A 56,686-nucleotide genomic window follows, 5' to 3' on the forward strand; every position below is an offset into this window, starting at 1 on the left:
TAGCTTACTCTGGTATGATAATATGTTCTAGGCTCGCCTTGTACATTATTTCCTGCCCTAGGCCCGAATTCAGCCATTTATCCAAAGAGCCCTATTATCTTTTGTGAGCAGTAGTATTTAAAAACCACGATCGGAGTACTAGGGGGGGGGGCCTCACTGGTACCAGGTCAGTATCCTGACGTCAAGACTAGAGTAAGATTCTGTGGTTACCACACATCACTGCTGGGAAAATTAAGTACTGTCTGCATGACTCCACTGAGAAGAGACCCATGGGAAGCTTATTCCTGGCTTCTCCTGGTCTCTGCCCTATGTGCCTTTTTCCATCGCTGATTTCAACTTGTACCCTTTCATTGAATAAACTGTAACCGTGAGTATAACAGCTTTGCTGAGTTCTATAAATATTTGTAGAGAGTCGGTGAGCCTGAGGTTGGTCTCGGGGACCCCTGAATATAGTCAGGAACTGTGTCTGCGTCTCCTCAGTAGATACAAGTAGAGAATATGCATTTTTAAGATTGAACACATCCTGACTTCCTACTACGTTACAAAGTACAGGTCCTCAGGCTTTTACTTAACTCACTAATCCTGTGTCTGTATCTCCTTCCAACTGGGCCAGAAATATCTGGTTCTTAACGATAACAAGTAATCACTTTTCTTCACTCTTCCAGTAAAACGATCTCAGAATAGCAGCCCCCCATCTACCAGCAACGCTATGATTACGGAGAACAGTTTAAGGCTTTGTTCTGGTTTTTGCTGTTATTTTGTGCTTACGGTTGATCTCGGTGGGAACATACGGTCAAATTACTATCGTAAAGTCACCTGAAAAAGCTCATCTCTGTGTCATTACGCTATTAACTGGATATGCAGATATAATCACATGTATTTTATTTTTGTTTTGGGGGGGTTTATTTAATTTTGTTTTCTAATTTTGTGAAATATGCCTCTAAAGACAAATCTTTATGCTATTTGAAGAAGTTCCTCCATCTTGCCCTCTATATAACCATTTTTAATTTTGCGCTATTCCTTTAGTTTGGTTTTTATTGGTTTTTATTACAGGTGAAGACGCATAAATGTATATCCACGTGTCTATCTAATATCTATATCAACGTACAGATAAATGCAAATCATCCCTTTCTAATATAAATGGTAGCATACTATACACGTTCTTCTCTGCTATGCCTTTTCTCCTTAACGATACTCCCTGGAGATCCCTGCATTGTCGGGTGTAGACATTAACTCCTCATTCCTTTTTACACCGTGCAGCTCAAGCACTTTTCATTTAACTGTTTTCCTCGTGACTCAGGTTATTGCCAGTCTTATTATTACAGATGGTGCACATCATCTGGGCATACATCATCTCATATTTTTGTTAGTGGGTTTTCAGGATAGTGAAATCTAGACTCCTACAATATCAATTTCTAGTGGGATTACTGGACCACACGATACACGTACGTATAACGTGGCCAAATATTGCCAATTTCCCCTCCCTCGGGACTGTGGGGCCATTGTATGCCTCCCAGCAATGCATACAGATCCTGTTTTACCGCAGCCTCACCAACAGAGTGTATGGGCCAAATTTTGGATTCTTACAGGTCTTACAGGTGGGAAGTAGAGCTCAGTGTAGTTTTAATTTACATTTATCTTTTCTTTTTTTTTTTCAAAAAACATTTAAAAAAACTTTTAAAAAATATTTATGTTTGAGAGAGAGCGTGCGCGCTCATGAGCAGGGGGAGGGTCAGAGAAAGAGGGGGACACAGAATCCGAAGCAGGCTCCAGGCTCCAAGCTGTCAGCACAGAGTCCGACGCGGGGTTCGAACCCATGAGCTATGAGATCATGACCTGAGCCGAAGTCAGTCGCTTAGCTGACTGAGCCACCCAGGCACCCCTAATTTACATTTATCTTATTGTGAGTGATGTTGAACATCTTTTCACGTGGTAAGGGTAATTTTCCCTCTTCTTTTGTGCATTGTCTATTCATATCTCTGATAGTGGGTTCTTCAGGCTTTTCCTTCTGTTTCAAGTTATTATCTTTCTGCTAACGCAGTCTCAAATTTTAGCAAGAATAGGATACATCAAAGAAACCTTTCAGTTTGAAGTCGAAGGGTGATATGTACAAATATCTTCAAATATTGATCAGGGTTTTGAGTTACGAGATTGAAAACCTCAGATTTCTTGGGTGTTTAAGTTAATTTCATTTACCCATTCATTAAGTTAATTTCATTAACTGATATCTACTGAGCACATGCTGTATCCAAACACCGTTTTAGGTACTGGACATCCAGCAACAAGCTCGTTCTCCGACCTCAGGAAGCTGATGGAGAAGGAAATGACATTATTCTTCTGATTCAGGCTGAAAGATTTTCCCTAAAAGAATATACTCTTAGTTCATACGACTTTCCCCATGGTTCCACCTGTGAAACCCAGAAATTTGGGGTCAATCCTACCAGTGGGTCAAAGCAGCGGTAAACTGTCGCCATAGAAATGGCTACTGGTGCTGGAAGAGGACCTTTGGACCTCATTTTGTCTCATTGCCTTCTTTTATCAATGAAGGAAAAAAAATCAGAGATCTTATTACTAAGCCACACCGGTGGCTCAGCCAAGCCCCTGGTTTTCAGGTCTTCCTGAGTTATTTCCACAGCATCAACATTGTAGTTAAGGGAGCAAAATGAACACAAATGGAACCCCGTCTGTTGGTCCCTGTCTGGTCTAGAGAATAACTCCAATTAATGGGGCCTTGGGCAATTTTTGGTGGTGGCATTGTTTCTGCCTGACTGTTTCCTGGCTCTACCCTACATGCCAAGCCACAGAGCTCCCCGGAGTCATGGAATGGATTCGAAGGGACTGCAAGGTGTTTTTAATTTCATGAGGGAGATAATAAAAGCCAGTTCGAGAAAAGTGGGTGCAGGAAGATAAAAGCAACGTGCTGGAAAAGGAGGAAGGCTGCTCTGAGCTGATAAACCATATAGATTATTCCTGAAGGAAAGGAAGAAGGCGCATGGCATGTAGAGTCATACATAAGCAACTAACCTATTTGTTTGAGGGTTCTGGCTCTCTCTCTCTCTCTGAGTAAAAGTTCTATAACAAAGCCCAGGACTTACGTAGTGAGACCTGAGTTTGGTCTCCTGCTCTATCACTAACCAGCTGCCTGAATCCTTGACAGGTCACTTCAATTCTTCTGAGCCTCGGTTTCTTCTGAGATAGTGTGGCTATCTGGCTGATAGTGTGACTGGGAAGATCAAAATAGGTCATGTCTTTGAATACGCTTTACAAAGTTCAATACTGCTCCCAATCTTGAACTAGCCATTCCTGAACTTCTGATACACGGTTCCCACCCCAACAACCTCAAGCATGCGTATACATACCCCACAATATTGAGATAGAGAGACTAGTTGCCATTGGCTGAGGCTGATTTTTCCAGAAAGTTGCTCAGTTAATGTTTCAGCAGGTTCTTTGATGCCGGGTGAGAGGAGGCTCTTTAAATCCACCGCTCAAAGCCCCTGCTCCACGGCAGCTGCAGTCTGTACTCTTTCTGGAGCGACATGAAATAATTACCCATTGGCACAGTGAGCCCATCTTCTCTCCTGGCAGCACAAAAGAAAGCTCAAAAGCATCTCCGGTGTTGATTGCCAAGTGGGGGAGGAAGTGACAGTTGCCTAAATTATGAGTCCAGGTGTCTCTGCAGAAATCCACTTCCGCCCCTCTGCGATGCTGACGTCACTTTTCCACCACCGGTGCTTCCCGAGCCCCGCACTTCTGCCCCCGGGGAGGTCCGCCTGGAGTCTGGGCAGGCTGTCAGCCTCAAAGTACTGGAAGGCTTCTTAACCTGGCGGGAGATCAGGCTGACAGGTGTCCATCAAGACCTCCGGGAATGTTGGGGTGGAAACAGAAAGGCTCGTCTCTCCGTGGGTAAAATAAAAAATAAAAAAATAAAAAATCATAGAAGGTTGCTGTGCTGAATAAGCTAGGCTCAATCAACACTTTAAACAGTGAAATACTTCGTGTTGATTTTATGAGGCAAAGGTGAAATAGAGAGACACGATGGGTTTAAGATTTCTTTTCTTTCTTTCTTTCTTCTCTGTTTTAGAGAGAGAGGGCGCGCGCACGCACGCGCAGAGGGGAGAAGGGCCGAGAAAGAGAGAGAATCTCAAGCGGGGTCCACGCTGAGCAAGGCTCCAGGCCACGCCCCCTGGGATCGCGACCTGAACTGAAATCAAGAGTGGGTTGCCCAACCGACTGGGCCACCCAGGCGCCTCAGTTTAAGATATTTTAAAAGAGAAGAATCTCCATTCTCCTGCTGTTCTCTTGGGCTTTCCTCCAACCTTGCTGCAGGCTTCACTTTCTTCTCCTTTGCTGAGTTCTCTTCCTCCATGCGTCATTAGAGATGTCCCCGGGACTTCTTCTTGGCTTCTCTCTCACCACCCCCTCACCCAGGGCATCTCCTCCATTTCCATGACTTCACCACCTCCTGGATGCTGGTGACCCTTGAAGTGATGAACCAGCTAAAACTCTCTCCGGAGCTCCAGGCACTCAGACCTCACACCCCATAACTGTTTCTATTATCCTTAATGCCAATCAAACCCAGCTTCTTTTCAAAAGACTTTTAAAGTGGAGTCCAAAGATACATAAAAGATGAAAACTCAAGACGATAAATAAAGTCAAAATCAATGTGAAGATAAAAATGAGGGCAAAGAAAAAAAAAGTCAGGTAATGGAAAACGTTAGTTCACAAATCTGTTTAGAAAAGTCCTGTATGGTTGTTTGACCCGCATCATAGGTCTGACTTTGAGCTTGCTAGTAACCTTCGCAAAGAGGGAAACACACGTTCACAATTCATACGTTAAATTAAAACAGTATGGCTGTCGCAAATTCATTGTTCACAAGTAGCAAAAACCTTTCTGGGAAGCAGAAATGAGAGAAAATTCTTTGGTGGCTTCTCATCAACAAGAAATTTGCAGTGTAATGACCAGTGTCCTCGACAGCATCCTAAATACAAAAATGAGAGACCCAACACTGTTTCTAAAAAACCTTCTACCGTAGTGTCCAACGGAATAACATAGCTGTGTGAAAGAACACGTATAACACAGCTAATGTGAAAGAATTCCAGAAGAAGTTAAAATGGTGCAAACCAAGTACGCGAAACGGATGGTGTGGTTTCAGTCAAGGGTAAAGAATATTCTATACTCTGTGGAATTTTCTGTGAGTTTCATTTTTTTTTTCAACAGACATTTTGAAATTTCTTGACTGACAGTGAGTCTTAAGTTACAGTTGCTTGATGTTTCTGGTGTGCAAATAGTCTTTCTTGGCAGTTAAGTGAGGACACACTTGCTTTAAAAGCCAGCCATCGGGGGGTCGGGGTAAAAGTGACATCCTTCTATGAATGTTGCAATGCATAATCTAGACGCTTACCTAGCAGAAGCCATTCCACCTGTCTCTTCAAGGAGATGGACTGAGGGGCTACCAAGGGACAGAAAACAATTCCAGGTTCGGTCCACACCAGGGATGTGTCCACGAATGAGGCCCAGATCTCTGTGCCATGGAAGAATGCCAAAACAGCAAGGAGAATGGAGAGGAGGACGACGACACAAGGGAGAAAAGCTAAAGAAAAGGGGGAATCTTCAGAACTGACCACAGGTTGATTTGAAGAGAAAGAGTGGTCTAGCAGGACCCTCATGTGGGGGAAAGACTTTCACTTGTGCTCTTTTCTCTTGGCCATGTTGCCCTGGGCAAATCACTGCCGATACACAGAAGAGAGGTGGTTACAATGCAACACTACAGGAATCAGTTGCAAACATCAAGGCACGTGCCAGAGCGAATAACGGGAGAAGGACCCTCCTTCCCTCCACATTTTTGAGGCTGAAGAGGGGCAATGCCTGAGGCTGAAGTATGGGAACAAATAATGTTGGGAAAACTGGATAGCAACATGCAAAAGAATGAAACTGGACCATTTTCTTACACCATCCACAACAATACACTCGAAATGGATTAAGGATCTAAATGTGAGACCGGAAACCATAAAAATCTTAGACGAGAACACAGGCAGTAACTCTTTGACATCAGCCTTAGCAACTTTTTTCAGGTACATCTCTAGATGTATTCTAGGGAAACAAAAGCAAAAACAAACTATTGGGACTACATCAAAACAAAGAGCTTCTGCACAGCAAAGGAAACAACCAACAAAACTAAAAACAGCCTACTGAATGGGAGAAGGTATTGGCAAATGACATATCTGATAAAGTGTTAGTATCCAAAATATATAAAGAACTCATACAATTCAACATCCAAAAAACAAATAATCCAATTAAAAGAGGGGCAGGAGAGGGGCGTCTGGGTGGCCCAGTCGGTTAAGCGTCTGACTCTTGGTTCCAGCTTAGGTCATGATCTCACAGTTCATGAGTTCGAGCCCTGCATCGGGCTCCGCACTGATGGCACAGAGCCTGCTTGGGATTCTCTCTCTCCCTCGCGCTCTCTCTCTCAAAATAAATACATAAATAAAAACTTAAAACATATATATAGGCAGAAGACATGAACAGACGTTTCTCCAAATAAGACACGCAGAAGGCCAATAGACGCATGAAAAGATGCTCAACACCATTCATCATCAGGGAAATACAAATCAAAACCACAGTGAGACATCACCTCATCCCCGTCAGAATGACCGAAATAAAAAACTCAAGAGACAACAAGTGTTGGCGAGGATATGGAGAAAAGGAACCCTCGTGCACTGTTGGTGGAAATGCAAACTGATACAGCCACTCTGGAAAGCAGCACGGAGGTTCCTCCAAATACTAAAAGTAGAACTACCCTATGTTTCAGGATTCGCACTACTGAGTGTTTACCCCAAACATACAAAAACACTAATTCAAAGGGATATTTGCACCCCAGTGTTTATCGTCACGTTGTTTACAACAGCCAAACTATGGAAGCGGCCCAAGTGTCCACGGACTGATGAATGGATGAAGAGTAACGGAATATTATTCGACCATGAAAAAGAATGAAATCTTGCCGTTTACAACGACATGGATGGACCTAGAGGGTATTATGCTAAGTGAAATAAGCCGGCCAGAGAAAGACAAATACCATATGATTTCACTTGTATGTAATTTAAGAAACAAAACAACCAAACCGAAGGGGAAAAAAGAGACAAACCCAAACAACAACAAAACCTGGACACTCAACTGTAGAGAAGAAACTATATGGTTACCGGAGGGGAGATGGGTGGGAGCAACCTTGTAGACTCTCCACCCTGGCAACTAGGGTTGGGCAGACACTTGTGGTCCCTCACCTCATTCTCTTCGTCACCTGAGTTCAGTGGAGCCACGAGACAGACAGGTCCGTGCATGATGCTTCTGCACCCACTTGGTTGCATGCTACAATCTCTTTCCCTTTTTTTGCCTCAGGAGGACATTACATGACCTATGCAGGGGCAGCTAGGAAGGGTGGGAAAGTCAACACCCACAGAAACAACTCTTGACTAGCAGAATCTATAGGGGATGGGAGTTAGTAGATAAATGCCCCTGTAGGTCATCCCTTCAGTGGGAAAATTCCGAGGCAGGTTGCACAGTTTCTCGGAAGGTGCGCAGTGTGTTTGAGCCCTAGTTGCCCACAGCAGGAACCAGCTCGATCACACAGATTTTACTGACTCTTTCCCTATGTCACTCTCCTTACTGCCTCACGGCTGCTTCCTGGTATCACCTTGTAAGACAAGCACCTTGTTCCCAGGCTCTGCTTTCAGGGGAAGCTGTAGGAAGCCAGCCCCAATCCCAGAATCAGAGCTAGAAGACTGGATTAAGGAACACTCCCAGAAGGTATCAGGAAGAAATGAATGACGGAAAATCTAAAAAGTGTTAGATCTGGATGCTAGAAGTGGACGTGTTGTTACTCAAATAATAGGAGTTCCAGGGAGAGACGAGCAGCTTATTGCAGTAGGTGAAGTTAGATGGTCTCTGTGTAACTTGATTGGGTGAATCTATCACCTTCCACAAACCCTTATCTTCAATTTCTCTGCCTTCCAACAAAGGAAATGGAGAGGAAACAAGCTTACCAGGTCATACATCTCGCTCTTGGCGCATTTCCCTTAGCATCTGGTGATCAAAGCCACCCAGACCTCAATGCCAGTTGGTCATGTCTCTGTTCTACAGCTAAGACACCATTGCTTCTGGCTTTCAGTGACCTCAGCCCATCAGCCTCTTTGCCAAGACATTTGTGTAAGACCTGTGCTTGTACCTCTATAGCAGCTTCTGGTTGAAGTGGGGAAGGCCTTTCAGAGAGAATAAGGGTAACCATCTGGATGGGTACTCCCTTCATGAGGGCAAGAGGAACAGACACGGAGCTGCTCCCCCTGCCGTGTGGCCCCTGGCAAGCTCAGAAGACGGTCTTTCGGTCTAGGATTAGAAGGAGCTTCAGGCCATGCATACTGCTGAGAGCCGGAACCACCAAAATACGTCTAGAAATTATGCATTCACTTTCATGGCTCCTTAGTCCACCCCCTCACTCCTCCCCTTCTCTTTTTCTTCTTCTCACTGACCTTATTGTTCCTCCGAAGTTCTGGGGGAATCCTCCACACCATAAAAATGACAAGTGGCGTTGGGACCACTACTGAAAACCAAGTGGAGTGTTTTCTCACAATTTTTCTTTTCATTCCTTTTTAAAATTTAACTTAACTGTTATTTTTTTTTTTTGGCTAATAGAGGTTTGCTGGTAAGAAGAGATCGGGGACACGCTACTTCCCTTGAGTTGGTTGTAGGAAATTGTCTCCAAACTTCTCTCAACGTCTGGAAGGAGAAAGATCGCTGATGGTTCCCACTGCTGGAGGAGGAGGAAGCTACAAATATAGAAGAGGAGGAAACTCAGGCCCCCTGGGGTGTTGGCCCGGAACTGGAGGCACTGGTGTGGCCTAATGGTCTTCAATATAGGGAGATTATTAATAGAGAAACAACTATAGAGGTAAAGTAAAGGATAGTGTGTATATAGAAAAATTATCTAATAATTATATTCAAATTATATATTGTATGTAACTTTTTATGTCTGATAGATATATAATTCAGTCACTAGATCTTTACGCTGCTGAGAGGGCCTTGAAAACAATAACAATGAGCTCACCTAATTCTCAGATCTTCATTTCTGCACACCATTTTTCACTGAAATGGACAAGTGCTCTCTGGGGAAACAACCGATTTCAGCGCTGAGAAAGAGAAAGTACAAAATGAACCTGAGATACCTTATGTCAGAAAATGGTGAAGCGTGCAAAGAAGGATTGTCAAAGGTCACAGAAGCCAAACCTGGGACTATTTGAGCATCAAAATAAATGATGATAGGGGCGCCTGGGTGGCTCAGTCGGTTAAGCGTCTGACTTCGGCCTAGGTCACGATCTCACAGTTCGTGGGTCCGAGCCCTGTGTCGGGCTCTGTGCCGACAGCTCAGAGCCTGGAGCCTGCTTCGGATTCTGTGTCTCCCTTTCTCTCTGCCCCTCCCCTGCTCACGCTCTGTCTCTCTCTCTTTCAAAAATAAACGTTAAAAAAAAATTTTTTTTTTAATTTATTTTTGGGACAGAGAGAGACAGAGCATGAACGGGGGAGGGGCAGAGAGAGAAGGAGACACAGAATCGGAAACAGGCTCCAGGCTCCGAGCCATCAGCCCAGAGCCCAATGCGGGGCTCGAACTCATGGACCACGAGATCGTGACCTGGCTGAAGTCAGACGCTTAACTGACTGCGCCACCCAGGCGCCCCAAAAAATTTTTTTTTAAATAATGATAGCAATGGATTACAACCCAGAAGATAAAATAGAGACAGAAGAGCCCGTAGAGATTTAATAAACTGATGGGTAAGTTAAAATTTTGATGAGAAATGGGATGTTTGCATAGTGTCTAAGAAGTTCTCAAAAAAAAAAAAGTTGTCGCAGTGGGAAAACAAGTAACTTTAGAGTGGAAACAACTTGTAGACACCGCTTTAATTTAGTGATCAAAGTTAACATTATCAGCAATAGGAATACTAAACTCTTGTGCCACCAGAGAGGACACAATGAGGACACAGTTTCGTTTCTGTAATACTCTTCTTAAAAACACACGAGTTTCATCATGAAGAAATACCAGACAAACCCAAATGGAGAGACTTCCTCAAAATACCTAGCTTACCATCGTCAGAAGTGTCGGAGTCATGAAAATCAAGGGAAGACTGAGGAACTGTTTCTGTCTCAACATATATGAGATGATAGATAGATGATAGATAGATAGATAGATAGATAGATAGATAGATACAACAGATAGGTAGAGATATATACATATAACTAGATGCAATGAGTAATTCTGAGCTAGACTCTTTTACTCTAATGGATATTACTGGGAAGATTGGGAAAACAGGGGGGGGGTCTGAGGATATTGATGCTGATTTCCTGATATTGATGGCTGTATTGTGGTTACACAGGAGAATATCCTTATAGGGAGGACATGCACCTTAAATGTTATACACATATAATACACATGTAGGGGGAGGGAGCATTGTGTTGGCATCCTCAGACGGTTCGGGGAAGAGGTCTTTCACGGTGTACGTTTTTTGTAAGTTTGCGGTTGTTTCAAGAAAACTAGTGTAAGAAGGAAATAATCCAGTGGAGAGATGGTATGGCACCTTCCTGTATATGTTTGGCATCCCTTCTGCACCTCTTCTACAGCCTCTCCCAGTCACCTGTGATGCTGTTGCAGGACCAGCCATCTGAGGACTCAATCCCCCATTTTCTGGTACTCGGAAGACACTGGAAGGCATTTGTTCTTTGGGCCCCCCAAATAGGATATAAGTGTTTCTAAATTCCTTTTTTTGGAGCTTAGACTGAGTCATCTCTGAATGAGCTTTTACTCTTTTAGAAGATAGAACGGGGGCGCCTGGGTGGCTCACCCGATGAAGCGTCTGACTCTTGGTTTCAGCTCAGGTCATGATCTCATGGTTTGTGAGTTTACGCTCACGTGGGGCTCTGTGCTGACTGCAGAGACTGCTTGGAATTCTCTCTCTCCCTCTCTTTCTCTGCCCCTCCCCTGCTCGTGCTCTCTCTCTCTCTCTCTCTCCCTCTCTCTCAAAATGAATTAAAAACAAGAAAAAACAATGGAAGGTAGAATGAATCCCTCTTCATCCCTTAAGAAGGTGCAGGGTGCCGAAGAGTGGGAATGAAGAGATTTAGTGCCCGCTCAAAATAGAACATGCACCATTGGTTGTAGGGGAAGGCAGGTGTGTTGGTTAGTCTTCATTTGCACCTCCCCCGCACCTTCATTCTCTTGCCCTTTCTTCCTCCATTTTTACTCCAAGAGGCTGATCCCCACAGTATGAGTGACCTAATGTCTTGTCATCTGGCTTCTGCTTGGGTTCTGCCAGGAGAGGCCGGCAGGGTGGGAGAGTGGTGGTTCCTCCCCTGCCCACTCCCTGCGTTGGTGCTGCCATTTTGGCTTTGGAGTCTCCCCACGACCCCACTTCCTGTTAGAAACCCCTTCTCCTGTGTCTCTAGCTCCCACTGGGTTCTGGAAGGGTTCATCCCCTTCTCTCCCCTTGTCTTTTGGGCCTTGGCGAGGTGATGGCTTTCCCAGACATGACAAAACCTACGCAATACATGGTGGCCTTAATTAAAAAAAAAAAAAAAAAAAAAAGCTAAATGTAACTGCGCCAAGTGCCTTCCTTTCGTTCAGGAAGTGCCTTCAGGGTAAGTGATTTCAAGAATCGATTCACTTTGCTTTGGGTTAAACCATACGGGGAAGTCGTGAGCGCCCAGGAGGAGACAGTGAAGGTGGAGTAGATGGTGTGATCGTTCAGTTCACCGCTGAACGATATTCACCGCTTCTCCCTGAGAAGGATGGTGGGCCCGTGTCCCGGAGCCATGTGATTCGCTCCGTGCGACGAAATCGGAGCCGGGGGGAGTGGCGGCCCCTGCCGAGCAGAAGCCGTATGAGTCTTCTCAGTGTGGGTCATTTTCTTCTCCCTCTGCCTTTGAGACCAGCAAGGTCCCGAGAGCTGGGTTGGTCTTCAGCCTGCATCCCACGATCAGGAAGTGCAGCATCCCTGAGCTAACCTGGGATCCCACACAATGTGAGCAAGAAATAACCCTTTGTTGGGGCGCCTAGGTGGCGCAGTCGGTTAAGCGTCCGACTTCAGCCAGGTCACGATCTCGCGGTCCGTGAGTTCGAGCCCCGCGTCGGGCTCTGGGCTGATGGCTCAGAGCCTGGAGCCTGTTTCCGATTCTGTGTCTCCCTCTCTCTCTGCCCCTCCCCCGTTCATGCTCTGTCTCTCTCTGTCCCAAGAATAAATAAACATTGAAAAAAAATTTTTTTTAAATAATAAAAAAAAAAAGAAATAACCCTTTGTAGTTGTGAGCTGCTGAGATCGTAGGTGGTTACCATCCCATAACTTGCCTCAAGCTGATTAATACAAAAGACACTTACCTTGTGCTATTAAAAAAAAAAAAAAAAAAAGGAAGGATTGGTTTTATAAAAGATGATCTAATGGTAAGCCACCTTGCAATATATCCTGGCCCCTTCCCACAACTGGCAAAGGCAGGATATACCCATATGCCAACAGGAGAACTCGAGTACAAAGATAGGCACATAGCCAGAAATCAACACGCAGGATAAGAGCCAAAAATTTTTAAAGGGAGACTCCCCTTCCCCAATTCTACAGCCAGATGAATTGCCTGGGTCATTTAAAAAAATTTTTTTTGTAATGTTTATTTTATTTTTGAGAGAGAGAGACAGAGCCTGAGTAGGGAAGGGACAGAGAGAGAGACAGAGACACAGAATCCGAAGCAGGCTCCAGGCTCTGCACTGTCAGCACAGAGCCTGACGCGAGGCTCGAACCCATGAACTGTAAGATCATGACCTGAGCTGAAGTCTGACGCTTAACTGACAGAGCCACCCAGACGCCCCGCCTGGGTCATTTTTAAAATGTTGATAAGTTGGTTGCTATAGAAATGAACATCAAAAGGGTTTGAGGGTGGAAGTTTGATGAGCTACTTGCTGTTAACAGCATAGATTTAGCCCCACTGTATTTTTTTTCTGGGATTATTGTCTTAAAAGTGATTCAGTTACGAAATTCCACTGGTTTTCTGTGGTCTGCCTCTTACCCTAATTTTCTTATAAGCCCTATTATTTTTAGTGTGCGATTTTGCAGAATGCAAAGGTCTTCAGAAATGCAAGGGGCGCCTGGGTGGCGCAGTCGGTTAAGCGTCCGACTTCAGCCAGGTCACGATCTCGCGGTCCGTGAGTTCGAGCCCCGCGTCGGGCTCTGGGCTGATGGCTCGGAGCCTGGAGCCTGTTTCCGATTCTGTGTCTCCCTCTCTCTCTGCCCCTCCCCCGTTCATGCTCTGTCTCTCTCTGTCCCAAAAATAAATAAACGTTGAAAAAAAAATAAAATAAAAAAGATTTAATTAAAAAAAAAAGAAATGCACATATAGTGTTATATCTGAAATGTCTGTATTATAGTAGATAACAATTCCCATATACAAATTTAAAACAAGCAAAAAGCCCATAACTCTTTCTTCATCCCTGCTTTTTTTCCCCATTCAGTCATCCTGTACACATGCACGGGGTCGGGAGGAAATGTGGTCAAGGAGAAAGGACATGGTCTTCAGAATCAGACAGAACTGAGTCTAATCCTGCTACCTATGTTAGCTGAGATGAGCTTATCTCCCTGAGCCTCGGTTTCCTCATCTGTAACAGAAAGGGTAGAAAGACCTTTCCGGAAATTGGCCAGAAGAGAGCCAGTCTCCACGAACAAACTCAAGAGCCAATAACTGAGTGTCCCTGAGGAGGTCCTTCCCACAGGACAGCACTTTCCAGTAGGGACTAGGCACCACCCCTGCCTAGGCTCAGGACCCAGAACCCCAGGGATGGGGAAAGGCCGGCGAATCTTTCACAATCCCCCCAGATAACACGATGCCTGGTGACGCACATGGCTCTTTGAACGTAACTTGCTTCCCTCGTTCTGATTCCATGTTCAATAAGCAACCGAGAGCATGGGACTCATGGGGTGAGAATGCCTGGGGTAGGTAGACAGAAAGTCTGGTGTGCTTAACACTGCAAATAGCACAGTGACATTCTGTGTTTATTCAAATTGCTAAAACTCACTGTGCTTCAGCTTCCTCGACTGTAACATGGGGATAATAATAGCACCTAGCTCTCCAAGTTGCCGTGAGGATTATGAGAGCTATATAGAAAGTGTTTGCACCAGTGGCTGGCCCAGGGCAAGTCCTACCTGAGTGTTTGCTATTAGTATTGTCCATCAAGCTCTGTGAGGTTGGTTAATGTCACTCTGCCTTTGCAAGCCAGTGCTACGTGGGTGTGCACAAAAGCAACTTAAGAACAAGACCCCGAAGAGTGGCCGATTTACCGAGGTCCATGCTACTTTGAAGGGACGTCTCTGGGCAGCCAGAGTCCTTCCTTAGGTGATAATACGCATGCCTCATCTTGCCACGTGCCTTCGTGTTTGAAGCCGTAAATAAGGATTGTATGAAAAACTGTCTCACATGTGTTGTTGAGACACCAGGTCACTGGTGGCCTTTGTCTCTCTTCTCAAGCACCACAAGTCTTTGAACTGTCAGCCAGAAACCACAAATTGGGAAGGGAGTGCCTGACAGCCTGAGGAGACTGTATCAGCTGGTTCTGACCGTAAGAGAACCTGCAACGATCTAATTGCCGTTGAGTTTCTGGATTGAAATAAATTCAGCGGGAGGCGGTGGCCTTGCCAGCTTGTAATGTGATTTGAGACTCAAGTAATAGAGCCCCACACTGGAGTATGGACGTGTCAACACCACCCCTCTCCCCCTTACAAAACCACTCATCTTCCTTCAAGATGCAACCCAAACGTCACCTCCTCTTTGGAGCTTTCTTGAACTCCCTGAGGGTCCCCACTGTGTTCCTATGGTATCTTCTCCGTCTCATGTACGTGTGTTCCTGTCTGTCACTCCTCCTAAGAGTGTCTTAGTGACCTTAATATACCCTGCATCCAGCAGAGTGCTTGGTCCATAGTATGTGCTCACAAAAGGCTTGTTATTGAATTAATGCATTAGGTCCTGATTTAAGGCCATTGAATTAATGCAGTGGGCCCTGATTTCCCCTATTTTCTTACTCAAGCCTGGGGCTAAAGCACATGGAACCTTCAGAGCCTTTCCAGAGGCAGAGAGACAAGCCAGCCCAAATCAGAGGAGGTGGACACCTGCCCTTCCACAGCTGCCTCAAGAACATGCTGGTACAGCCTTGCACCATGAGGACTGGAAGACGCCTCCAAGTATCTAGAAGACCAGGAGATGACCTTGGGCAAGACGCATTGATACCAAACATCATTTATTCTGCAAACACTGACCAAGTGTCAACATGTGCCAGGCCATGAATGAGATTCGGTTCCTGTCCTCATAAATCGTAAGGCCTAGGTAGAAACAGACCATATGGTAACAGATGCTGGGACAGGAGGGAGCACAGGTCGCCATGGGAAGGGACACGGAAGAGAGAACTTTGAACATGTAGCAGAAGAGACAATGTCAGAGGCGAGAAGCAACTGTGGATCATGCTGCTTTGAGGAGGGAGAGCCACCTGTTCTCTCTGACGGCTAGAGCAGGAGAACTGTTTTCTCCTCTCTCCCGGGAGGGGCGCCATTTTGGGTATAACCATCACCATTTTCCCTGAAGCCCGGAAACTGACTGCCGAGGCCCGCCATGGTCTGTCCAACGCTTTACCTGGAGTGTCTCTCGGCTGCCAGGTATGATTCTGTCCTGTCCCTAGCAACCACTAGAGACAGCCTGACCCTCCTATGGCCATGGCAATGGGACCCACAGGATCTGACCCTCTAGTCTCAGGCATCACGTCACCTTCCTCTCCTCGGAAGCAGATGACGTATACAGTAGGTAGACACAAACCCATGAGACACAAGATTGACCTTGGTGGGAACAAGCCCCACGTTAAAAAAGAAATAAGAATTTCCACCAACAAGTTTATTATCACTGATAGCACTTTGAAGCAACGAATTTAACAACAACTATATATATATATATATATATATATATAAATTTTTTTAATCACAAATAGATGACAGATTTACAGAATTGGTTTTCTGATCACCCAGAAAAGACAGGGATGTTTACTTAGTAGGAAACTGCATTTGGGTGAGACTAGCCAGGGGGCCGCGAGCTCTAAGCCGGGACACGTCTCGTGAGCTCCCAGCCAGCAGAGGAGTTGTGGCACGGTGACCACCCACCAGCAGAGCGGAGCCAGGGCCAGGCAGGGCCAGGGTTAGGTGTCAGGAAGCAGGGGTGGCCATGCCTGTTATTCCGGCCTTGAGAGGAGTGATCGTGATGAGAGAATGTGGGACCTACTGCGAACAAGCTGCCCCGTGTGCACACATATGCGTTCACTTAAAGCAGTGCGTACTTCCGTCCCTAAACTAGCAAAGGGGGTTTGGGTGGGAGTTGTGAGTCTACAAACATATCGCAGAGACCACGGAGGGGGAGACTCAACCTACCAAAGCAGGGACCCGACTTCAGCTGGGGTGAGCACCTGCCAGGAGGGTCATGCGGCTGGGGTAGCTCAGACGTCAGCATAGGGAGAGACTAATGCCCAGGTAACGGCCGTGTGGCCCATGATGAGTGTGGGACAAGGTGACAAGATTGTTCCCATGTGTGGGACGATCCGGAGTCCCTGGGATTTGAGATGGGCCTGCTGGGACGGGCGGAGAGGGAGAGAAACTGCATGGGCATCCCAGGTAGAGAGAGAAAGCCAGAATCCCCGAGGAAGCATGCAGTGGGTTGGAGGTTGCAGTTTCTGGAGTGCATGGGAAATCTGGGGCGGGGGGCGGGGGAGCGGGGAGGAGGAACTGGAAAGGGAGCCGGAGGCCAAAGTGGGTCCCGAAGCAGGGGTTTTCACTTAGGGTGGATAAATCACAGGGAGTCCTTCCTGGACTCATTCTCTCTTTTATTCAACAAATACGCACACAGGCAGGCGCTCCGAGGCGGCCCCCCCCCCACCCCGTGTGCACCTGTTGGCAGCCACTGCCCTCCTGAGGCCAATCGAGGGAGCGCCCCGCTCCATGCTGTGCCTTGGGAGCCCCCCCTCCCGGCTCCAGAGGAAGGTGGGGCTGTGGCCTGGTCCAGGGTGAGGTCCAGGGCCCTGAGCTAGGCGGGCGGCAGGGAGAGGTCACTTCCTGGGTGAGGGCACTTGGCAGGGTCAGTCACGAGCGAGATCCCCTTAGCCAGGTCCTCCAGCAGATGATATGGGGAAGAGGCATCCCATCCATGACGGGGACGGAGGGCCAGAAAAATGGGTGAGGAGACGGGAGGCAGGAGCAGAGGCATGAACCGCAATCTTCCCCCGACCCCAGCCTGCAGTGTGCTCCAGTCACCGGTCAGCGTGGCCCGGGGACTCCCGCCCGTAGCTCCTCTCGTCTTCTTGCCTGTAGTCGTCCTCCTCTTCCCTCCCCGTCTGAAGCTCTCTCAGCTGCTCTGGAGGCTTCTGGTAGGCCGCCCGATTCCTGCGGGCACGAGGACAGAGGGGAAGGGTTTGCCCTCGTTCTGGCGTCGGGGAGGTGGGCCTAGTGCCCTGCGTGGGAAGAGAGCCACGGGACCTGCCGTCCCTACTCCTCCAGACGCAAAGGGACACTGGGCTGCAGGACGGGCAGGGGGCACAGATTTGCTCTGCTCATGAGCTCAGGGTGTCACGGGAACAGGCCGGCTCCACTAGACAAGGAGGGGCCAGACGGTGGCAGGGGCTCCACCCCAAGCTTGTCCCTGCACAGGCCACAGGAAGCCTGGGGAACCAGGGGGCCCTTGGAGTCAGGTACCAGGCCTGCAACGCCACCTGGGGGCAGCTGTGCCCAGTGCTGGCATGACTAGAAGAGGCCATGAGGAGCTGTGACGCTTCCTCCCACACTGCTCAGACCCTCGCCAACGGGTGTCCCCAGACACTCACTGCCTTGTGTCCTTGGCCTCGTCCTTCCCCCGGCAACAGCAGCAGTAGACGACAATGCCGATGACAATGATGGCTGCAGCCAGGCCCCCCGCAATGCCCGCATACAAGGCCACGTTCATGGAGGCTGCAAGACACAGAGCAGGGCAGGTGCATCTCCCAGGCCAGAAGCCCAGGCTCTGGGGGCGTGAGCAGAGCTGACGATGACGAACCGTGCGGAGGGATTCCTCTGGAAAGGCCCAGTCCCCCTCCCAGGCCAGGGGCCAGCACAGCCAGCTTCTAGTAACACTCCTTGAGGCATGGCCTTGTAGGAAGGTGACTGGGTGGGGCTGGGGAACACTCTTCAGGATGGAGGTGTATACAAAGATACACAGGCCAATCGACTTGGGTCCCAACACTCCCTGGGCTACCCAGGCTCCTGAAACGTCCTCAGTTGTCAGCCATGCCAGGTCCTCTCTAGCTTGTCCTTGAGCTGGTCAGGGTGACCGGGCAAGGTCCAGACTCTGTGGCAGCTGACTCTGGGCACCTCCCCATAGCCACCGAGCAGCCCTAAGGGTGGGCGGGACTGACCATGTCTCCAGAAGTCAGTCTGAGGCTCTTCTTCCAAAGAACCAAGGAAACAGGACTGGCCTTTAGACAAGGGAGCCTGGGACAGGAGCGTCTGGCCGAGGTCACCCCAGCTACCCTGCCAGCCGGTGACCCTAAAGAGGCTGCCCCAACTCACCTCCACAGGGTCTCTCTCAGCTGCCTCTTCGCACCCCAAGCCAGTGATCTCCTGGCCTTCGTCCACCCCCCTTACCCTTCTCCCTCCCCCCACGCCCAAAGTGCTCTTACGAGGTCTGACAGCCACAGTGATGTTACAGGACTTCTCCCCCACCTCATTTCTGGAGGTGCAGATGTAATAACCCGACATGTCTGTGGAGATGTTCTTCAGAGACAAAGTCTGGCCTGTGACTGGGAAGGAAGGACAGTCAGGGTGAGGAGACCGGTCAACGCAGTTCAGTGGAAACAGCTGGGATTTCGGAAGCCTGAATTCCTAGGTGGATGCAAGCACTGCCACTGAACTTGTCTGAGCCTCGTCCGTAAAGTGGACAAAATGTCCACCTCCGGGCCTTCTAGAACAAATGCAGGCAGGAAGCGCAACTCTGAAGTGCTTAGAATTCAAACCCCCTGGGTTCGCAGCCTGGTTCCGCCACTGATTAATTTTGCGGCTTTGGCCCAGGAATTTAGGTGCACTGAACCTTAGCTTCTTTATTTACAAATGGAAATAGTCATAATCCGCGGCGCACACGGTTAATTGTGAGCATAAAGTGAGGTACTAATCGATACAAGCCCACAGCAGAATGCCTGGTGTATTGCAAGTGCTCAGGAAACATAAAATACGTTAGGCATGACACGAAAATGCTTTGTAAGTAGAAAATGTGGCTGTAACCACTTTTATGATCTTCCGAAACCGAATCCCTTAGCTTGGACTCATGGGAGAAGTCTCTAAGAAATCAAGAACGGTCCAGTTGTCCTCCTGAGACACCGTCCTGCTGAATCTGTGATCCTGTGGGTTTCTTCACCTGGAAAGGGAGAGCTTTATGCTTACACGTACTTCCTGTCCTCAAAGGCGCTTCGTCATAACTGCTGTTTGGAGTGGAGAGTGAGAGACCTTTCCGTCTAATTTGCTGCAGAGTCAACCTCATAAGATTCTGCTGCCACCAGGTGGTTCCGTCTCATCCAGAGGAGACATGTGACATGGCAAGCAGGATCTAGTCACGGCACTGCTCAGAGGTGGCCTACCAGCTCCAATAACAGGTCCTGGCTTTCTCTGACTTATTTCACTTAGCATTACACTCTGTAGGTCCATCCATTGCAAATGGCAAGATGTCATTCATTTTATGGCCGAATTATATATATATATATAATCCAATATATATAATCCATTATATATATATATATATATATATATATTTATTTATGTATCACTTCTTCTTATCCATTCAACAATCAGTGGGCACTTGGGCTGCTTCAATATCTTGGCTATTGTCAACAATGCTGCTATAAACGTAGGGGTGCGCGTATCCCTTTGAATTCGTGTTTTTGTATTCTTTGGGTAAATACTTTAACTTTCTGAGGAAACTCCATCCTGTTTTCCACATACTTGAAATTTAAGAAACAAAACGAATGAGGGGCGCCTGGGTGGCTCAGTCAGTTAAGCGCCCGACTTCAGCTCAGGTCACGATCTCACAGTCCGTGAGCTCGAGCCCCGCATTGGGCTCTGGGCTGACAGCTCAGAGCCTGGAGCCTGCTTCGGATTCTGTGTCTTCCTCTCTGTCTCTGCCCTCCCCTCACTCACACTCTGTATGTCTCTCTCTCTATCAAAAATAAAGAAACATTAACAAAAAGAAACAAAACAAATGAGCGAAGAGAAAAGAGAGAGCGAGAAATCAAGAAACAGGCTATTATTAATAGAGGACAAATTGATGGGCAACAGAAGGGAAGAGGGTGTGGGGTGGGTTAAAGAGGTGATGGGGATTAAGAAGTGTACTTGTGGCGATGCGCATTGGATGTTGTACGGAATTGTTGAATCACTATAGGTTATACTTGAAACTCATATAACATTGTATGTTAACTAACTGGAATTGAAATTAAAACTTAAAAGAAAAATAGCAAAGGCCAGGCTTCCTAACATGATCACGGGGTTACAGATCTGGTCCTGCATTCACACCAGCTTTATCTGTTGCCAATTCTCCTGGTGGCCAGACCAGCCCCTGCCCCACCTCCACGCTCTGGCAAGATAGTCGCTTGGTGTGGATTTTCCTGGTCTGGATGTGCTACCCGCTTGACTTCCTCAAGGACGACTTCCTACGATTTTTTTTATCAATCGTGTCTGGACGGCGGACCAAATATTTCCATCTCCAATGTCACAGAGGTAACTGGAGGCTCAGAGAAGCCAAGGTACTTGCCCAAGGTAGCAAAATTAAGAAATGACCAAGCGTCACAAAAGTCCTGTTTTAGGTCTAGAACTCCCTGGAGCAACTGACAGCTGTCTTCAAAAATACATATACATTCTAAAAACAACGTGTGTTCGTTATAAGACTTTGTACATGACATTAAGCTATTATTTCAATTCAGTCCAGTCCAGAAAATCTTCAGAGGCTGCTCGCATCAGCTCGAAACAAGATGAGGAGGGTCTGTGTCCTCCTGGTAGGAAAATGCTAGATATGAAACCAGGGTGACCACAGGGTGATTAGAGTTCAAAGCAGAAATGCTATTTGGGTTTACAGTAAGGGAGTTTATTTTTTTTTTAATTTTTTTTTCAACGTTTATTTATTTTTGGGACAGAGAGAGACAGAGCATGAACGGGGGAGGGGCAGAGAGAGAGGGAGACACAGAATCGGAAACAGGCTCCAGGCTCTGAGCCATCAGCCCAGAGCCCGACGCGGGGCTCGAACTCACGGACCGCGAGATCGTGACCTGGCTGAAGTCGGACGCTTAACCGACCGTGCCACCCAGGCGCCCCTACAGTAAGGGAGTTTAAACTCATCCGAAGGGGCAGGGAAAGCCGGTATAAAGAGCAGAGCATAAAATAAAATCATCTATAATCTCACCAGCTAGAAATAACAGCTGGTGATTTGGGTTATTTTCTTCCATTCTTTCCCCATGCACTTTCTTTAGATTCTTCCCTTGAAACCCACAGCAGTATTTCTGGATGCTCACTCTCTATAAAATGCTACCTCTTCTCTCCTATAGTCTTACATACCTCTGAGTGTTTTCTGGTATATTGCTTACATGTGACATTAACATACGGTACTAAGAAAGGGGTCCATGACCTAACAATTTTAGACATCATCAAGAGAGGGTTAAATCCGTTTTTGAAGAACACAACTCTTAGAGCTTCTAATACGCTAATGAGCACCGCGTATCCATCAAACGGGCGTTATAGAAGGGATACGGGAGTGCTGATGCGTAGGGGCACTTGGACCCCAATGTTTATAGCAGCACTTTCAACAATAGCCAATTTATAGAAAGAGCCTAAATGTCCATCAACTGACAAATGGATAAAGAAGTTATGGCTTCTATATACAATGGAATGCTCCTTGGCAATGAGAAAGAATGAAATCCTGCCATTTGCAGCAACGTGGATGGAACTGGAGGGTATTGTGCTGAGTGAAATAAGTCAGTCAGAGGACAGATATCATATGTTTTCACTCATATGTGGATCTTGAGAAACTTAAAAGAAGACCATGGGGGAAAGGAAGGGGAAAAAATAGTCACAGAGAGGGTGGGAGGCAAACCATAAGAGACTCTTAAATACAGAGAACAAACTGAGGGTGGATGGGGGTGTGGGGGAGAGGGGAAAGTGGGTGATGGGCCTGGAGGAGGGCACCTGTTGGGATGAGTACTGGGTATTGTATGGAAGCCAATTTGACAATAAATTACATTTAAAAAATAAAAAAAAAATGGAGGTTATAGTATTAACGGTCTTATTTTGTAAACTAACCCGATTTTTTTTTTAAGAGGCATCTAGAAGGAACACACTTTGGGAAATGCTCTATGACCCTGGAAATACTTAGGGGGTCTATAGCCCCTATCAGAATCCCACTCCTCAGAGTGAGAGATGCGGTCTACATATAAGGTATACACAGCACATTGCAGACAGATCAGGACAGAAGACTTCAGAGTGTCTCCTAGGGCCTTCCGGTTATCAGAGGCCAGCTTTGGGCTCCGGGCCTTGTTCCTCAAAGGAAACGGTGGACATTAGAAACTGCTCTGGGATTAACCAGTGCATATCCAGTGCCACAAGACCTGTTCTTATCCTGACTTGGGGCTCCCAAGCCCCTTTTCCTCTTGGAAAGGACCTAGCACAGTTTTTTGGAAGTCCGCTAAAGCTAACGTTTCCGCTGCAGTGGCGGCACCTTGTGGCCAACAAGGGGGACGCAATGGGAAGTCAGCCTCCCACTTCCCAGGGCTCCTGCTGGAGAGAGATTTCCCCACCGAGGAACCCTGGTCTCCCAGGGGCCCTGATGTCGAATTGGCAAGATTTAGCTTTCCCGTTCCCAGCCGCTCTCCACTCGTCCCCCCCAACCCCGATCCTATGGCTTCTCCGCAAGCTCGGGCTGCCACCTCTCATCCAGGACCCTCAAGATCCTCCCTGGCTGCGGGGCCTGTGCCCACCCCTCAACCTTTCAAGAACCTCCTCCCCTAAAGGGCTCTAGCCCCCAGAATTACCCTTCCCTCCTTCACTGATACCCCAATCCTTACTCCATCAGTTCATGACGCTCAGCTGACTGGGTTGGGGTTTACCAAGGATGTTCAGAACTATCACACATGGGATCTCCTCTTATCCTCCTTACAGCCCTCAGGGAAGGTGGTATAAAGATCATCCTGGTTTTCCAGATGAGGATAAGTGTCAGAGGGGCTGTAAGTGACTTACAGCTACAAAGTGTCCAGGTCAGGACTGAAATTCCTGTTTGGAACGGGCTGCATGTTGAGCCCAGGGACGGGGGACTTTTTTTTTTCAGTTTGTTTCCTGACCAAAGGTCAAATACCAAGCTTCCCCGTACAAAGCTGGTCTCCAGGCAACCACAGCTGAACCTACCGTCTCCTTTTCTGAGAATGTGGGACCCTTACGGCGGACCTGGTCATGTGGGTGGGCACGCCCATAAACAGGGGCCAGGTCTGGGAAGCTGGGGTTCAGCGGAATCTAAGAAGGACCAGCCTGGATCTGGAATGGATATGAGAAATTCCCACCCTTGAGTGGAGCCATAGAGTTAGACTGGGGGCCTCAAATGTATCCTTCAGGACATGACCGTAGTCAAAATTAAAATCCTCCTCTCCTCAGTGCTTTTGCACAGAGAGGTTATCCAGACACACTCATTCAAGAGAATTGAGTTGCGGGGAATGAAGATAACAAATGAACATTTACTACGTGCTTCCACTGAGTGCTTTACATGAGTCACTTTTATTTCCCACAACAACCTATAAGATGGGTATTGTCATGAGTTAACTTAGAGATGCTGCAAGATATCCAAGGCTGACTGCAGGGTGGGGGAAAGGGACGGCCTTCAGGGGGGCCTGATTGGTCAGCCTCAGCCAATCACCTGCATTTTGGGGTGGGCGGGGGCACCTGTCTTCCCCGCTGTCTTCCCTGTTACCTGGTGGGGCTGGCCGCTCCTGGTTCAGGATGTCGTAGGTCCTCCAGCTGTACTGAGGGGCAGGAGAGCCCTCCTTTGATTGGCAGGTCAGCTGGATGTTGTTCCCAATGATGGTCTCTCCCTCGATGCCGCACTCCAGTTTGGAGGGTGGGACTGTGTAGGCGAAGGACCAAAGAGAAGGCATGAATCAGGCGGGACTTGGGGACAGCCACCTCCTGCCCCAGAAATACACACATACTGCTTTGTTTGTTCTCAGGTGGAGAAGTTCATAGCCTGGTGGTGAGAAATACTGCTGGAAGGTCAGTGCAGCCCGAAGTATCTCCTCCGTGGCCTGTCACCATCACAGAGAGGCAGTGCCACAGGAAGCATCCTGAGTGCAAGATTAGAGTCACCACTGTTATAAAGGTGGGTGACACTGAGGCCCAGAGAGAAGACTAGGCAAGAGCCTGGTGGGACTAGAACCCAGGTCATCTGACTACCACTTCCAGTGCTCTCTCCACCAGCCCATTCAAGTTCCCCCTAATGTTGGCTCATCTGTGCCCTTTTAGGGAAATCTCGCAATCCCTCAGTGTTCCCATCTGTAAGACAAGGGGGCAATAGACTTTTTCTGTAAAGGGTCAAAGGTAATATTTTGGACTTTGTGAGCCACATTGCGCTCTGTCACTGCTTCGACTTTTTAAAGATTTTTTTTTTGGGGGGGGGACAGAGAGAGACAGAGCATGAACGGGGGGGAGGGGCAGAGAAAGAGGGAGACACAGAATCAGAAACAGGCTCCAGGCTCCGAGCCATCAGCCCAGAGCCCAACGCGAGGCTCGAACTCCCGGACCGCGAGATCGTGACCTGGCTGAAGTCGGACGCTTAACCGACTGCGCCACCCAGGCGCCCCTGCTTCGACTTTTTAAATAAAGCTTTATACACACAAAAACCATTCTTAGCTTGCAGGCCATGTATGAACCGGCCCAGGCTGGATTTGGCCACATCTGCCCACCCCTGGATTAGGGGAAAACCCCTCTCTCTGGAGCCCTTCAACTCAAACTTCTTAGGAATATTCCCTTTGTGTTAAGCATGACCCTTGTCCCGTGTTTTGCTGATAAAACGCAACTGCTCAGAGCAACTGGGTGATTGGAAAAACCCCAGGGGGCAGCAGAGTTGCATTCTGGGTGGAAAATGAGGAGAGAAGGGGGGGGGGGGGGCTGGACAGAGAGGCAGAGACAGGGAAAGGGAAGCCTACAGAAAGGAGGCTCCAAAAACCAACAGCCCCCCTGAACTCAATCCTAACCTGATCTCCCATAATTCCTGAAGACCTTAAGCCGGTGTTTTTCACTCGGCACTAACTACCACTGTGTAGGGGGGTTCATTCTACAAACCATATTGGGCACCTATTATGTCTGATACCGCTGGGCACTGGGACGACATAGCGAGCGACTTCCTGTGTTCAAGGAATCCGGTGGGGACGAGAGACAAGTAATTGGACAATGACCAGGCAGGAGGCAAGGCTGCTAGGGTAGGGAAGGGACTCTGACCCCATCGCACCCTGGGCTGGGACCTGAAGGAAGAATGAGACTAAACAAGGCCAGTAATGGAGGTGGTGGTGGTCAGAGAGGTGAGGGCACTCCACACAGAGGGAACAGCATGTGCAAAGGCTCTGAGGCAGGAAGAAGCATCAAGTATGCGTGAGGTTTCAGGTAGTGTCCTTGGGGCAGGGAAGGGGAGGACACGCAGTGCAGAGGGCTATTACTGAACTGCTGTGTGGCAGGCCTGTCCCCTCCACCTCTTTCTTTAGACCCTTGCCCAGGAAATAGTGCTGCACTGAGTGGTCACGGAGCGTGGAGACTGCCTTCCGGTCTTTCGTAGCCCCACCAGGAGTTGCTGGGGGAAGCTACCCAGAATGCACCTCTCCCTGCCAACCAGAACCAGGTTTTCTCTGAAACAGGCAGGGGGTTTGTAGGTGTGACCCACATCTCCTGCTGCTTTAGGGAGGGCCAGCCAGGTGTGGGACAAGCATGGAACACATTACAGGTGCTCCCCTATGCCAGCCCGGTTGGACAGCCCCTAAACCTAAGAGGCCCGAAATTCAAGAACAGGCTTCTTACATCTTGGTCCAGGCGCCAGGAATGAAGCAGCCCGGGAAGGAAGAGGCTGCTGCCTTCACCGCCCTGACAAGGAGCCCTCCTCTCTGCTGGCCCAGCAAGCAGGTACCCCGGGGTGGGGGGGGGGGGGGGGGGGGGGGGGGGGAGGGGGAACACGGCTTCCCAAGAGACTGGTTAGTCTAGGTCAGGGCTGCGGAGCCAAGCTTTGCCTCTGCACTCTCCAGAGGTACAGGAACATCCCTCTCCCTCTCCACTCATCAAAAGCATCACCCTGTTGCCCAGTATGCCTTTACCAGGGGACTAAAACTTTATTTCACAGAGAGCTGGCCGAAAATACAGTATCCCCTGAGAAGTGTCACAACAACCAGCATCATACGAAGTGCGCATAAACGTAGCCAGGCCCCTCTGCGTCCAGGTTTCTCTCTGGGATCCAAGACAAAAAGGGGAGACAAGGGTCCGAGGCAAAGGAGCATAGAAAAGCAATCTGAGCAAACCGGAGGCTAGCTTTGCTAGGGGAAATAAATGATCAAGGCAAATCCTTAACTCACTCCGGAGGCAGAAGAGATAACAAGAGACCAACCAGCGCCTAGGAGGCCAGCCTTCCGGAGGAATGTGTCAGTATTTGTCACCCCGGGGCCACTAACCTCAGCCCCCAAGCTGCCCTCCCGCCTCAACCCAGCCTAGGCACACCCGCCCTCACTGTGTCCAGACCCTTCTCTAAGGGTTCCCTCCCCAGCCCCCACCCCATCCGAACTAGCTAGGGTCTCGAGTCAGCTCTAGTTCAAATAGTCCCTCCGCCCGCTGCGCGGCTGTGAGGCCTGCGGGGCTCCCGGAGATCTCGGGTTCTGGGTGGGCTCGTCCTTCCCCCCAGTTTGTAGCTGGAAGGATTTCAGGAGCCGGAGCGCTGGGGGCGGGGGGGCCAGCCCGGGGCGCTAGGGCACCGCGTCGCTCCACAGCCTGCACCTCCCGCTGATGACGCCAGGGGGCGCCAGAGGCCGGGGAGACGGGCTGTCCCGCCCCCGGGCCAGGTGGCTTCCCCCGCTCGGTGACCAGCTCCGTGGGCTCCGCCTCCGTCCGGAAGCTCTCGGCTCGGTGTTTACGGTGAGGTCACCCGGCCCGAGGGGGCGGCCCCGTATAATTAAAGCCCTTCTGCCTAAAAATAACCCAGTGGCAAAGGCATTTGGAAACTTTTTTTTTTTTTTAAGATTTTTATGGGATTCCTTAACCTTTGGTACAAAATGATTTCTCACTTTCTTTCGCGCTCTCTCCCTCTGTTTGAAAGCAAAACGTTGGTTTCACCGAGTTCCACCTTCCCAGATTAAACTGTATCTTTTGCCCTTCCAGCTAGCCAGTCCCCGTCTTAGAATGAAGCTGGCCCTGAGAGGGGAGGGAGGAGGCGGACGTTCACACTAAGGTGACGTCTGGGGGCCCAGCCCCGAACCAGCGCGCGCGTTGGCCGCTGAGCACGGGAGCCGCTTAAGGGAAGCCGGAAGGAGACAGAATCAGCCAGAAAAGGACCAGGGGAAGCGAGGGATTCAGCCGGGGGCTACCGGGCGATAAGCAGTGCAGAATAGAAACCAGCGAAAAATGCGCGTTTTCTTGGCGTGGTGCTCTCTCTCTCTCCCGGGAGCTGATGCAGATAAAAAACGAAGAGCTATGCGCACAGAACGGTGTGTTGCAACACTGTTTACAAAGCCTTAATTGGAACGGGCTGCATGTTCCGTCCAGGGACGGGGGACGCTGCACCCACTTGCTGGAACTGCGGGGGGGGGGGGGGGGGGCTTCGAGGGCGCTCAGGGCTAGGGCAGCAGGAAGTGCTACGTGTTAGGCTACAAATTCGGTCAGTCGGGGACCGAGCTGGAAGTAAACGCGCGCAAGCATAAAACCTAGGGACACCACTGAATTTCTTTTTTAGTTTCTCTCCCTCTCTCTCTCTCTCTTTTTTTTTTTCTTATTAGTATTTTTAAGAGGGGAGGGATCACCAGACGCCCTTATATGTGTTTGGATCAAGGTCGCTACACTGGGAGACAGCGGGCGAGCAGAGCTCCTCGAGCTCTGTGTACTTGAGTCTCTTACGCGAGGAGCCCTCCAGACAGCAGGCCCCCTGCTCGAACGAACCGACGGAGCTAGCTAGCCCAACACATCGGGGCACCCCACCTAGATTGGGAGCAACTAAAACACAGCGGTAAAAATGCTATAGAGGATAGAGTATGATGATGACAGCCTGGTCCCTGAGATGAGAGGGGGTGGGGATGTTTCCAAGGGTCTAAGACCCTCTAGAGCTCCCAGTGAAGACGCAGAAACCATGGCTCGTGCACTCACGGGGCTGTCTCCCAGACCCTAAGCAGAGACCTTCCCGGAGAAGAGCAGTTACAGACTCTCGCTTATCAATGAGCGTCGTGTCCACGATGTGGGTGTTCTATGGGCAAACGAGGGCGAGGGGCACATCCAGGGCTGACACGGCTTTGCCCCCTCCAACCTTCTTTTGTTGGCCCCCGGCAAAGCACAAGTGACTGCCTGGGGCGAGATGAAACATCATCCTCAAGCTTACGTCTGCCATCCACTCAAAGAGACGGTACTTTGAAAAGGAGAATAAATCTAGAAGAATTCGGGAATCATCCTGAACTGCACCCATTGCTGGCTGGGAGAGGCAGGCTTACGAGGTGGAGCAGTGAAGGGCTTTGCGTTTGGGCTGTCCTGTTTCCATGGAAGCTTGGAGAATTTTCTACAGGTCATTCAACCTCTCGAGCCTCAGTGTTCTCTTCATCAAGCATGAGTGTTAATGTCTGCTTCCACCAATAGATTGCAAGGATTAGAAGCCCTGATATCTGTAAAGCTCTCAGATGCCTGGTGCATACCTGATCCTCAGTAAATGGGAGCCGTTAGCACCATGAATTTCTGGCAACTTTCACACAAAGGTCATTGCAAGTTGATGGTAGTTTTCTCTCTAAGATAAATCCCCTCTGTTTGCAGAGCAGGAGGACACAAAGAATTTGGCTTTGGGGATGGGTGCAGGGTTGTGAAAGGGTTCCTTGCCTGCCTCCTGCACACAAAGAAAAGCTCCGCATTTGTCCACAGGAGGCCTGGAATATTCTACAGAGATGCCTTGTTATTGAAGGTCATTGAATCTGATATACATCTTCCTAGATGAGAGGACTTAATATTTTTAACATGTCATTCCTTTGCAAATTAGGGTGTAAATTGACCATACTTCCAGTAAACTTTTATTTTTTTAATTTATTTTTTAATGTTTATTTATTTGAGAGAGAGAGAATAAGCAGGGGGTGGGCAGAGAGAGAGGGAGGCACAGAATCCAAAGCAGGCTGCAGCCTCTGAGCTGTCAGCACAGAGCCTGACACAGGACTGAAACTCACAAACTGTGAGATCATGACCCGAGCTGAAGTCAGCCGCTTAACCGACTGAGCCACCCAGGCGCCCCCAGTCAACTTTTATTTTGAACTAAGCAACATGTTAAAAATTAACATGGAAGAGTGAATGTGTAAAAACTGACAAAATTGTGTGGGGAAAGTTTAGCAAGAAAAGATATTCCACGGTGCCAGAGATTAAAAGCCTGATAGCTCCAACTAAAATATACATATCAATCCTGATTATAAACATGCTGCAATCAAAACCATGTCATATCAGCAGAGGAATAATCAAAAGGAAAAGGAACAAAACGAAGAGTAAAAAAACAGCCATGTCTGTGTAAGAACTTAATATGTGACAAAGCTGGAAGTCCAGTGAAATAACAACTGTTTCTTTGTTGCAACAAATGATGCCGATGTCATTGACTGTCCATTTGGAAGGAAACAAAGTTAAACTCCCAGCATCCTATTTACACAAGTAAATTCCAGATATAATAAAGGTCTGAGTGTAAAAAACAAGACTTGAAGACATAAGGACAGAACATTAAGTTCATTTTTATAGTCCCAAAGGCAGTGGAGAGAGACGTTCATGACAAGGGGCCCCAAATGCATGACAGAAATCGTCAACAAGACAAAGATCGGGACTTCGGTGGCTCAGAATTTCCACCGCAACTTCCAGGACGGCAAGTGTCCTCAGAATTAAGAGAGACACAGAGAGAGAGTGGGGGGGGAAGGGCAGAGAGAGAGAGAGAGAGAGGGAGAGAGAGAGAGTCCCAAGCAGGCTCCGCACTGTCAGTACAGAGCCCGGGAGGGGGCTCGAACTCACGGACCACGAGATCATGACCTGAGCGGAAATCAAGAGTCAGACGCTTAACTGACTGAGTGACCCAGGCGCCCCTCCCCACCTCCTTCTTTTAGAAGTGAAGGAGGCATGTCCCCCATCTCAAGTCAGGGAGGCACCCAGAGAATCCCACGTGGAGACTGGGGTGCTCGGCCATTAGAGCGGGCATCTCTCATTCCCTGGCTGAAGCTCCCTGAGTGACAGAAACCTGTAAGCTCCTGGGTGCTGATCCTGCAACCCGATGATGGAAGGACTTTATAGACGCTCCTGCGTTTCTGGGGACCCATCTGAAGACTGCCTGTTGCCAAGAGAAGCTGGCTGGAGCAGGCTGCGAAGGCAGCGTAAGGGCGGGGCCGATTCGTGTCATACGGAAGGACTCTGCTTGCTGGGCCGGCTGCAGGGAGCCCAGAGTGGGTGCGCAGAGAGCAGGAGTGAGTGCCACAAGCAGGGGCTGGGTAGAGAAAAGGAGGGGGGCACACACACTACCTGTGGCAGGTGGAGGAACCCACCGTGGCACCCCTAAAAAGGCTGTGGTGGGGAGGTCCGCTATGACTGGAATTGTATGGGAGCCAGGACGGAGATATACCTGGTCCGGCCAGGTGAGCAGGCCTTTGCTTTTTCCCCTTTATCCCTGCCTCCCTTGGCCATGGCCTCAGAGGAGCCACATGGCCTCGAGGGGTGGAAGGAATTGGACTAAGGAGGGGAAGGAGACAGACCCAAGCCCTCACTCCCCGCCGCTGGTCCCTAAGCTTTAGGGGGTTGGGCCCCACTGGGGGATAGCGAGGCCTATTAGTGGTTGGATTAAGATTTTGATTTAGGCTCAACTGATTTTTTTTTTTTCACCTAACGAATGAACAATATTTACGAAAATTTAAAAGATAGGCAACATTCGGTACTGGTAAGGATATGGGGACACAGTTATGCTCAGATAATGCTCCCAGCAATGTAAGTTGCTCTGGGGAAAACACTTTGCCGGGACGGATTGCCATTTAACAAGAGCATAGTCTTTGACCCAGAAATCCTACTTTTAAGAGTCTATCCAATAAAAATAAAAACAACGGAGTGGAAGAATACCTATGTATCTATTGATATCAGTATTGGGCATACAAAAAAACAATGGGAACAGCCTGAGGATATCCATCAGTATGGAACACTGGAACAAATCGTAGTACATCCATGTGACCGAACGTATGCTCATAGGTAGCTCTATCAATATTGACCTGGAGAAATATGCAGGTAACATTACCCAAGATAAGTTGCAGGGTGATCTTTATAATCTGATCTCTTTTTTTTCCGCAAAGGAAAGGAAAGAAAGAAAAAGTGTGTGTGTGTGTGTGTGTGTGTGTGTGTGTACATGCACACACAAGTGCGCGTGTGCGTGTTTTGAAAGCACATGGAGAAAAGTATGGAAGAATACACATCAGTACCACCACTAGTTACCGTGCTGGTGGTAGACCGGGAGGAAGAGACAGTTAATGATTCTTTATTCGGGGCTATACTGTTTGGCATTATATCAACAAACGCTTCCAGGCAGCCACTTTATTCAATTAAAAAGAAAATCCCACCAAGTAGCGTAAGGGGAGACTACAAAGGAAAATGATCCATCGTTTGGGTTTAAAGTGTTAGCGCGGAGCCCGGAGGCTGCTTCAGATTCTGTGCCTCCTCTCTCCGCCCCTTCCCCACTCATGCTCTGTCTCTCTCTGTCTCTCAAAATGAATCGATGTTAGGGGCGTCTGGGTGGCTCAGTCGGTTGAGCGTCCGACTTCGGCTCAGGTCACGATCTCGCGGCCCGTGAGTTCGAGCCCCGCGTCGGGCTCTGGGCTGACAGCTCGGAGCCTGGAGCCCGCTTCGGATTCTGTGTCTCCTCCTCTCTCTGCCCCTCCCCTGCTCATGCTCTGTCTCTCTCTGTCTCTCAATAATAAATAAACATTAAAAAGATTTTTTTTTTAAAAAATGAATAAATGTTAAAAAAAATCATAATAAAAAATAAAGTGCTGCTCACCTCCCAGGGTAGAGGCCATTCCTCCTATTGGACATAGAATAGGCATTGACTAAAATGTTCTCAGTAACAGTTGGACTCTGAGTCAGGTGCCTACTTTCTCTGGGCCTCATCTACAAAATGCAGATACTAAAGTAGATGTCTGGCCCTCAGCACCACAGAAAGGCACAGTGAGAGCCCTTATCTAGGATCTGCGATTTCTCTTTGCTTCTCCCTAATAAGTTCGCCTTGAAAAGGAAGAGAGCTTGGGGCATGGGGAAGAGCACTGGACAGAGCAGGGGCAGAATTTCCCAGGCTGACTCCGGGGCCACTCCAAACAGGCCTTCTCCTCTGCCCGGGGAACTGTCCTTGGTGGACACAGCTCAGAATAAAAAGGGAGGAGCAGCCCCCTGGCCTGGGGGAATCTGGCTTTACCTGACCACCCGGGGGGCTCCTCCTCCCTGCACCCCTCCCTGCACCACGGCCCTGCTGGCCCAGGAAAGAGATGGAGACACTCACCGAGGACTAAGAGCTGGACACGTGACTTTGAGGTGCCTCCCAGGTCCTCCATCAGTGACACTGAGCACTCGTAGGTGCCATTGTCTTCCATAGTCAGCTGACCTATAGTGATGGAGGCATCTGAGATCTCAGCGTTGCCAGATACATTGACTCGGTCCTTGTAAAGTTCACCACTGATGAGGGTTTTGGTCAAAAATTTCCAGATGAGCACCGTTTCCTGGGAGGAAGAAGAAACGGCACTCGGTCTTACCCCAAGTCTCAGCACGGACCTTGCAGCCCGTGCTGACCACCCTCACCCATCGTTCCCAAGCCCGAAGTGCTGACACACCAACCCATCAGAACAAACAGCTCTAATACGTGGTGCCCGTTTGCGGATCCTTTTATTGTGCGTGTATATGTTTAACGAAAATTTTGGAAGACCTGGGCAGGTGGGCCGTTCATACCGCAGGAGCACATGTGGATAAATGGGGCCTTCTCAGACCCCCACACTTTTGCCTTCCGTACAAGTGGCAGTTCTGGCCTCCCTCTTACCCATTCAATTTCAGTCCATTGTCTGTTCTCATTCATTCAACCAACCCATATTTATTGAGCACCTATTATGTGCCATACGTGGTGTTAGGCAGCCCCCCTCGGCTTCCAAGCCCACTTTGTTTACTTGACTCGTGCCTTTGGAATATGTTCATTCGTTGATATACTCGTTGTTTACCAAAACGAACATGACACTGGCTCAGATCACTACTTTCTAGCCAGACTGCCTCTATTCAAATTCCAGTTCCCCCACTTACCAGTTGTATGACCTTGAGCAAAATGCTGGCCTCCCTGTTTCCTCCTCTAGGAAATGGAGATCAAAATAATAATGCCTATTTTATACGATTTTGGGGAGGAGGACAGTAGATAATATATGCAAAGCAGGTAGGGCTTTGCCCGACATGCTAGGTTTGCTGTGAGTGCTAGACACAATTGTTCCTGAGGACCTACTAGGTGTGCCTGGCATTCAAAAATGGGTCACTCATGAATAACAAGAGCGATAGGCAACCCAATGTTAACAATGCCCGATAATTAGCTATGGGACCTCAGAAGAGAGGTATTGCTTCTAAACTGGGAAATCAGGGAAGCCTTCCTGGAAGAGTTCCCGGAAGACAGTTCCTTGGACCCCGAAGCACAAAGGAGAACCGGCCAGGCAAAGGGCTGGGGAGTTGGGGCAGTGCCTGTTGGAGGAAGACAGACGTATCTGGCATTTTAGGCAAACGGAGAACAACGGGGAAGGTCCTCGGAGTGGGAAGCTCTGGGTCAACCCCAAGTGGTTCATAGGAAAGGAGGTGAGTGTGTAGTGAAGGGTGGGTGGGAGGCGAGCCACGGGCAGGTAGCGATGAAGATCAGACTGCTGTCTACTGAGCACGTGTTGCATGCTGGGTACTCTTCTAAGCACTTTGTATGTATTATCTCACTTAATCCTCACAATACCCCCATGATGGAGATATTATGATTACACCCATTTCACACATGCGGAAACCAAGGCACCGAGAGGTTAAGGACTTCTCCCAAGTTTACATGGTTAACTGAATGGCAGGGCAGGGATTTGAACCAGATGTTCTGGCTTCAGAGCCTGAACTCTGGTGATTCTATGTTACCAGATTGCAGGCCCTGGGTGTATGGGCCTGAATAGTTTGCATTTTACCCCCAAAGCATGGAGAGCCTGCGTATTTCAGCCCAGGGTGGGAAATGAATTAGAAGGAGAAGGAAAGGCGGTTAGGAAATCTGCAGTTAGCAATTCAGATGACAAGTGATGGGTCTTGAGGCAAGGCTGTGCCCATGCAGATGGGAAGAATGAGTGAATTTGAGGAGCGTGAAGGGGACAGACAATGGGACTTGGGGCGTATTAAATGTATAGGGTTGGGGAGTGGCAGACGTCAAGGGTGAGGGTCTTTGGCCCGGATATTTGGGTGTGTGGTGATGTCACTTCCAAGAGAGGAAACACCTAGAGAGAGAATGGGTTTTTTAACGTTTATTTATTTTGAGGGGAGGGGCAGAGAGAGAGAGAGGGAGAGAATCTCGAGCAGGCTCCGTGCTCAGTGCAGAGTCTGATGTGGGGCCCCATCCCACCAACCGAGAACACGGAGATCATGACCTGAGCCCAAATTAAGAGTCAGATGCTTAACCGACTGAGCCACCCAGGTGCCCGGAGAGAGAGAGAGAGAACGTTCTAAGACAAACTTCATTCTGTGCTAAACGTGATGTGCCTGAGTGTTGATGGGACACGGGGGCGGGGAGCAGGGGGCGGGGGGAGTTCGCTAGGAGCTGGGCTCCAAGGGATGGGGGCTTGGGAGTCAGTGACCTAGATGTTGACCGAGCCGTGGGCCACGTGAAGCCGCCCCAGGTAAATGAAGAAGCGCCAAGTGCCGGGTTACTTCGTTCTGAAAGGTCAAGAGGAGGTCAGAGAGGTAGGAAGAAAACCCAGGATGAGACTGCCGAAAGGTCAAGGGAGGAAGATTCCAGACGGAGGTTGAAAGAGGTTGATAGTGGGAGCTGCTAGCGCGAGAGGAAACCGGAGGCCGGAGGAGCACATTGAAGTCAGCGGAAGAGAAGTCGCTGGTGATGCCAGGGGATTGGCGGAGGCAGCGGGCCGAGCACGCTGGGGAGAGACGGCAGCGTGGCCACAGTGTCAGGGGTGCCGCCGCCCGTGTCCTTTGGGGAAATTAGAAAAAGGAGGCCTAGTGTTCGGGCCGCCGCAGCCTGTGCCAGGGCACTCGAGCTGGCTAATGGAGTGCCCCCTGCCGGGCAGGGCGTCACTGTGACCGCCCCGGAGGGGACAGATAGAAGGGGCGAAGCATCAGGGGGGGGGGAGACGAGGGACGGTCTCGGCTGTGGACCGGTCCGTGGACGCAGATCCTTCCCAGCTCGGCTCTCTTCGGCCCTGCTGGCTCTGCCCCGGACTCTTCATGCCCCAACCGCCCTTCCAATCACAGCTGTCCCGTGTCTTCTCCCCGATCACCCATCCCCTCGCCCGTGTCACAAGAATCTCCCTGAGAACCCAGAGCGAATGCCTTCCTCTGCACCCCTGCTTACTCTCAAGGGGATTGCCTCAGATCCTTTCGGAGGTGAGGGATCCATCCGGAAGAGCTTTAGTGTTTAAGCACTGGGAGAGGTGCCTGGCAGACTTTGCATCTGCTTGGCTGCACCCACGTGGTGGTGAAAGAGACACCCTTCAGTTTCTCAGGCTGAAGGCAGCAGCTTCCCTCTCTAGGTTTTCCCCCGCTAGGATTCTGGAAATAGATAGGACGTGTGCCCGTGGCCCATCAGCGTCCCTGGAGCCACAGACAGCAGGTGCAGCAGGCCACGATTTCCTCTCCTTTACCATCTGTCCTTCTGCTCTAGGCCCTGGGTGTCCTGGGTCACCCTTCTCTCCTGTCAGGGAGAAAGCTAAATGCCTTCACTCTGGGTATTCCAGGGCCCTGATGCTCACCTCTGGCAGGCACGTTTGGGGAGCGGGGGACATTCAAGATACTTTTGTGATTTTTTAACCTCTCCCCCCTTTTTGTATATGTAATGCTAAGCATGAGAAAATGAGGAAATATGGCTCTAATGTTTAACAGAGGAAGGAGAAAGAAAAGACCCTAATTTCTGGGAGGGGGTCTCCGTCTATGTGGAAAAAGAGATCAGGACTGTTAGAAGTTTGTCTGGGGGCGCCTGGGTGGCTCAGTCGGTCAGGCATCGGACTTTGGCTCGGGTCATGATCATGCAGTTCATGAGTTCAAGCCCCTCATCGGGCTCTGTGCTGACAGCTCAGAGCCTGGAGCCCGCTTCAGATTCTGTCTCCCTCTCTCTGCCCCTCACCTGCTCGCACTCTGTCTCCCTCTCAAAAATAAACATTAAAAAAAAAATGTGTGCGTGATCGCCCCTGAGTTTAGGATCCAAAAATAATAATAATAATATTTTTTTTTTTTTGCCACGTTGTGCCTTTCCTCCTGGATTGTAAGTGGAACACAATCCTGGTGCCCATTTATACCGTGAAGTGGATATTGTTGCAAAGAACACACCAGAGGCTTTCTCACTGGTAAGCAAATAATGCCTTGTGAAGGCAGGAGAGAAACCCCTGTAGTTTTAGCAGCTGATGCTGTCTGTCTGCTGGAGAATAAATTTTGGATGTTCTTTCTTCTCCCCCCCACTCCGAAAATAAAATTAAAAAAATCAAATAGGTGCTCCACCTCTTCAAATTAGAGAAATGTGAATTTGATCAATAACGCGATACCTTTTTCACTTATCAACATGGCAAATATCAAACAGTCTGGAGAATGCTCTGTGTTGGAGAAGGAGGTGCCCTCGTGTTGGTGAGAGTGGACATTGCCATGACATCTAATGAGAGCCATTCGATTTTATTTATAAAAGTTTTAAATTCACATATCCTGTGACTCAAAAGTTCCATTAAAAAAATTGTTTTTATTGAGTTATTTTTGGGAGAGAGGGAGGGGCAGAGAGAGACAGGGAGAGAGAGAATCCCAAGCGGGCTGTCAGTGCAGAGCCCAATGAGGGGCTCGAACTCACGAACTGTGAGCAGAAACCAAGCGTCGGACACTCAACCGACTGAGCCACCTAGGAGCCAGAAGTTCCATTTTAAATAATTGATCCTATATGTATATAATTTAAATATACCTTCATGCTCTTATATATGTGTATATATATATATATATATCCATAGACACTGATATAGAGAGATTTAGTGCAACGTTACTCGTAAAGCAAAATATAGGAAACAATCAAATGTCTATCGTTGGTACAAAGAGCACATGCCTAAAATGAAACACAATGCAGATGGTTAAAAAATGAGATAGATATAAATGTACTGACATATGAAAAGTACGTATTAACAGAAAAAAGCCAAGTGCAGAACGACCTGTGGGTACTCTGTGTAAACATACATATTCATATATGTATATGTGCACATACATAAGTCTACACGTACGTTTGTATTTGTGTACGGCCTGTATTGAAGGCCACCCCCAAACTGTTAAGGGTGGTTCCCTCTGGTGAGGGGAACAGGAGACTGGGGGTTTAGGGTATGAGGTAGACAGACTTTCACTCTGGGTACCTTTTTACTGCTTCAACTTCGGTCCTATGCATGTGTTATTTATTTATATATTTACTTTTTTTTTTTTAATTTTTTTTTCAACGTGTATTTATTTTTCGGCACAGAGAGAGACAGAGCATGAACGGGGGAGGGGCAGAGAGAGAGGGAGACACAGAATCGGAAACAGGCTCCAGGCTCCGAGCCATCAGCCCAGAGCCCGACGCGGGGCTCGAACTCCCGGACCGCGAGATCGTGACCTGGCTGAAGCCGGACGCTTAACTGACTGCGCCACCCAGGTGCCCCTATATATTTACTTTTTTAATGTCACTTATTGACAAATCAGGTTCCCTACCACACCCGGTGCTCATCCCGACAAGCGCCCTCCTCCATGCCCATCACCCACTTTCCCCTCTCCCCCACGTCCCCTTAGCCCTCAGTTTGTTCTCCGGATCCAAGCGTCTCTTAGGGTTTGCCTCCCTCCCTCTCTGTGACTTTTTCCCCCCCCTTCCCCTCCCCCGAGGTCTTCTGTCAAGCATGTGTTATTTAGACACACACATTCACCCAGTTGAGGCTGTGGGGAACCAGGCACTCGGGCCCTGCTGGTGGAACACAAAATGCTGCCCCGTGGGGGGCGGCTTGGTAGCCTCCGTGAAATCGTGAAATCGCAAAAGCATTCACCCTCTCTGGGAGCGCATTCTACCTGCTCACGAACACAATGACATATGGAAATGGCTATTACTGGTAATTGGAGGATTGGGAAGAAACAAGTGCCTGTCACTGCGGGGCTCGTTAAATATTAACAGTGTCTCCACACAATGGACTCCTATGAGCTCTTAAGGAATGCGGGCGCTCTCTATTAACTGATACAGGAAGCTCTCCGGGAACGATATTAAGTGAAAAATGCAAGGGGCAGGACAGCCTGGAATATGCTGCCTATAAAATCTGGTCTCAGGGAGAGCTCTGTGCTCGTGAAAAGGAATGACGGTCTCGAATGGCACAATTTAGCTCATGTGAGACTGCCCAGCAGAAGGATATTTTAGAGAAGGTCACTTTTTCATGATAAAGGGCCCCGCCCCCGGGGCCAACATTCACTGCTTCCTCCCGTCAGCCCAGCCTGGGTGTTAACGTTTATTCTAACATTTATTGAAAGACTCTTTCTTTAGTGCTTGTCCCCTAAGAGGTCGTGGTCAGGTAATACGCATTCCCATGACAGGAGTATTTTTTTAAGGATCCTTACCGAGTGACTCCTTAGAAGCTTGTCCCATTGCACAAATCCATCGCGGTTGGAGGCAGAAGTGTGGTAGGTGCACGGAAGGGTAACGCTGTTTCCCCGGGCAGCCCGGAGAACATTCCGGGGGGTTTCCACAATGACGGCATGGGCAGTCACCCAGACTGGAAGGCAAGTGGGAAGCGGGAAGAAGTAAACCATACGGCATAGCCACTCGCTGCCCAGAGGGCTTCTGAGGGAATACCCAGGGACATCCTCCGTCTGCACTCGCAGCCGGACAAGATCACACTGTGCTCTTGGCCGTGGCGCACCAGCTGTTCTCCTCCAAGACTGAGGCGAAGACAAACGTGTGCCTTGGTCCACCCCATACCCATCCCGCAGCCCCACAAAGTTAAATGTATCGTGCGGTAGTGTGGTAGCTAAAAGCCCGGCTTTGAGCCTCAGCCCCACCTCTTACCAGCTGCGTGAACTTTTCTCATCCATCAGGTAGGAACACGGATACTTCCTAGAGCTTCTGGGAGAACTTGATGGGATAAGACGCGTAAATAGATACATTTTTTTTAGTCCCCGTCACATAGACGGCTCTTGATAAATAGTCCTCACCATCTTTTTCGTTGTGATGATGATGTATGTAGTCATTCATTGAGCACATTTTTACGCAGCGCTTGAAGGTGGTAAGGAGTTTTATAAATAAGATTAGATCAAGGTAAAGAGATAGAAGGTATTCCCCGGGGTTTGTCGGGAAAAGGTGAGTTTATTCTACCTAAGTTTATCAGGACAAGGTGAGGAAACCAGTGCGGCCACGCGAGTATGTCCCATCACGTGTGCTCATCTTACTACATGATGGTGACTCTCCTCCGTGTCCCCTCCTCTTGGATCTGGGTGAGGCTGTGACTACAGTGTGAGCGTCACCATACGGCTCCTCAAGCTAACCTGTAAGAGGCCATAAGCTTTGCCTGGCCCTCTTGAGATGCTCACTCTGAGGACCTAAATCAGCATTCCGCGAGGAAGTGAAGCGGCCACATGGTATTTGGGACACGCCCCCAGCGGAAGTCCCCGGGCAGCCACCCTCACTTCCCGGCATGTTAACTGAGCAAGCCCAGCCATCGAGGGAAGCAGAACCGAACGAACGGACCCTGCAGAACCCGCCCATAGTGAGGATTCCTGAGCAAAATACATGTTGGCACTGTTTTAAGACACAAAGTCTTGGGTGGTTTGGTTTGTAGCAATGGGTGGTTGGAGCAGAAAGCCACGTGGATACGTGTCATGAGAATTTTCTAGGCAGGAGTAAGTGTGGTCCACGCGAGGAACAGCAAGGAAGACACAAGGGTGGGAGGGGAGTGAGGAGGAGAGACGAGACAGAGAAGGGTCTTGTAGCACATATTTGGGGCTTTAGATTTTACTCTGGAGGCGTGGGAAGCCCTTGGGGGGGATTTAAGCAGAGGTAATCTATGTGACATACGTTTTTTAAATTTAATTTTAAGTTGACATCCAAATTAGTTAGCATCTAGTGCAACAGTGATTTCAGGAGTAGATTCCTGAGGGCCCCTGACCCATTTAGCCCATCCCCCCTCCCGCAACCCCTCCAGCAACCCTCAGTTTGTTCTCCATATTTTTGAGTCTCTTCTGTTTTGTCCCCCTCCCTGTGTTTATATGATTTTTGTTTCCCTTCCCTTATGTTCATCTGTTTTGTCTCTTCAAGTCCTCATGTGAGTGAAGTCATAGGATTTTTGTCTTTCTCTGACTGACTAATTTCACTTAGCATAATCCCCTCCAGTTCCATCCATATAGGTGCAAATGGCAAGATTTCATTCTTTTTGATTGCTGAGTAATACTCCATTATATATATATATATATATATATATATATATATATATATATATCACATTATATATATATCAATTATATATATATCACATTATATATATATATATATATATATATATATATATATATATACACACACACACACACACACACCACATCTTCTTTATCCATTCATCCATTGATGGACATTTGGGCTCTTTCCATACTTTGGCTATTGTTGATAGAGCTGCTATAAACATGGGGGTGCCTGTGTCCCTTCGAAACAGCACACCTGTATCCCTTGGCTAAATACCTAGTAGTGCCATTGCTGGGTCGGAGGGTGGTTCTATTTTTAGTTTTTTGAGGCACCTCCATACTGTTTTCCAGAGTGGCTGCACCAGCTTGCCTTCCCATATTTGACATACATTTTTAAAGCATCATCCTGGCTGAAGTGAGGTGAAAGGAAGGAGCATACTGGGGAACAGAACGGAAGCAGGGCAAACATTCAAGGGGCTATTCCAACAGTCCAGATGAGTGCAAGTGGTGGCTTGGGCGCAGGAGGTCGTGGTGGTGGCGGTGGAGAGAAGTGATCCACATTCGAATGGATGTAGAAAATAGAGCCAGTGGGATTTGGCTGCACATTAGATTTGACATGTTAGAGGAAAAGAGGAGGCAAGGATCTGTACAGGATTTGGCCTGAACAACTGGGAGGGTGGGATCGTCATTTACGGAGAAGACGAAGGCTGAGGGAGGGGCAGGTTTCGGGGGGAAGATCTGGAGTTTGTTTGTGGACATGTGAAGTTTGCGATGCTTATTAGACACCTAGGTGTTGAGGAGACGGTTGTGCAAGTCTGAAGTTCCCCGGAGAAGTCTTTGAAGGCCAGAGGACGGGGAGGAAAACAGAGAAGTGCACAAAGACAGGGAAGATATCCGGGACGGGGCCCTGGGGCACTCCAGTGCTTAGTGGTGGCGAAAATGAGGGGAAACCGGCAAGGGAGAAAGAGAACTGGCCAGGGGGCTAGGAAGAGAGCCAAGAGAAAGCATTTCCCAGGGGCCACGCAGGAAGCGTTTCATGAACGCAGAGGGGGCCAACCACTCCGATGCTGCCCCTCTGTTGGGCCAGGGAACTGGGAACCGAGAGATGACCACTGGCTGTGGTCACATGGAGGTGACCTTGGTATGAGCAGATTCCACGGAGTGGAGAGGGATGGAGCCTGGGAAATGGGTTCAAGAGCAAATGGGAGGAGAGGAAGAGGACGGCTTTTGCCAAAAGGGAGAGAGAGGGGAGGCTCCTGAATGTCTCAGTGGGTTAAGCGGCCGACTTTGGCTCAGGTCATGATCTCACGGTCTGTGAGTTCGAGCCCCGCCTTGGGCTCTGTGCTGACAGCTCAGAGCCTGGAGACGGCTCGGAGCCTGGGGCCTGCTTCGGATTCTGTGTTTCCCCCTCTCTCTGCCCCTCCCCTGCTCACGCCTCTGTCTCTCTCTTTCTCTCAAAAGTAAATAAACATTAAAAAAAAAAAGAGAGAGAGAGAAAAGGGGCTGTGGGGGCTAAAGGAGTCGGAAGGGCTGAGAGAGGTTTGTGCCTTTTTAAAAATATATGTTTCATGATTTAAACAATGTTTTTTTAAAAATTTTTTTTTCAACGTTTATTTATTTTTGGGACAGAGAGAGACAGAGCATGAACGGGGGAGGGGCAGAGAGAGAGGGAGACACAGAATCGGAAACAGGCTCCAGGCTCTGAGCCATCAGCCCAGAGCCCGACGCGGGGCTCGAACTCCCGGACCTCGAGATCGTGACCTGGCTGAAGTCGGACGCCTAACCGACTGCGCCACCCAGGCGCCCCTAAACAATGTTTTTTTTAATACTGCAGCCTTTGTTTTCCTCTTCTATGGGATCTTTGCATCCCTACTCAGCGAGTGAGACAAAAGTGTCAGACGGGACATCTAATCTGTGATGACAAAAGTAAGAAGTAGAGAAGTTCATCTCTAGAGCCTTCCAATTATCCAGTATCTCCTTTCTATCTGCCCAGAACCCACCCTGCCCCGAACAGCTGCCGCCCCCCCTTCCTGCTGCTGCCCGAGAGCGGCCTGCCTCATGCTCAAAGGGTTCTCTTTCACCCTCACCCCCCTCAAGGTTCTCCTCAAGGCCGAGCCCTTCTATTTGTGAAGAGTATCCAACTGACTCAGCTAATTCCCCACAAGGGGTTAAAAATGGTCAGTGTTGTGTTAACCTCTCCAAGGACAGACAAAGTGGGAGAGCGAGTGCTTTCACCTCTTGGAAGGAATCAGAATCTCCTGGTGCCATAGTTTGCTCAGGAAGAAGTTTAGAGTGGGTCCACTGTCCTAGAGGAAAGTTCCAGGCTCTCCCAAGCAGAGTGGATGCCTCTCTCCTTTGTGCCACCTGCTACCCAGCAGTACCTGCCTCTTAGCACTTCTGTCTCATGAAAGTTTATAACACAAGTGGCAGAGTGGCCAAGGGCCCAAATGCGGGAGCCAAACTGCCCAGGCTGCCATCCTCTTTCTTTAAAAAAGTTTTTTTTTTTTAATGTTTATTTATTTTTGAAAGAGAGAGAGACAGAGCGTGAGCGGGGAGGGGCAGAGAGAGAGAGGGAGACAGACTCTGAAGCAGGCTCCAGGCTCCGAGCTGTCAGCACAGAGCCCGACGCGGGGCTCGAACCCACGAACCGAAAGATCATGACCTGAGCCAAAGGTGGACACCTAACCGACAGAGCCGCCTCGGCACCCCTCTTTTTCTGTGTGACCTTAACCAACTTAATTAACTTTTCGGTGCCTCCGTTTTCCCAGCTATGAAACGAGGACAACAGTATTACCTAACTCAAGGTTGTTGGGGGGGATTGCATGGCTTACCGTAGTCAGCATGCATGTCCTCTACCCTGGCACAGGGGCAAGAACTATACCAGCATTCTAGATCGTCACGTCTTCCCCCTCTGCTACTCTGTTTTCCTCATCTTTGCGTCCCCAGGGCTCAACAAAGGGCCCCACCGAGGAGGTGCTCAAGCAAGCACTCTTCCACAGCAAATAAACGAGTTGTAGAGAATCTGAGCTTGAAAGATGGGTGGGATTCACACCCAGAGAAACTTGCTGGAGAACCTGTCTTACCGATTGCTAGAAACATGCCAAAAAATCAAATAAAGGACCAAAAGAGCCCCCCCCCCCCGCAGAGGGGAAGACGCCCCAGTTGGAAAGGAGAGAGGTCCATTGAACCTCCCTAAAAGGGTGGGGTCGGAGACCCAGCCTGAAGCCCTGATGACTGCTTGTAAATAATTAAGGTTTGTTAAGAAGATAATAAACTGTCTCCTGAGAGCTCACCGGAAAGTAATACATCCAAGGAGGATAATGAAATGTTTGATGGAACTGGCCGCTGGAGGCAAACGCAGCGCATTATTGGAACCCCTGGGGAACTGGCAGTGAGGCTTTCACTTAGGAAAATCCATCTGCTCTGAGAAACCACACGGTTAAGGAGGAGGTGCCCTGAGGCCAGAGGTGACCCCACCCGCCCCAGGGCAAGGCGCTGGCTCTGGCCTCGAGGAAGTGTTAGTCCCCTGGAGGGGGAGGGGCAGCTCACAGGGCCTGGGGGGGTTGGGGGGGGTGGGATCTGTGCTGCCTCCACCGGTGGCCACGGTGCTTAGAACTTAGCATTTGTCAGCCTGGACGTGTAGGGATCCGTAACTTCTAATCGAGTCCATGAATTTTGCCAGGGTCCTACTTCAGGGCCAGGCGCTGGGGAAGTGAGCAGAAACCACTGGGACCTCCTCCAGAAACCACCGGGACCGTCCCAGCCCCCGCCTGCTCGCAGGCTTGTCCAGACCTGCTTCAGGCGGCACGCTTCTCGTGCACACACAATCTTCACGTTCTGACGGCTGGTGCGTGCAGTCAGATGGCACGCTCCTGCTGGCAGGGTGTCTCCCGTTTCTCTTGTCGCCACTGCCTGCCAGCTCCCCCCCCCCCCCCACCAAGGTTTCTACAGAGCTGGGTGCTCATGAGACCTTGTGGACTGGGGCGCCAGGGCGACTCGGTCGGTTAAGCATCCTACTTGGGCTTGGGGTCACGGGCCCCTGCGTTAGGCTCGGTGCTGACGGCTCAGAGCCTACTTGGGATTCTCTCCCTCCCTCCCTCTCGCTGCCCTTCCCCACTGACTCTCTCTCTCTCTCTCTCTCTCTCTCGCTCTCTCTCTCTCTCGTGCAAAATAAATAAACTTAAAAACAAGTGGCCTGGGGCACAGTCCCTGCACAGGAAGGAGTCAAAGGTCCCTGCCAGCCGGCAGCCTAATGGAGCCTAATTAAGTGCAAGTGTCAAGGGAGTCAAGTGTAGGGGGAGGGACGGGCGGGGCAGTGTTACCACCCCAAGAAGGATTGTAACAGAAAGGCTCCTTGAGGAGGCGGGACTTGGAATTGCCCCGCCCCGAAGGAGTCAATTCACTATGCTGAACTTGTATGTGTAAGAACGCAGAAGAAGCAGCCAGAAAAAGCAAGACTCCCGCCTGGGGGGGGGGGGGGGGGAAGGAAGGGTGGGATCAGGTCCTATGGGACTAGCCGTGCTCACAGCGAGTGTCAGCTGCTTCCATGTGTGCGGAGAGACAAGTCCCTACGTGGGAGCCCCTGTCTGTGACTGTGTCCTGCCCGTGCCAGGTGTTTAGGGCATCCCTGACTCACCAGGGCAGAAAACGAGGAAGCAGCCCAAAGGCCACCGGGTGGCCCAGGGGAGGGAGGCACCTCAGGAAGGAGGAGGGCTCCAAGTGTGACAGCTGGTGCTGGGGCAGGGAGGGCTGCTCCAGGGACAGGGCTAGCTGGGAACAGAGACAAGCCCAGCAGGTGGGGGGTGGGGCGGGGTGGGGGTGGGGGGTGGGGGGGGGGTGGGTAAGACCTGGGCTCTGCCAACACGGAGGAGTTTGAGGGGCAACACCCTCTATAAGAGCCTCCAGGTGGAATATGTCTGCCACCAGCTTTCTCAATACTGAAATCCCTACCACTGAGGGGCGACACTGAAGCTGCTGAATGCAAGTCCTGTCTGGGGAGGAGGGGGGACACACTGGGCGACTCTCTTCCTCTCACCCGCAGGACCGACCCATCTCCTTAATTAGTCCCTCTTATCCATCAGACCCTGGGAAGGCACTCGGGATGGGTAACTTTTTTTTTTAAGTGCTTTTATTATTTTTTTTAAGTTTATTTTGTTGCCGGGGGAGGGGGAGGGGAGAAAAAATGCTAGCGGGGGAGGGGCAGAGAGAGAAGAGAGAGAATCCCAAGCAGGCTCTGGGTTGTTAGCACAAAGCCCGATGTGGGGCTCAAACTCACGAACCATGAGATCACGACCCGACCCCAAACCAAGAGTCGGACGCTTAACCCACTGAGCCACCCAGGCGTCCCTAGAATGGGTGACTTTTGATGGAAGCAGATGAGATTAGACAGTGAAGACTTGGAGAGAAGCTGGGACTGCCTAGAGAAAGAGGGAAAGAAAGAAAGGCAGGACAGGAGATAACTATACGCAAACCAGCTTGCTGCCTAGTGAGGCTCCAAAGGGTAGGTTCTCATTCATTAACACAGCAAATGGCTGCGGGGCACGCATGTTGCAGGCACTGTGCTAGACTTTGGGGAGAAAATGACAAGCAGGGGCAGGCAGGGTCACCGCTCTCCCGGCACTCAATCTTCTGGGTGAGTCGAACTGGAATGAAGAATCCCAGAGGCAAATGTGAAACCGCCATGGAAAACAAGTATTACACATTCAGCGACAGGATATAACAAAATTTGGGGATGAGAAGAGGTGCTCCTAAGGGAGAGCCTCTTGAGCTGACATTAGAGGATGAGCAGGAGTGAACCACAAGAAAATTGGAGAAGAGATGGGGGTGGGGGAAGAGCATTGCACAGAGGTCAGGGCATGGAGAAGGTGGGGCACATTCCAGAAAGTAAAAGAAGCCGTTTAGGACAAATTCCACGATCTGTCCTCTTTCAGCCAGGTTGCCTCCCCTTGTCCCCTCAAGACTGTCCTACAATGCAATTCTGGGCTGTCCTATAACGCCTTGTGGCCAGAAATGTGGAACGGGGCCCAAGTCTAAAAGGCCATGACGACAATTTGAGGGGTTTTATTGTGTGTGGGTTTTCTTGCTATCTGCCTTGATGGCTAAATTGATACAGTTCTTTTTTGCATCAAAGAAGTGAAGACTCAAACGGGGGAGGGGAAAAAAGAGCACTAATTAGTTTGAAAACCAGTTTATCTTTCTACAATTAGATAAGGAGAAAAATGAAGAACCCCCTGCTAGTGGGGAAAGGCAAGCATTATCTAGAGTCTAGCACGTGAATAATATACTCGGTTATCGCGCATTGCCATCGGTTTTCCACGGCAGAGCATACAGCAGACTTGGAAAGGTGCATGCTTAAAGCCAGGTTAGTCTTACATTCCATAACTATGCTGTTTGTGGGGCTGTTGTGGCTAAAGTAGTTGGCTATGCCCAAATGGGCGTTGACCTGTTCCCACAAATCTTTATCCCAGTCTTCATGGGCAAGGAAGGCACTGCCATGTGCTCTCAGCCAATCTCTTGTCCTAGGTTCCTGGTTTGGTAGACAGCAACCCCCTCAACACAACTTTTGTCATCACGGCTTGCGCTATAACGACTGGTTTCAGTCCAAGGAACCTGGTGGTGAGCATCAAAGGGCCAAGTGGCCTACTTATTTTCAACAGTAGTACGGTTCATAAGCTCTGCCACGTCGGAAAAAGAGCCCATCTAAGCGCTCGGTGGAGACAGAGATGCCCTCACCCCACATCTGGGCACCAGCCACAATCACTTCCGGCCGCTGATGCCGGGGGATGAGGCCCCCACTTCCTGTGCCAGGCAGGTGGGTGCTGGCTAGAGCCAGAGGCTGGGAGCTCAGTGGTGAGCCTCGTGGGCCCGCCACATCCGGGGGTCCCCCTCTCCGGCCCTTCATCCTCCTCAAGGGCCCCCTTCCTCGGGCCCAACCTATTCTGACCCCCCACCCCCACCCCAGCACGATGGTGGCCCCGCATGGCCGGGACGCCAGCCGCCTTTCTTGTGCTCCGTGGCGGCCATCTTAGGGAAGAGAACGAGTGCCCGGAAATGGGCGCAAGGAGACTGGGAGGGGTGAGAGGTCAGCTGCTGGTTGGGAAGAAGCTTTGTTTTGTGGAAGTTGTCGGCCTCGAAGGGCACTTTTGATTTTGAGGGGAGAGGAGGGGAGTACTGAAAAGGAGAGGAGCAGGCAGAAGAGCCTTCATCACCGAGGACAGGACTGCAGTGTGGAATTTCCCAGGTCAGTAACAGCTAAGAATGCTTGGTAGGATGGAAGCCCAAGTCAGGCCAAAGGGAGTCTCAGAGGTGAGGAGAGGGCTCAGTGAAAAGAGTTGGAGAGGAAAAGTGGACCAGAAAGTTATAGTGGATTGTGGAAAACCAGGCGTACTTTGTGACGGTCAGACGATAAATTCCTATTAGGAAGACATCAGTGGGGCCCAAAGTGACCTGAGAAGGCTTTAATGGAGGAAAGGGACTTGTGGCCTTTGAAGATTAGACAGGAAAAAAAAAAAAAAAAAGGAAGGTGTGGATACTACAGGTAAAGCCAGTGATGAATACGTTTCCAAACCGAGGAGTAAACACGGGATATGACAGAAATTTTTGGACCGTCCAAGGTATAGGAGGCAGTCTCGGGGATCAGTCGGAGTGCTGACATGCTGGGGTTTGGTGAACATTCCAGGGGTCTATAGAACTTAAATCTAACCTAATTAGGAGAACCTACCCTCACGATTTGAGTCTGGCAGTAGGTGGGAAACCCCTGCAGAGCTTTAAGTAGGGGTAGTTGACATGGTCATCATTTTATTTTAAAAGATTGTTCTGGCTCCAGTGTAGAGGACAGATAGAAGGGGCAAAACAGGCACACCGGGCCAGTTAGAGGCTGTGCCTCCCTGTAGAGGGGCCCAGAGAGAGAGGAGCCAGAGTTAGCATCAGCTTGCCAGCCAGTGGACCATCCTGGAAGTGGGTCTTCCAACCCCGGGAAGTCATCCCGGGTGATGCCGCCTAGAGCAAGGACAAGCGTCCCTGCCCAGCCCCATCCAAACGGCAGAGTCGTGAGCAAAACAAATGCCTACTTTATCATTTTCAGTCCGGGGCTGGTTTCTCACACAGCAATAGGAAGCTGTTAACAGATGACTGCTAGGTTTCTGGCTTTCATTCCTGGACGGATGAGCGTCATTTATGTACGAGGCAGAGTCCGCTGAGAAAGGTCAGGTTAGGGGAAAAGATTACGAGCTTGCTTTTCAGCTGGTGAGTCTGCAAGTGCTTCTGAGACATCTAAGTTGAGAGGTCACGCGGGCTGTTGGATCTGCGGGTGTAGGTAGCTCAGGAGAGAGGTCGGGTTTGAAGGCACAGATCGTGAGCCCCTTGGAAACGGGTGACGCCCGAAGATGTGGATGCGACTATAGAGTGAAAGTAGAAGCGGTCTAGGCGTGAGGAGCTCTGACATTTCCTGGTGGGCAGAGGAGAATGAAGCCCCAAAACACACCTGAGAGGAGGAGGCCAGCACGGAGGAGGAGAACCGGGAGAGGGGGTATCATGGGAGCAGACAGAATAGTTTCCGGAAGGAGGGATGAGCAGGGTCAAGGGCTGTCAGGAATACAAGCACATCCTGAGCCAGACGCGTTCTCCCCAGGCCTCCCAGGGACCAACCTCACAGTCAGCAGGGTGGCTGCGTTACCCAGAAGCCCGGGGATGGGACTGGGGGACAAGGGCAAGATGAGGGTCACACCTGTGCTCACCAACCCGTTCCGCCCTGGAGTCTTGTTTCTTAAACCGTTTCTCAGCATCACCATCCCTTGGGAGCTTGTTAGGAATGCGAAATCTCAGGCCCTGCCCTGCCGAATCAGTCTGCATTTTAACAAGATCCCCAGGGGACGTTGATGCACGCGAAAGTGCGAGAAGGCACGCACTTGGGCCCCTGAGTCGAGACACCAAATCAGAGGCCGGACGGTAACTCAGGACAGTCTCCAGATGGCGCACAACTGAGCCGAGTCACTTGCAGAGTATCCGTGGCAACAGAGGTGACCGTTGATTACACCTACTTTCTTTCAAGTTTCAGTATGTGACATAAACATAGATGGCACGTGAGAATCACCTGGGTAACTCTGTCAACCTCAGGGAGACACGCAGATTCTGCCTCCCCATGATTCTGATTCAGAAGGTCTGGGGGGCCGGGGCATCTCTGTTTTTTACTCCCGGGGTGATTGTGATGGGCAGCTCGGGTTGATAGCCACTGCCCTAAACCATCACTCCTCCCCCTTTGCACGCGTACTCCCCTTGGGCTGACCATTCATGACATCCTTCCCCTTTGAGGCTGCGGCCGGGACTGGCGCATTTTAATCCTGATCGAATCTCTGGCAGGTAGACTGTGTAATTCCCCGGGCACATGAGCCCTCCCTGGGAGTGCTGGCTTCTGACCTGTGCTCGGATACCAGGAGCAGGTGGTACCCAGGCCCCTGGTGGGAGCCGGGCCCGGGGGATGGGCGTGACAACAGGGCTCATACCCACGGAGGAGATGAAAGGCTGGGCTGCCCATCTCACAGCACGCCGCGCTGACACCATGCTGGCCCTGGCCTGAGTACCGTCCTCTCAGAGTCAAGCTTCGCTGGGCGCAAGGCCACCCTCTTATCTGATTCTACTCAGGTGTGCACGTCTAAGGCCGAAATCCACAAACCTCGCAGCCTGGGCCGGGTCCCTGCTTAGGAGCTTGGACATACAGCTTGACACTGAGCTCAGATCTGCTGCACTGTGACAGGGCAGAGCACAGGGACCTCCCCGAGCCTGTGTGACCTTCAGAGCGGACAAGTGTAAGTCTTTTAGGGAAAATTATCCTGCTGGGAATTGTGGCTCTAGCAGAGACCCCAGGGAAGGGATCTAAAATGGCGTGTCAGCCTCAGTTCAGGAACCTGGACGCCTAGATCCCAGGAAAGACACCCCCCCCCCCAAGTACATCAAGCATCCATGGATTTGTTGAAATATTTTCGGATGGGGGAGAAAAAATGTATTTCCTCCTCTACTGTATTTTGGGATGATAGATTCCTTTGTTTCTCTGTGTAATGCAGTACTTTCCAAAGATCTTCTAATATAAGCTTCAAAGGGGTTTCCTCTAGTTCTGGGAAGGTGGGGCTTTTTTTGTGTCTTTTATCAAGTCTTCAAAGATTTTAGTGACTCCAGGCGGAGCTGCTTAGAGACTTTATTTTCCCTCGGGCGGCTTCCTCTTTCCACATCTCTTTTCCTGCAACTGTACCTCCGTCACTTCAAGTCTCACGGAGTCTGGTGGCTGGAAAAACTTCCCCGGAGGGGAAGAGCCTTAGCTCTGTGTACGAGTTGGGCCGTTTTCTCCAGAAGCCTTTGGGAGGGGCGATAACTCAGGACTCGTCCATGGTGACCCTGACTCTTTCTTGGCACACGTCTAACCAGACCCCAGCGCTCAGGCGACTGATTACCAAAGTCTACTAATTCTCTGTAACTTACACTTGCCCGCACTAATGATATCCGTAATAATCATAACTGGCATTTATTGAATGCTTATTATGCGCCAGGCACTGTTCCAAGACCTTTACGTTTACAAACTCATTTCCTATCCATAATAACCCTGTGGGAGGCACACTGCGTTTGTACACATTATAGATTACCCTCCCCCATTGCACAGAGCGGGCAACGGAGGTTGATGGAGGTTAACTAATTTGCCCTCCCCACCGCCGCCGTGTAAAGTCAGCACAGGAAGGGAGAGGCCCCTCCCAGTGCCTGTGACGGGGTAGAGCTCCATGATAGGAGGAGGTGGGAACATTTGCTCTGGCAGGGCGAACTAGTCTTGTCAGGCTGATTTCCCGTGGGCTTTCATATTGTTTTTAAATTTTCTAATATGCCACCTTCCATTTGGGTCCCTACCGTATGTCATAATTTCTGTCTCCCCGACGTCTGATGAGTCCTGGGGCCTACCGGCTCATTCAGAGGGGGTGTTGCTCTGCCCAGGACATCAGCAAAATCTAGGTCATTCCTGTGCAGGTTCAGGTGGAGAAAGGAAGCGGGAGGGAAGGCTAATAGGTCTTCTGGAACCCAGCTCAAGCTCCGCTTCCTCCAGGAGCCCCTCCCTGACTTCCCTGCTCCTTCCTCGGGGGTCCTCTCCTGACACATGGTGGGAAGGGCCACCCAGATGCCCTTTGAACACCTTCATTGTTCACTTGTGCATGGCAGTGGGCATTTTGTCCCCAGATGTTTCCACTTGGCGAAGCGTCCCTATGCCCCGAGCTGGCCACCGACCGGGGCTTGCCCTGCCCACTGCTCCAGCTCCTCCCCCTTCATGTAAGGTATGGAGGCAAAGGTCGTGGACGCATGGAGCTGGACCGGGCAGGCCGGGCGGGTAGAGGGAAGGGGATGACGGCAGAAGGCACGCTTCATCATCCGGTCTGAACACAGGCCCAAGAGCTGGTTCCACTGGGGGAGTTTCCCCAGGGGTCACACGCCTCCTCAAAGGAAGGGGCAAAGTGGACCCCTCCGGGCAATTCAGAGGTAAGGCCACTTTTCGTTCTAAGCCGGGTGAGCATTGTGTTTTAGAGTTGTTTGCTAGGTCAAAAACGCACTGGTTGTAGCCAGACTGTAAATGCAAGGATGTGTACAGGGGGGTGGCGGAGGGGGAAACGTCCCTGGCAAGACCTCGGGCTCAGAGCGTCCCTGGCCTAGTCCGGGGAGGATGGTCATTTCCTTTCAGCCTCCCTCCCTCAGGGCTTGAAGCATCCTTACTGTCTGCAACTGATGGCTGAGACAGGTTCCCTCATGGCTGTGGTCATTCCCGACCCCTCACTCCCGAGACCCCTGCAGAACCCATGCGTGCAGTAAAGAGGTTTCCATGAAGGAATGAACCACCGAGGCCCTCTAACCTGCTCATGAGGGCCTCTCTACCCCCAGTCATCTGGGCCTCTTGTGGGGCTCGAGCCAGCCTGAGCTGATGGATCTTTCCCAGGTCCACATCCAGGCCCTGACCTCCACGTAAGGGCTTGAAGGCCAGGTTTTGAGCGATGGGAAGCGTGGGGCCCGCTGGGCCGACAGGCCAGCTGGTCCTGGGGCTTGCTCTAACAGCTGAATACCTTGGCCCCACTTCCCAGGCCTTGGGGTTTCCTAAGTTTCCTGGTATAACTCTTCACCTCCTCCCCATTTTTACCAGATCCCTGAAGCCTGGAACAGTTTCTAGATGGCAGGCTGATGGGATTTCTCAGCATAGCCAAATACACTAAATTAGAGATACTCCTCCAATTCCCTCAGCCCCAGTCTCTCAATTTCCGTTCTCCATTCTACTTCCTCCCCGTGCCCAGTACCCCAACACCAAGGCCTCCGCCCTAACCCTTAAACACTCCATGGGTCCCACGCAATGGCTTTGCTGTTTGACAGCAGTGGATTTGGATTTGACCATTGTATCGACAAATGTCTGATTTCTATTTTGCAGGGTGTTCCCATCTGCCAAGTTTTCAGCGACCAGAGTATCAGAAGGGCCGAAGGGCTTCGACCTTTGGAGAGGGCCTTTGTAGTTTGGTTTTTGAAGGGTTTGAGTCTTCTCTTGCTCTGGGGATGATATTGAGCAAGTTGCAGTGTCTCTCTGCCTCGGTTTCCCTACGTGGGATGGAGATATTATCACTTTTACTATTGCCTTTTCCTCTAGTTTTAAGGCGACGGGTAAAACCCCAGGTAGTGAACATGTCGATATCCACACATTCTGGATTCTCTGGGATTTCAAATACTTAGTCCCTATTGTCCGATCGTGTGTCTGATCTCGTGATCTGATTCGGGATCAGAATTTACAGTCTTGAGAGTTTATGAATTATCCATTCCAGAAATGGACCGGAATTCTATTTACTGATACGCATATACAGACCATTCTGATACTGGTTCTGGCCCGGAACCTGCCGCCTGCACAACAGAACCTGTAATTCTGCCCAGCAGGAACTCAACTGTGTCACTGGAGGGCCTCCCTGAGGAGGCACTGTCAGCACTCAGGCCCCCTGTCTCACCCGCCCCTGGGCCCTGGACAGGGGAAGAGCCTACTCACCTGCACAGAGCATCCCCAGCACAGGCCTCATCTTCCTCGCCATGGTCTTGCTTCCTCTGTGCCCCAAGCCCAGCCTGGCTTGAGCCCCAGACAGGTCTGGGCTGACTAGTTGAATTTACAGCAGCCTCTGACCTGGCCCAGCCCTCTGTCGCTGTGGTTTCCCTTTTCCTGCACACCTCTGCCCAGCCTGGCCCCCCAACTGTGCTCGTCAGCTGGTCTGGCAGAGGAGCTAACCTATTGGACTGGACTTGAACCAGTCACCGCCCCCTCACCCCCCGCCTTTTCTCCATTTGGCAGGTGTACAAAGTCCTGGACCTCTCACCAAGGCGTGGGCTGCTATAACAGATAGGAAGTTAACATCTTGTAATAAAAAGGGGAATGATCTCAGAGGTAGGTTCTCTAAGCCAATGAAAGAAGGGCGTCGCCCACAATTGCTGACACACCCCAGAGCACAATAGGATCCCCCTCTTCCTTCCCTTCTCCTCAACCCCCACCTGACCCACACTACAGCCACAGTCATGAAGAAGACAGGAAGGCTCTATGCTCAGAGAATTGACCATTTGGTTGGGAAGATGAGAGTCACACGAGTAAAGAAAGAAGACCATCTTAGAACCATTATGGCCAACTTGTCTCGGTTTGCTTGGAACCGTCCTTAGAAAAAGAATCGAGGTAGAGTTGAACCAGACACAATGTGACATTCGTTTCCGGTGTGCAACATAGCGATTCAACAAGTTTATACCTTACGCTGTGCTCGTCACGAGTTAGCTACCACCCGCCATGCTGCAATGCTATTGTGATACCTTTCACTGTAATTCTCTTGGCTGTGCCTTATTCATTCCTTAACCGGAGCCTGGATCTCCTACTCCCCTCACCGATTTTTCCGCCTTCCTTCTGGCCACCATCGGTTTGTTCTCTGTATCTGTGGGCCTGTTTCTGCTTTTCGTTTGTCTGTTTGTTTTGTTTTCTAGAGTCCACACGTAAGTGGAATGATAACGGTATTTGCCTTTCTCTGTCGGGCTTATTGCACTTAGCATAATGCCCCCTGGGTCCAACCACGTTGTTGCAAATGGCAGGATCTCGTGCTTTTTTGTGGCCGAGTAACGTTCTTCATCTGTTTAGCCATCAGAGGGCACGGGGGCTGCTTCTTGGCGACTGTAAATAACGCTGCAGTCAACAGGGGTGCATATGTCTTTTCCAGCTAGTGTTTTCATCTTCTTTGAGTTTGTATCCGTAGAATTACCGGATCATATGGTATTTCTAGTTTTAATTTTTTGAGGAACCTCCATACTATTTCCCACAGTGGCTGTACCACCGGTTCCTGAGGGTTCCTTTTTCTCCACGTCCTTGTGAACACCTGTTATTTGTTGTCTCTTTTATGTTAGCTATTCTAACGTGTGTGAGGTGATGTCTTCATTGTGTTTCCGATTTGCATTTCCGTGACGATTAGTGATGTTGAGCGTCTTTTCACATGTCTGTTGGCCATCCATCTGTCTTCTTTGGGAAAATGTCTATTCAGGGTCTCTGTGCATTCTTTAATCAGATTGTTGTTTTGGTGTTGAGTAATACTTTCTATGTTTTGGATAATAACCCCTAATAGGGCATATCTTTTGCAAACACCTTCTCCCAATCAGTAGGTTGCCCTTTTCATTTTGTTGATGGTTTTTTTTTCTTTTCAGGGTGCAGAAGCTCTTTATTTTGGTGTAGTCCCAATAGTTTATTTTTGCTTTTGTTTCCCCCGCCCGAGGAGATATATCTAGAAAAATGTTGCTGTGGCTGATGTCAAAGAAATTACTGCCTGTGTTTTCTTCTAGGAGTTTTATGGTTTCGTGTCTCACATTTAGGTCCTTAATCCATTCTGAGTTTATTTTTGTGTATGATGTAAGAAGTGGTCCAGTTTCATTTTTTTGCATGTAGCCGTCCAGTTGTCCCAGCACCATTTATTAAAGGGATTGTCTCCACCCCCGCCGCCCCCGCCCATGGAACTACCCTGGTTTTAAAAGAGAAAATCCCTTGTCCCTGGAATCTCTTAGTCCAGGCAAAGTGGAAATGACTGGTCACCCTACTTCAAGGGTGATGGTGCTATGGGGAACATAACCCAGAACATGTTACAGGAAATGAAATTGAGCGAAGGAAAGGGGCCCCACTTTAGGCTGAGTGGTCAGAACAAAGTGGGGAGAGGAGTATGACGGTTCTCTATTTTACAAACAGGGATCTGATTCTCAGAGAAGTGAAATGAGCTCTCAAAGGTCACACAGCTAGTGAGTGTTTTTCTGACTTCACTCCCGTGGCCTGATGTCACCCTCTGCAGGTGACTGAGGGTATACGGAAGACAGAGGCCATGCCTCCTCCTGAGCGGTCCCCTCCTTACCTGTTGCCTCTCTCAGGTGTGTTGTTGGCTCTCCGTCTTTCCCTCCCTCCCTTACTTTCCTGCCACCCTTTCATTCTCTGTGCTGTGGTCCTATCCCCTTGAGCCTTACCCTGACTGAGGCAGCCCTTCTGTCCTTCCCTGCCCCTTCCCTCCCTTATGTCACCTCTCTCCCAAACCACATTTCATCTTTATGGAACCTTGGGTGGGCATGAGATGAATCCCCAGCGTTTCTCAGTTATGGCCATTCCTTGGCAGTCAATTCCTGAGTCCCTATTTTGACCCTCAGGGTGGAG

General features: G+C 49.7%; 1 protein-coding gene across 1 annotated transcript; it reads right to left on the minus strand.

Annotated features, from left to right (window-relative positions):
• Nucleotides 1-16,070: 16,070 nt before the first annotated feature.
• On the minus strand, nt 16,071-47,887 carry GPA33 (glycoprotein A33). Its single transcript, XM_043569098.1, has 7 exons — nt 47,719-47,887; nt 39,154-39,308; nt 32,852-33,068; nt 24,059-24,211; nt 18,750-18,869; nt 17,919-18,042; nt 16,071-17,481 (listed from the first exon to the last, which is right to left on the minus strand). Exons 1-7 carry the CDS (start codon nt 47,885-47,887, stop codon nt 17,349-17,351), a joined length of 1,071 nt encoding a protein of 356 aa, XP_043425033.1. The 3' UTR covers nt 16,071-17,348.
• Nucleotides 47,888-56,686: the final 8,799 nt, after the last annotated feature.

This window comes from Prionailurus bengalensis, chromosome E4 (assembly GCF_016509475.1).
Source record: "Prionailurus bengalensis isolate Pbe53 chromosome E4, Fcat_Pben_1.1_paternal_pri, whole genome shotgun sequence".
NCBI lineage: Eukaryota > Metazoa > Chordata > Mammalia > Carnivora > Felidae > Prionailurus > Prionailurus bengalensis.

Bases quoted from the DNA above. Each gene is read 5' to 3' on its own strand.
- GPA33 (XM_043569098.1), bottom strand. From the start codon at position 47,887: ATGAAGGGCCGGAGAGGGGGACCCCCGGATGTGGCGGGCCCACGAGGC. The intron at 24,212-32,851 runs GTGAGTGTCTCC...TCGCCTACACAG, and splicing joins TGTCCAGCTCTTAGTCCTCG to TCCCACCCTCCAAACTGGAG. The intron at 17,482-17,918 runs GTGAGTGTCTGG...TCGTGCCCGCAG, and splicing joins GAGGCCAAGGACACAAGGCA to GAATCGGGCGGCCTACCAGA.